Source organism: Coenobita brevimanus, chromosome 65 (genome assembly GCF_032717465.1).
Source record: "Coenobita brevimanus isolate Jiangsu-jjx chromosome 65, ASM3271746v2, whole genome shotgun sequence".
Lineage (NCBI taxonomy): Eukaryota > Metazoa > Arthropoda > Malacostraca > Decapoda > Coenobitidae > Coenobita > Coenobita brevimanus.
The window spans coordinates 40,119,354-40,191,442 of NC_137018.1; the positions used below are offsets into that span (position 1 = coordinate 40,119,354).

General features: G+C 42.0%; 1 long non-coding RNA gene across 1 annotated transcript; it reads right to left on the minus strand.

Moving 5' to 3' along the window:
* Nucleotides 1-32,246: 32,246 nt before the first annotated feature.
* On the minus strand, nt 32,247-54,246 carry LOC145404840 (uncharacterized). The gene is made up of 3 exons (XR_013898249.1): nt 54,158-54,246; nt 44,109-44,386; nt 32,247-33,975 (listed from the first exon to the last, which is right to left on the minus strand). It is a non-coding gene; the product is annotated as an uncharacterized LOC145404840 (long non-coding RNA).
* Between the last annotated feature and the right edge of the window lie 17,843 nt (nt 54,247-72,089).

The window sequence follows — 72,089 nt, forward strand, 5'->3', positions numbered from 1 at the left end:
CACACCTAAACTCCTAACCCCTCACTCTCACCCACACCCACACTCACGTCTACACCCTTCATATCCTTTCCTACACTTCAGCGATTCAGTCTTATAACTTTTATTTCGTCCTATTGTTGCTCTAGGCAGTCTAGTTAATTTAGCTTAGAGGGGACATCTTTTAGAAAATTGGTTAAAGGCTTAGTTTAATACCTACGGTCTCGTAGAGAGAATAACATTTTCTGGTGGTACTAAGAATAAGATAAAACCGACGTCACCACAGTGAAGGGATTGAACCCTACCACACACCTAAGCCCTTCCCAGCATCTATCCTCTCACCTTCATCCGTACCCACTCGCATCCTCTCACCCTTTCGCACAGTTAACCCCTTTACCCTTAACTCCTTTCCAGTATCTCGCCTCTCATCGTCACCCATAATATTCACACATATCTCTCATATCCACGCGTATAGCTTCTCACCCACACGTACACATTTCCCCTCACCTATATCGGTACGTACACTCACACCATCGACACCTTCTCCCATATCCACAGCATGTCCCCACACTGAGAGCAGCGACATAGCCAGCCACTGCCCCCTCTGGACCTTGGTCCCAACCACAGTGGAATCCCGAGTCGCACCCAGGCGTGGTGGAGGGGTGTCCGGTGCAAGGTGGCGGGGCAGGAGTACAGTTGTTTAGCGTGTACACTGTGTAAATACCAGGGCCACGACCCCACACCTGCAACCACACCTGTCACACATACCCACACACACATTTTGACGCATCTCTTCCAGTTGGCTTCAGGCACAAAATACGCCTTTATTTTTACACTTGCTTACGACTGTTGTACGCATCTTCACCGTGTGTACTGTACACATGTACAATGGGATACCCGAATATTCATTAAGCTATGTCTGCTATCACACACACACACACACACACACACACACACACACACACACACACACACACACACACACACACACACACACACACACACACATTTTGATACACGTCTTGAATTTACAGTATATAGCAATATGCTGTCTCTTGCTTTAATTGCTAAAATTTTACTTTTTTCGCCTCATTTATTTCTTTTAAATCATAGGAGCCAGGGAAGTGTTAAAATATGGCCCGAAACTGCTATTACACCAAGCTTGAATATGTAAATAGTGAGGGTGTGCGGTCGGCCCTGTTGGTGTGTGGTGTGGCTGCCGTAGCATAGTAACTCGGGACAGGGGGGGAAGGAATGCTGCCCGTTACATGTTAATTGCATGTTGTAAAAGACGAATCCAACACACTAAGTACAGTTAGCCCTTTTTATAGCATGGCTTTATTGTTATTATTATTATTGTTATTATTATTATTATTATTATTATTATTTTACTTTTATTATTATTATTACTACTACTAGGGAAACGAGCAAGCAAGGTTTACCGTTTGTTTAGTTTGAAAATGAGCGGCCCGGCCCTACCCGACCGTCACGCAATGAAACAAATAACTTTACTCTTAAGTGAAGTAGAGCTGAAATTCTTTCTGCATGTAATAGTCATTCAATAAATTTTGTAATCAACTAAAAACTCACCCATAAAAGCGTAGGAACCCCTTTGAATCTCGCGTTTTCCAAGAGAGTCCTCAGCAGTAATTGGTGAATGCCTCATTTACGAAAAAAAAAAAAAAAAAAATCCGTCTTATCACTGTGTTTTTGGCATCAACTCTAGCAGTTAAATATCGGAGATTCCGCCAATAATTTTAAACCACCACCACCACCACCACCACCACCATCATCATCATCTAATTCTAATAATTTTATATCAGAGGGAAATTGTGATGACGGCACACGCTCACTCGTCACGCGCTCACAAAGAGCACTTTCCTGGTTATTATTATTATTATTATTATTATTATTATTATGATGTAGTAACAGTAGTAGTGGTAGTGGTATTATTTTACTATTTACTCATTTGGCACTATGACGTATTAATATCATAGTTGCTAATACCAAACAGTTTTATTCGTTTTTTTAAATAAATGGGTCAGGGCAGCCATCATGAACCCCTTCACTGCTAAGGTGTTCTCGTAATCTGAATAAAATTTTCTAGTAGCAGCAAAAATAAATAATACATCATCCATCATCGAACTGAAGGATTAAGTTCATTGTTCGTTACATAAAAATTTTGCATTCAAGTTCTGTTCCTGCTGACCAAGGCGAGTTGCTAGTTTCCCTCAACGAACAATGCCAGTTGTGTGGAAAAAGTTGTAATATTACGATAAACAGATAGACAGGTGTATCACGAGGACTGTTGGTACTGGATCCCCGCCCTCGTATGGGCTGAATGAGAAGGAAAATGGGAGTTAAAAGTTCTTTCTCTGATGCCCGTCCAAAAAGAGTTGACAGCGCCACCCCCCTCCCCAGCCGTTATATATGAGAAGTAGACTTGAAATTTTCTTATCTGATTCAAGTGGCGAAAGAGTTATCAACCCATGCACATGTGTCCCCACCCCGTGAAAAGTGGACATCAGGACTAGGCTGGTGATGAATGGTGATGGAGTAGCTTGCTGGATGTGTATGTGTTCTGGATGTATTTTTTCGAATACCCATCCTCAGTCCTACATTTCTAGCCACGCCAACCCTCACACATTCACCTACATCTGCATTTTTTTTTCATGTTGGTCCCTTCAGCCAGATGACTTATTTTGCGGTACTGTTTAGCTCAGGTGTGACTTTTGGAAATGGACGGGTTAAATATAGCCTTCCGTTAAACCCTGCCAGTGCTAGATATCTCTCTGAAAATAAACTCGAGTGGAGGAAGCAAGAATGAAGTAATACGTCATGGCAGTGAAGGAGTTAACCGCACACCCTCACGTACACCGCACCTTGTTACACACTCCATCATTAAAGGCCCTTCATCTTCATTTGCACAATTACCCAGGCACAGTCAGTCTTATATAAACCCCTACACACACACACACACACACACACACACACACACACACACCTTGTCCAGTCCTCTTTCAATCTTACTTGTTATCCTGCGGAGCTGTCTCGCACCTCACACACAGTTATCTGACTTATCTGCTACACTCACCTCTTCAGACACACCCACTTCGGTTACCAGCATCCACTTGCATTCATATATCCGCAAATCACTCCTGGTTTTCCTCTCCGTCACTCTCCCTTTCCAGTTGTCCTCATCTTCTTTCAGTCTTCATCACCTTAATTCCGTCTTGTAATGAGATCTGTATTTTACTCTTGCTCGTAGATTGTTTTATTTAGCTTAAGAGAGACCCTTTGTACTAAATGGGTTAATGACGGCTGTGACTCATCCTTCCATATCGATGAGTCTCTCCTAATTTGTAATAAATTTGGGGGAGATAGTAGAAGTAAGAATTACTGAGATATCATAGTAGTGAAAAGGTCAGGTCTTACTTCCAACCACTACCACTATTGTGGTTATCCTCCTTACCCCCACTCTCACTTTCTGTCCTCATTGCTGATGCTCTGCTATCACTCTCACTCTTCACTACCACTCTCACTCTCCACCACCACCACCAGTTGTCCTCCCTCTTCGTCCTCTCCACCTTCCCTCTCACTGTCCACCACCACTTTTTCCCTCCACGCCCAGTCTTACTCTTTACTACCATTCTCACTCCTCACAACCATTATCCCTTCATCACCATTCTCACTTCTGCACCATTCTCATCATTCGCACTCCTCACTACCACCATTTGCCCGACTTAGTCTCACTCTCTATCACAACTCACTTTGTAACCCCCTCCAACAGTTGTCACCCTACGCTCACTTTTATCCCAGCACTTACTCTACCACCCCTTGGTCTCTTCCCACTATCACGTTATCGCCACCAGCCCTCCACGCGCCACCTTTCATTTTCCACCAGCCCTCACCACAACTCCTTTGTCCCCCTTACCATTAGTTCTCCACCATTACAACCACTCTCACCACCTTCATCCTCATACCTCATTCTCACACTCCACCACCCCTGCCTACATTGATACACCTTCCCCTACTACGTGTACCCTTCCCACTATGCGGCAACAACTTCGCCGCTTCTCGACATGCTCCGGCCTTTAGGTTGTAAAGTCTACGGATGATGATTGCCACTTATCAGTTTACTCTTGGTTGTACTGTACACTATATCTAATTTTTATCATGTTTCTTCTGTCAAACGCAGCATGATGGTCACTAGTACCACCATGAAACTTACCATGCTGCTACTACTTCTTGTAAAAAAAGTACTTATCTACTATTCTTTGTCCACTTTATCTTGGCGTACAACTGCCATCTCTCCATCTTGAATGCTTAACAGTAGCAAGAGACTACCATTGATATACGATGGTAGTCACAGGAATATGTTATGGAAAGGATATACAGCCGTAGCTTTATCGTATTGTGCCATTGAGCTGCGGGAAATGGTCTGCAAAATGACGAAAATCTTAAGGTGGATGAACTATAAGGCAATACATAGTTGTTACTACTTAACCCCATCCCCGCCTGGCTGGGCAGTAATAAAAAGTATAGCTGATAAAATCTCGACTGGTTTTAGTGATATAAGCGTCTCAGTACTAATTAGATCGTCACTCCTGCACCTGGTCTTAAGGCTTCTATCGCCGCTGGTGTTAAATAATTCATGCATGGTATGCAATGTACATAACCTTTTTCTTTTATAATCGGCGCAACATATGGTGTTCGCGTTGTCATTCTGTTGTTATTACGATCCTTTATCAGTTTTAGAATATCGCAGTACTTTAGGCTTTTTATCTAAAAGTATGTGGTTTTATATATAAAAAAATATATAAACATACATACATGTATACCGTATATATATATATATATATATATATATATATATATATATATATATATAAACATACATGCATATGTATACCGTATGTACTGTATATATGTAAACATGCAGTCATATATATATATATATATATATATATATATATATATATATATATATATATATATATATATATATATATATATATATATTATAAAATTCTTAAACTAAGCATCCAATCTGCAGCCTGTACGAGGATACTACTACTACTACTAATAATAATAATAATAATAATAATCGTCATTTTATCATCATGCACTAGTGAAACTACCAGTGTTAATATCACCACCAAAACTTAGCACTGCCAGTACCATTACCACCGTCACCAGCACCATCATTATCTGGGGTAGTTGTTCCAGCATCGCCACAGCTATACATGTACCATCCAGCACACTGCTCGCCATTAGCCCTCCATTTAACACCAAGCCCATCGGATTTTGTTCTGTTCCTGCTAGCGCCACACGGTTTTATGCGGCTTAGGTGAAGTTTTAAAATTGGATGGTTTAGTAAGGGCCATCATTACTCCCCTCAGTACCAGGTGGCTGTCTTTCGCTGGATAAAATCGTCCGGCAGTAGCAAGAATAAACGTCCTTCACCAAATGGGGTTAATGGGTGGGACGTGGCAACAAAGACTTCGCCAATTAGAATACGGCATGTGTCACCTGACACACACACACACACACACACACACACACACACACACACACACACACACACACACACACGACTGAACCCCGCCCCTCATTCTCCTTTGTCAAACTGCCGCACTTTTAACCCTTGAGTCAGAGTAAACCTTTTATGTTTTATTTTCGTTATCTCCAGACGAAGTTATGCATTGTATATCGCAAAGTCTCGAGCTAAATAAGTCGTCATTCTAAAGATAGCAAGAGAAGAAAAGGATCGTTGTAGTGAAGAGATTAAGACAACATACTCAGCATTCTGTCCGTCTTTCTTATTTATTTTTACTATATATAAAATAAATCATGATACCGTTTAAGCTTTGAGGTTGACATTTAGACGTAGGTATGTGTAAAATGTTATGGCCACACTCCTAAAATTAACCTCAGTAAGTCTTGGGAGATTTCACGCCAGAGTTGGTGTAAATGTCTGCAGTGATGTGGCATAAATTTCGGGTAACTACTCGATTACTGTGTGTCAGAGGTCAGGGTTGGCATCATTTTTTATATCCAAGTCATTTCATTTTTTTGGTGGTGATGGAGAGATACACACTGCACACTCCAGCACCTGTTTCTCTTCGCTTTTTTGTTTATCATCTGTATCTACCCTTTCTCTAATATACAGTATACCTCTGTCTTGCATCCTTTACGTTTTCCTTCTGTTATACTCTGTATACTATCTGCCAATTCTCCAGTGTTCATATTCTCTTTACTTCAACTTTATTTTCGTTACTGTATCTACCTTTCCTTTGCCACAGCCATTTCTTTTGTTTGCCACGAATTTCATTAAACTTCACTCGACAAGAATAACTCTCTCTCTCTCTCTCTCTCTCTCTCTCTCTCTCTCTCTCTCTCCGTATACTCATGCCATTAGTGTCTTTCTTTCTCTCCATATACTCATGCCATTAGTGTCAGATTGGGGTTGGGGCGGATGGGGGTCGCTTTGGCACATGCCTCATTCCTCTCGCCCTCAAAAAAAAAAAAAAAATAAAAAAAAATAAAATAATGTGGTAGTAGTAGTCGTAGTAGTAGTAGTAGTAATAGTAGTAGTAAGTAGTAGTAGCAGCTGCAGCAGTTATAGTAATCTATCCCATGCTTTGGAAAACAATACGGGGATAGCGTATAGCGAAATCTGATATATATCTGCTCATTCCCCCCCCCCAGAACGGAAAAAAAAATGAAAATGACATTAGATGATTATATCCACCACTGTGTACACAAGACGATGTGTGCTGATGCCTACCCAGTGTCATCCCTCGCCTCCCTGCTCACTACGCGCTCTATAAATCATTAAAATTAATAACTACAGTATAATATTATGTTGCTTCTTCACCTGCAGAAGCTGATGTGTGCAGATGTCTATCCAGTGTCATCTCTCTCCCCTGCTCACCTACATACTTCATAAATCACTAACAGCAGCCTCCTCACAGTGGGGTAGGGTTTGAGTAATTGATGGCTTCTCTCCGTTTATCTATACCAGAAGCAGTACGGTTTTTCTCCTCAATATATAATACTAAGAATATATTATCTAAGCATCTGGGGAAGCATTCTTGAAAGATCTTAATCCGCTTAATAAGCAGCGTTTGTCCATTGGTCTACATCAGAATTGGTGCAGTTTTTCTAAGCAGTAATACCAAGAATATGTTTTCCAAGGGCCTGGGGAAGTATTCACATAAGATCTTGACCATCCTCAATCCCATGGTGTGTTCTTTATTTCGTTTCTGGTACATCAAGACGAATTTGGAGAGACATTTCGAACTAGGAGGCGAGAAAGGGCTGTCACAAACCCCTTCGCTACAGATATTCTCCCCTAAAGTGAATAAAGTCATCTGTAGACATCAAAGATGAACAAGCGTTATGCGTCACCTGATTTAAGGAGTATAAGTTATTACGATAATTAGATCTCATTTCTAGTTAATTATTATCAGGTATCATCTTGGTGACATTTTTCATTTCTTCACACTGGCATGGTAATGAAGTGTTGTAGATGGGTGAGTGTAAATAGTAGAATAGATAACTTAAGAAGTTTAAACTCAAGAAATTTTATGAATGTGGTACCTAATGATAAAATGTTTGGGAGTTTATCATAGCGCTTCTTCATTTCGTAGCCTGTCACCCTTATACTTCGATGACGTCGCTCTGACAACGGCCTTACTGCCTTCACACGGTTTTGTTGAACTTAGAGACTTTTCGAGTTGTTCCAGAGGTCTTTCTTTAGTGGGATGAAATGGTCTGGAGATAGTAAGTATAAGATGAAAAAGACGTCATTATATTGAAGCGTTTTGAGAGTTAGGATACGGTGAATGGGTCTTAATGCTTAAAAATGTTGTCACTTATAACGACTTGATCTTCGTCCTTTTTCAGTATATTTTATATAGCTCGGTAACAGAATAAGGTAACATTACGGTTCTGCATCCTTTTCATAGCACTTTTCCGCATATGGCATCATATTCTACAGTATTGTTAGCCCTATGTTACAGCTCAGTCCTCGAGAAACTGATCGTCTGACGTTAGACAGAAGTTTAATATCCACGTGGAAAAGGGTTCATACAAGCACGTTATAGTTATTATGTTAACCAGTTCAGTACCATGCTGCTCTGTACTGTTTATTCTTCCCAGCGCCAGGGGATTTTATTCTGATGAAGAGACTTATTGAATAGGGGGAGTTAGATGTAGCCTTCTTCATGTCTTCACAGTGAATGGTCTCCCCCAATTGAATAAAACTATCTGATGAGAGGAAGAATGAACACGCATGACATTACAGCATTGAAGGAGTTATATTGTGTCCCATAGAACATTGAACCGTGAAGAAAAGTTAATGATTTTATTTACCACAGGTACAAATCCATAATAGGCAAATGAATGCCTGTTACACTGCGGATACGAAGTAATGATACACCGTGCATCACGCACCTTGTTTCTTGCTGCCTGTCTTGTCAGTAGGAAGGGTTAGTTTAAGGTATTACTGGTTCCCTTCCATACAAGGGTAATATATAAACCAAAGGCCATCAGAGCGTCCCCTTAAATTAGAACACAAGTGATATACGATGGACAGTACACTTCGGCGTGAGGTGCAGTGCAAAACTGGGCTATGCGTCACTCATACCAAGCAGCCTTTACTGCACATAGTGTGCAAATGACACCGCTGATAACCACGTGGTTGAATTCCGGCTCTTATATGGGTTCACTCCTGTAAATCCCAGCTTCCCTGCCTGTGCGTCCTGACCTAGTGTGCTGAACTAAGAATTAAACCCCCTGTACGTGTAGTGCATCGGTCATGGACTTATGGGATGATTACCATGGTAACTTTTTCGAAAATATCCAGCTTCCCCAGACCACACTCAGTATAAGCTAGCGGTTCCAGCAACAGCTCAATAGGGTTACCAACAAACCGCCAAGACCATCCACTGTAATTATAGCTGCTGCATTGATATACTTATGAGAGCAGCGGGAGTGTGAATGTGGTGTGAGAAGGTTCCCATGCGTCTCAAGGGAAGCCGGCCAGCATGCAGTAGGAAGGTTGAGTGTGATGACATTTGCGCCGCACCCTAGACACCAATGCCTTAATTAATCCCGGATGCTAATTGATCCACGCCGTAATTACCTAATGTTTTCTGGTCGTACGTTTCTTTTTTCCATCAGTAAGCTATTAAGGATTTTGGACTATGACTTGTGAATTAACACTTTAGCTGCGAATTGTCTGCTTTACATTACTATATACTGTACAATACTTCGACTAATGTCAGACTATGTTACAGTGCTTACGGGAAACGTCGGACACTACAAGACAGGAGAAACCTTTGATAAACGCACCCACGCCAACTGTATCCACCACCCCAACACATCCCAAAAGGTGTACTTGGACACCCCCTTACACACACCCCAGATACACTCCACACGCACATCAGATATCCCCAGACACACACCAGATACACACAAGACATGACCCAGACGCACCCCAGACACACCACTGGTACCCAGACGCACACCACCAGTACCCAGACACACACCAGACACACCACCAGTACCCAGACGCACACCAGACACACCACCAGTACCTAGACGCACACCAGACACCACCAGTACCCTCCACCCCTCAGCACGCCGCCATAAGTATAACGCCCATAAAATGACGATTGAAGTTTGCCAGATTCATTCTTCAAAAAGATAAAACACACATTGGATTTGGCTGCCTATGTGGGTGTGGCAAGAAATAAAAACTAAGTCAGATAATGGTTTGGACGTGAATACAGACCTAATTTTATTCCACCTTAACGCGGACTGTTTCTTTAGGTTCAAAGCAATTCACCGCAACCTGAAGACGTCACTTTTATCACATTCTCACTACCTCCAGACGCTTTTCTTCGTCTTAATACAGCTGTCTTCAAGGGGATGGGTTACGTATAGCCTTCATTAACCCCATGCCAGAGAGCATCTGGTAACAGCAACATTAAGCTAGAATAAGTCGTCATCGCACTGAAAACATGGCTGAGCAATTTCCATTCAAAGTTGCAAATCTGCTACGTGTAGTCGATTCCCCTCTTAATTACCTAACTTTTTATGGCTGTGTTTCGATTTTTCCATCAGTAACCTATTCGAAATATTGGAGCTGAGACTCTTGAATTAAGCTGTACCTTGTGTTGATGATTCTGATTAGGACTGGAAGACAATAGCCAATCAGTTGTTGCGTGGGTTTATTGATTGGCCGTGGCCGTTAGGAGATAATTGGTTCGTAATTCGCCGTTTGAATTATGGAGTGTTGTAGCCTGTTAGTAGTTATATATGATATTTTTTTCAGTTTTATATTAAGTGAAGTCATTATTGATTGAATATAGTATTATCTGTAGTCAGTGTTTATGTCTAGAAGAGCCTGGGATCACAGCAACAATAGCAGCATTCTTCGTTAATTTCCTGTTATCGTACTCAGTGTAAATTGATGCTTTAAGAGATTTTGATAGTTTGTTCTGTGCATTCTACATTAGATTTTGTTACTCATTATTATTGTTATTATTATTATTATTATTATTATTATTTCATTATTATTATTTTTATTTATCATTATTAATATTATTATTTTATTATTATTATTATTATTATTATTATTAGTAGTAGTAGTAGCAGTCGTAGTAGCACCGGGTAGTAGTAGTAATAGTAGCAGTTGTAGTAGTACCGGGTAGTAGTAGTAGTAGTAGGCTAGTACTGGTGGTGGTGATGGGGGTGGTATTTCATATTTTACACAGTTTCAGACGTGCAATAAACCAATTCATATTTTATTGGTGTTTTTTCCCACTTCATATAGTGTAGATTATTTACATTAGTTAGAGTTATATGTATGAGAGAGAGAGAGAGAGAGAGAGGGGGGGGGACTAGTAAAGTATATTTTGGTTCATGTTATGTTAGTAATATGCACAGTGGTGGACTACCCGGTAATTAAAAGACGTTCTACCTTTCCTCTTCTCATGAGGTGTTTTTGCCATGTAGAGTTTCTTGATGATGTTCATAAATGACCTTTGTGTCCTTCCACATCTCATGAGGTACTTTTGTCAGGAAGAGCGTCTTGGCAGTATTCATGTATGGCATTTGCTTATCTCAGAGTTTTGCCAGGAATCTCTTCACAGTATTAATAAATGACTCTTGTCCCCTTCAGCGTTTCTTGAGATACTGTATTTTTGCCATAGAGGGTGCTTGACAACGTGTGACTCAGAGGCACCCAACTCTGCCTATGCTAATTTAGTTACACCATCATTCCAGTAACATCTTCTCTCCTGATTATTGTACTCACCTTACAATGGACTTTCAGAACTGAAGTGTTTAGCCATACTGTGCCATCATTAACTTCACTGGATTGACAATATCCCTAAGCTGAATAAAATCGTCCAGTGGAGCAACAGTAGTGAAAATTTGTCCTCTTAATGAGGCAATTAAAGTACCCAAAGACAAAATTTGAGATTTGTCATAGGTGATGATGCCACAGATACAATGTCACTTTTTTGGCATTCATTTTGCTGCCAAGTCTACAGTAAATACAGTTGCATTATCAAAGTTCCTCTGTTACATATAAAGCTTATTTGCCACGCCAGTTCTCTTAGTTAACAGTACCAGTGGGAGTACTGCTGGTGGAGTAACTTGGAGACCAAACCTGGTAGCTGGCCTTGCACAACACTCTCAGGTGGGGAACTCAACCACACTTAACAAGTACAGTAGTTAGAGTTTAGGCTGAGAATATTTCTCATGTCTCCTGTACACAGCATATCCTCTTGGGGGCTATGCTTCTTCCATTTTCCCTGCACCTCACCATGTGGAAGGACCCCTGTTCCTACTCTGGTGAGGCGCTGTCTGGTACAGGAAGGTGGCTGCTTGCATGTGGTCAGTTGCTTTGCTTAGTCAGATGGACCAGGGTAGAACAACAACAATAACAGAACAGAGATGTTGTGGTTAGTATGCCTGAGAGGTTGGTAAATCAAAGGCATCAAACTATCTTACTTCTACGATAGAACACACACTTTTCCATTTCTCCTTTCTCTGAAATTTCCATTCAAGGAGACTTCAGTGTTCACCACCACCTTTGGCTCTCCTCTTCATTCACTGATCAACCTGGTGAACAAGCTTACATCTTTTCTATCCTTAATGGCCTTAGAGCAGCTTGTACAGCACCCTACCTGTATCCCTGACCGCCTTGGAGAGAGCTCCAACGTACTTGACCTCTTCCTTACAACTAATCCTTCTGCTTACACTGTTAATATTTCCTCTTCATTGGGCTCCTCCGATCACAATCTTATTACCTCCACCTATCTTATTGCTTCGGTGTGGCCTGTGGACCCCCCAAAGAAACGTCAACTGTGGCACTTTGGAGCTGTGGATTGGGAGGCCCTCAGGTGATACTTCTTTGACTTTCCCTGGAATAATTATTGCTTCCATGGATGGGAGCCACCTGAGTGTGCTTTGCGCATTACGGAGGTTATTCTCTCGGGCATCAAAGCATACATTCCCTTCTCATATCTTTTGACTAATGCAAGAAAACCTTGGTTTAATCACGCTTGTTCTAATGCTGTCCGCAACAAGGAGAGGGCCTATAAAAGGTACCAGACCCAACCCACCCCTGAATCACATCTTGTTTATGTTTCTGCTCAGGATCATGCTAAGTCTGTTCTTCGCTCTGCTAAAAATAATTTCATCCGTACTACATGTTCTCAACTTTCCAACTAGAATTCTTCCCGCTCCTTCTGGCACCTTGCCAAAAACGTTTCTAACAACTTTACCTCATCATCCTTCCCTCCTCTTTTCTATTGTGATGGCTCTGTAGCTATTTCTTCTACTGATAAAGCAGATCTCTTTGCTTAGACTTTCTCCTCCAATTCCACCTTAGACTATTACAGTGCTGTTCCTCCATCACTTCCCCCCTCTGACTTCCTTATGGCTGACATTAAAATTTCTTCAGTTGATATATTTTCTGCCATCACTGGCCTCAATACTAACAAGGCATATGGGCCTGATGGAGTCCCTCCTGTTGTCCTCAAGAACTGTGCTTCTGTGCTTACACCCTGCCTAGGTAAACTCTTTTGCCTTTTGTCTTTCAACTTGTACCTTTCCTTCTTGCTGGAAGTTTGTTCTCATTCAGCCAGTCCCAAAGAAGGGTGACCATTCCTAACCCTCTAACTATCGTCCAACTGCTTTAACATCCTGTGTCCCAAAAGTTTTTGAGTTAATTCTTAACAGAAAAATTTTAAAGCAACTTCCCTATCACAACCCTCTTTCTGATTGTCAGAATGGGTTCCATCAGGGATGCTCCACCGGCGATCTTCTCACCTACCTTTCAGATTCCTGGTCATCCTCTTTTTGGGACTTTGGAGAAAGCTTTGCCATTGTACTTGACATCTCAAAGGCTTTCGATTGAGTCTGGCATAAATCTTTAATTTCCAAACTGTCCTCTTACAGTTTCTATCCTTCTATCTGTGTCCTTATCTAAAACTTCCTTTCTGGTCGTTCTTTAGCCGCTGTTGTAGACAGCCATCGTTCTTCTCCTAGATCTATCAACAGTGGTGTTCCTCAGGGATCTGTCCTATCACCAGCTCTCTTCCTTTTATTCATCAATGACTTTCTAAGCTGTACATCTAACCCTATCCACTCATACACTAATGATTCCACTCTTTACCTTTCCATTTGGCTCTCGCAATGTCCATCTCAGTAGTCACTTCAGCAAACAAAGGATGAGGCTATGGCACATCTAATGTCTGACTTGGCGCGTATCTCTGGCTGGGTAAAAATGATCTTGTTGTTTTTAATGCATCAAAAACTCAGTTTTTACACCTATCAACCCAACACAATCTTCCACAGGAGTACCCACTAATGTTTAATAATATCCAGCTCAAACCTGTATCATCCTTGAACATGCTTGGGGTTTCATTCACTCGGGACTTATCTTGGGAAGATCATATTGCATCTCTTGTAAAATCTACTTCCATGAGATTGGGTGTTCTAAACCGACTCTGTACCTTCTTTACCCCTGCACAGTTGTTGACTTTATACACGGGTTTTATTCGCCCCTATGTAGAGTACAACTCTAATGTGTGGGGAGGCTCCCCACATACAGCTCTTCTCAATAGGGTGGAGTCAAAGGCTTTTCGCCTGATTAACTCCCCTCCTCTTACTGGCTCCATTCAACCTCTGTCTCTTCGCTGCACTGTTGCATTTTTGTCTCTTTTCTGTCACTACTTCAGTGGTCACTGCTTCTCTGAACTGTTTGCTTGCATCCCTCCACCTCTGCGACGGGTGCATAGCACCCATCTAGCAACAAACTCTCATCCCTTTTGTGTCCAATTCTCTAATGCAAGAGTTAAACGTTACTCCCAGTCTTTCATTTATGCAACAGGTCAGCTGTGGAACTGTCACCCTCTGTCTGTATTACCTACTTCCTATGATCTCCAGTCATTCAGACGCAGTGTGTCCAGGCATCTTGAAATGAACGGATCTTGAATTTGGATCTCTTTTGTATTTTTTTGTTTTTTCTTGAAGGGAACAATTTGCAGGCTCCTGGCCTTTGGTTCCTTCTTTCTTGCATTTTAAAAAAAAAAGAAAAAAAAAAAAAAAAAAAAAGGAGGTAAGGGCCTTACCTCAAGATGGTGTTATGACTGACCAACAACACTAGTACAGAAAAAGTTCTGATATTTTCTGACACTTCCCTGACTTGTAATGAAGACTAACTACACTTGACTATATTTCTCTTCCCATGTTGCTGACTTCAATGTTGACATGGAGCTTATTGGTAACCCATAATATTTGGTCATGGTGTCATTTACACTCTTGATCAGTGTATTGGCACTGCCAAGTTCACTCATTTTCATAGTCTTGCCACTTTTTGTTACAACCGTTATTACCTACTTTTCTTTAGTTTTCTTGGTTTTGTTCCCTTTCATTTACTGACATGATTGATACACTTCTCTTTTGTGATGGGGGTATCTTTCAGGTCAGCAAAGTAATTTGTTGCAGTGACAATATTGAATGCCTGTGAATCACCATCATCAACAGAAGTATAAAAGAAGACTGAACTTGTGAGAATAGGTCCACAAGCTCCCTGCTGCTTCCTCAATACTTTCTTTTTCAGCTAAAGTCCCTTCATAATTCTTCCAGCAGAAGGGGTGTGGTTCTGCATGTGTGTTAAAAACAGCAGTGATAGCTGTTTTTTGTTTGTATTACAAGAACAGGAGAAATTGCTTAAGACCTTAGAACCAGTGGGTATTCTTGTCTTAATTTCAGTGACAGTTTATTGTTGTGAAACTTCAGATCACTTGTCAAATATTCAAGTCCCTGTCCGAGTTCACATTTCCCTATACTTGTCCATTAGCATCTGATAGTCATCTGTAGGTTGCTTGGTAGTCCATAAAGATACCTGCAACTGCATTCTTCATGGCAGAGGTGTAGTGAGTATTCATCCATTTTTTAGAAACCTGGCATACCTTTACAGTGCATAGCAACTGAGGGGCCATGCCCAGAGAGCCCGCAGTGCTTGACAGACCAGCAAGACTAATGATGTCTCATAATAAACTGTGTCTGACTAACAAGATAATGTACATTGCGCTTTTTAACATGTATTAGAGTACATCATCCCTAAATGAAACTGCAAGAGGCAGAACTGCAAGTGAGCAGCTGAGAGATCAGCTTGGAATCGAAGGCACTGGGGATATGATGTGCAGGGGGAGAGTGAGATGATTTAGACATGTGGGATGAATAAAGGATGAAAGAATGGAAAAGATCATTGAAGTAAACTAAGATGACATACCACAGATTGTCTGTCTAAATGTCTATTGCCAGACACCATAATCCTGTAAGGGATGGTCAAAAACAAATCACCTCCATGTCTCCAGTCCCCTGCTATTTCACTGCCCTCCCCCCCAGGTCACACCCCTCTCTCATATACCTCTCCACTCCATCCCTCCATCTCATCCTTGGCCTCCCCCTCCCTCTCCCCCCCCTCCTCCTCACTCACACACACTCTCTTCATTAGGCTCTCATTCTCCATCCTCTCCTCATGGCCAAACCACCTCAGTGTATTTCTCCTAACACATTCTATCACATCCACATCCACACCACAATGCTCCTTCACTTCCTTATTTGTCAGTCTGTCTCTCCATGTAACTTCACATTCTCCTCTCAAATAATTCATTTCCACTGCTCTTACTCCTGACTTGTGTCCCACCAACAAGGTCCAAGTTTCATTTCCATATGTTAAAGTTGGTATCACAGTACTCTTATGCGGTAACTTTTTCACTTCCATGCTCACTTCCCTAAGTCTTATCACTGCTTTCAAAGAACCAGCAACCTTTACCCTTTGTTGTACCCTTTCAAGCACATCCTCCTCCAAACTTCCATCCTTACTCATTACACTACCCAAGTACTTAGATGCATTCACATTTTCCAATTCCTCATCATCCAACCTCACTGTACATTCAGTGACAACATTTCTCTCAAAGACCATAACTTCACTCTTCCTGACGTTCACCTTTAGATTCTGTTTAATATACACTCTCCCAAACTCATTCGCCAAGCAATGCAGCCCCCTCTTCGTCTTCACTTAACAGCACAGTATCATCTGCAAACAGCAGAACAGGAAGTTTCCAAATGCTGTCCACTCTCATTAGGGCTGCTCCAACATCCACTGCCCTACCTTATATCTCTCTTACAACCCCAGCCATATAAAGATTTAACCATGGAGACATGACACAGCTTTTTAATCCAAGATTCAGAGTGAAAAAATCACACAGTTCACTATCCATATGCCCTGTAGCCTTAGCACCCTCATATACACTCTTCATGGCATTCAGCAACTTTCCATTTACTCCATATATTCTAAATATTTCCCACATTTCTTGTTTATCCACTCTGTCATATGCTTTCTCCAAATCCATGAAGGCCACATACAACTTCTTTCCCTTCTCTAGAAACTTGGTCCGCCAAAGACCTAAGGATGAATATCTGATCTACACAACCTCTTCTCTCCTCAAAACCTCCCTGTTGTTTTCCTACTTCCTCTGTTATTTCCCTGATTCTGTCAATAAGTATCCTACCATATACTTTTCCTATTACACTAAGATTACCACACACTTCTTGTTCCCCGTTTCCTCTGTACAGTGGAACAATTATACATGACTTCCAATCCTCCGGCACTCTACCTTCCACCCAGGCCAATCTCCATATCATCCATATTCATTCTACTACTCTCTCTCCCCCATGCTTCATCATTTCACCATACTCCATCAATTCCTGGGGCTTTCCTCATTTTGGCATTCTTCATTGCTTCTACTACTTCCATCATCCCACTGATTTCTTCCTCCCTTCTCCCAGCCATACCCCAGCCACTATACTCGCATTACTTTCATTCTCTATGTTTAACAGTTCCTCAAAGTGTTCTCTCCATCTGCTTACTTTCTCCTTCTCCACTATCAATCTACCATATTTATCTTTCACTCCCCAACTAACTTCATTTTTACTCTGTCTGTCTATCTTTACCTCCTTCTAGAATATTTTCGTACATTCCCTCCACTTTACACTCGAATTCCTTCCAGTTTCCTCTTACTTTCTCTTACTAATCTTTTCATCTCTCTCTTCCTCTTTGCATGTAACTCTCTCTTCTATAGATTGTATTCCATCAAAATGACCACAGTTGAAGGGTTTGCCTGAGTTGCTGTGATTATGTGGCATAGGGAGCTGGCATCAGGCAAACAAGCATCTACAAACCCGTTTATAAGTGTTTAGTGAGTAATTGTGGCACTCCAATTGGATTGAGCTGGTGAAGGTTTATATCCAAGGGATGGTTGGGGTTATTGCTTATGTAATGCCACTCAGGGATGAGTGAGGCTGGTCACTCTCATCTCAAATGTCAGGATCAACTTGCCTAGCCCTGGGCTTCTATGCTCCTCATGGGGCAAATAGGACTGGATGATGGATGGTTGGATGTAAGTTGTCAAACACTCATTCTCATCATAGATGGCATCACACAGCATGTCAAATAATTCTGCTTGCAAGTGGATGATAAGTGGAAATGTGACTGCTTATATCTCTCTTGGTGGAGGTGTATGCAATTTGTCTCAACAGTTCTGGCTGCTGTAAGTTTTTATTTATAGTCTTAACAATGGTGTGCAGCATGGAGGTATTAAGGGTGAAGTTGGTAGGAGTCACATCCAGTACTGTCAGATGAAGCCAACTCTCCCAGGCATCAGCTATACAGTACATGATTACTCTAGGGTAGGTTGTACAACAAACCACAATGAAACTCTCACTGATACTACATTTTATTGTTTATGCCGACTGATAGCATCACTTTGTATTAAATAAATGATTTCATCATTTTACTGCCAGCCATATATTGTATACTAACAGGATTCTAAGCTGCATTTCATGTATTATATACTAGATTATGATCCTCTAAACAACACTTATTTATTCATGGTAGTCCTGTTTTTATCTCACCTATAGACAGTTCTTAGCCACTGCTTTGATTAGCAACACAAGATGGTTGTGCAGATCATTTTTTAACATATGGCCTGCTAAACCCTGTTCTGGAACTCTGATTATACATGAATGACAACTTTCAGGCAAGCAGATAAAGTGTATTTCATTGCAAAATGTTTTTTTTATTTTTTTTTTTAATGCAACACATGGCAGTGGCATCTGTGGGTGGAAAATCACTATGATTAATACATGAATATCATCAGAATTTTGGCAGAGTAGAACACTGTAACATGCTGCACACTTCCGATATTTTTGTCTCACACAAAGCTAGCCAGCTATATGTAATCCCTTTCCCCAGCACTTGGAGCTCACACTGGCTGAAACAGTTTTCATTTCCATCCTGTGATGGTACATCATGCTCTAGCACCTTGCTTTTTATCAAGGGAAGAGTTATGACACTAATCAATGGAGCATTTGTTTTAGACACTTGTATGAATAATGAAGAAGCAGTTAGGACTGGCATAGATTCTGAGGGTAAGCAATTTTCATGAGCTACTTCTTTATTTTCAGTGTAACTTAACACCTTTGCAGGGAGCTGAGAACTCTCTGGTTAAGAATTGGTACTGAGCTCCCCCATGCTTAAAATTTTACTAAAAACAGTTCTATTTGGTCATACATCATCTTGAAGTTAAAAAGGTACTCTGGCTATTAATCTTTCTACCTGTCTACGAGGTCTGTTCAGAAAGTATCTGATTCTTATTTTTTTTTTCTCCAGAGGATAGGGACGGGGTTTTGTGCAGCGCACTGCAGGACCTTCATGCTTATGCGTGATTACTGCCAGCTGCCACAAGTAACTCAGTGGCTGTCAGTCAGCCTGTTTTCATGGTCGTGCACCTTACACTCATCACATTCCCGCACTTGTCACGAGGACTGAAAAAATTGAACAATGTTACTGCATCAAATTTTGCCAAAACTAGGTGATAACCAGGTTGAAACTATCAGGAAGATCAAGCAAGTTTTGATGAACGAAGCCATGGAGGTAATGCAAATAAAGGAGTGATACCATAGCTTAAAAAATGGTTGAATGTCAGTTGAGAGCAATCCACATCCTGGGAGGCCATCAACAAGCAGAAGTGCTGAAAATGTGAATAAAGTTTGCGATTTGGTCATGGGAAATTGTCAGTTGACTGTCAGAAATTGCTAATGAAACTGGATTCAGCAGTGGATCAGCACATGAAATTTTAACAGATGATTTGGCCATGTGAAGAACTGCTCCCAAGTTCATTCCAAAGCTGCTTTCAATGAACAGCAAGCTTTGTGGATGACTGTTGCTCAAGACGTGCCAGAGTGTGCAAATCATGATCCAGACTTTCTGAAGACTGTTATCACTGGACATGAGACTTGGGTGTATGGGTACAACCCAGAAACCAAAGCACAGTCATCCCAGTGGAAGCATACAGGGTTGTCTCAGCCAAAAAAGGTCCGCAGCAAGGTGAAATGTGTGTTGATTTTTTTTTCAACTACCGTTGCATTGTGATCATGAATACACACCAGAAGATCACACTGTCAATAAGCATTACAGTAATCCCCCATTTATCTGGCATAAAGATCCACCGGCATGTTCGGAAAGTGGAATTGTCCGGATAATGGACTTCTCCACTGGCCCCCTTTCGTACGTAACCTAACTTTGAAAGCCAGTGTAAAAGACCACAACAGTACATCATTCAACACCTGTTCCTGTTGTTTTACACTACTCTATCTGGTCAAGCAGACCTATACACCATAGCCAAGCAATTACCATGTCATGTAGAGTTGAATGGTCAGGTCGTACTCCTTTAAGATGTGGTAAGTCGACCATCCTGCATTAGTCTTTCCCAGGATCTTTCACTTTTCTCCAGGGTCATCAGTACCCTCTTCCTCTTCTGTGATGAAAGGGCCATTATCATACACCCTAGAAAGAGGCATGCAAGGAATAGCATGGCCTGAAGCAGGTAGGGAACAACCACAAAAGCCACCATGTGCACTGCCATAACAACTACATGAGAGGATGTGCCCACTACACGGTCGACATGCAGGAACTGGGAACGGCCAAGTGGGTCTCTAGCAGACACTGGGTGACCTACCAAGCCAGACAGCACGGTGCCACCGAGCTATTCCTGCCTGGGCGGGCGAAAATGTTCACATGGCCATAATTTCCACCTGGATGCGAGCATTATATCTGGATAAAATGGAAAAAAATACAAATAATGGTTTAATACAGCCAGATCACAGCATCTGGGTTATGGATTGTATGGATAATGGATGTCGGAATAAATGGGGGATTACTGTACTGTGCTACCTTGACGTTATCCATTTTCTTCGTGATGCAGTTCAGTGGAAGAGACTAGGCCTTTGGAAAGCGGCATGTTGGAAGCTGCACAATGACAACTCCCCTGCCCATTCTTTTCAACTGATTCAGGAATTTTTGGCCAAGCACATCCCGCAAGCCCAGCAGGCTCCCTGCTTACCAGACATGGCTGTGTGTGACCTTTGGTCATTCCCTAAGCTCAAAACTCTGCTGAAGGGTTCCCAGTTTGAGACGAGAGAAGAGATCATGGTAAATGAGATGAAGCACCTGCAGGAGATACCAACACCCAACTTTGAAAAATATTTCAGGCAGTGGAAAGAATGCTGGGCTATTGTGTCAAGTCAGGGGGGCCCACTTTGAGGGAAATTAGTATCCTAGCTCAACAGGTTAGGAATTTATTTTTTTAGGGCCGAAGGTTGGATACTTTCCGAACAGACCTTGTATAGTCGGATGCCTTAATCCTGTAAGGGTGGCCACAAACAACTGCCTCCATGTCGCCCTGTCCCCTGCCATTTCACTGCTCTGTTGACTTGTTTAAATTGCTTTGCAGTGTCAACCACATGCTTTAAACTGCTTTTGAATGAATAGTTATCAGTTCAGTAATTGCAGACATTTGCAAACAATAATAAATCATGTAGCTAAATCCTGTTTTTCCTTCGTCATTAGACCCTCAGTTTGTGCAGTGGATGTTTCCAGGCATTTTACTGTGCAAATCGCACCATTGAACTGTGTTATATGGGAAATTGGTACAGTGCCTTCCCAGATTTTTCCCAAAGTCCCTACTTTGAAAAAAATTTTGTTACCCTCTGATCATACCTGTCATTCATTATAGAACACATGAAGCCTCTAGGAACACTGCTGGGTATTTAAAAAAAAGGTTAATTAACGTACAGAGTGGTAAGTAAGAGGTGATCGCTTACTATGACAGGACGGAGCAACATTTGGGTGTCATGGAAAGGAGTATGCGTGGTTAACGGGCTGGAGGAGGGGGAATGAGGAGTGTCTCTAACCCCACTGTGGTGGAGGCTAGGCCTGAAAACCCTCAAAGTCACGTCCCCAGTCATCATTACTAGCAGGCTGTGGGGAGTCGGGCACTGTGGAGATGTTAGGCTGGGGAGACAGAGATGGCAGGGCAGGCACTGGGGCTGGGGCTAGGACAAGGTAGGCAGTGAAGATGGTTTGGGATGACATTAATTTTCTTCACAAGCTGCTACCATAAGATTCAGTCAGTTTCACTGTGGAGAGCCTGCAGCTTATCTGTGTTGTGAACCCCCATCATTAGGGCATCCTTGAACCAATCAGCTGTATCTAAAACCTGGCTCAGCTGCTGCCAAGTGGACCCCCCACTGAGCTGTAGCTCAGCTGCCTCTGGCACCTGCTGTGTGGCCCCAGGTGCCAGGCGTTCCTCCTCCTTAACCTCTTTGATGAGGCCATGGATCATCATTTCAGGAGCAGTGTTGATAATCTGAAGGATATCATCACAAGTGATGGCAGCAGAACCCTCCACCCTTGGCACTTGCTGGGCTACCTCTGCTGCCTGGTGCAGTGCAAGTACAATCAGTGTTGTGAACACAGCAGGGTAGACATGAGGTAGCAGCTTCCACCACCTGTGCTGAGCAGCCTCCATGCTAAAATCACCTCAGGCAGCTGGCAGCAGTAATTTTGTTTATTACTCCTGAATATTAAACATATTCCAAAACAGTTGTACTGTCATTGCTTGAGGGTTTCCTGCTGGAGGGGATAGTAGGTCACTCTCAAAGCCTGGCCAGTCCTCAGATGCCATTGCTGCCATCTCAGCCCTCCAGTCAGTCATATCTCTCTTAGCTTCATAGGTGTGTGAGTAGTACAACCTCTTGAAGGTCACAATGATCTCCTGGTCAAGAAGTTGTCCAACACTAGTTGCACTGGGCAGCAGGAAAACAACCTCAATGGGTGGGTGATGGCTGATGGGTTATTGTGGGTGGCTCTGACAGCTGTCCATAACCATGACCATTTTGAAAGAGAAACCTTTCTCTCTGAGGTGCCTCTTGGCTATGGAGACAAAAATCTTACGAACCACTCCAGCACACACGATGACATCACCTACCCATTGTGCATCCAGTGAACACCCAGTCGCTCCACATTTTCATGCTGCATCTTCCATAGCTGTGTGAACTACGAATCACCAAAGGCTTTACCTGACAATTGCCTGTGGCATTACAGGCAAACAGTAAGGTAAGGCTTACTTTGGAGGCCTTGCACCCATGCACTGAGCTTTCCTGCTTTGTCAGGAAGGTGGAAGAGGGAAGCAGTTTCCACAACAGACCAGTTTCATCCATACTGAACACTTTATCTAATCTGTAACCACTGTCCTCTACCACTTTCCTAGGGGAGGCAGGGAAAGCATTGGCTGCAGCCCCACCATGCCACACACACCCACACAGTGCAATTCTTTACAATCACAGAATCTTGCAAACCAGCTCTTGTTAGTAGAGAAGGGCGGAGCATCACATGACAACTTTCCGTAAATTTCAGCATCCTTCTGCAAATTATATTTACTGCCCACTGCCATATTCACTTCCATCTTATCTCAGACAGACTTATAAAGGACATCCTCTGTTTTCATTAACATATCATTTCTCACAAAAGAACGTTTTCCTGCATCATCGTCATCTCCTAGTTGGACTGTGCACTTGATCTTTTCACATCACTTTCACACTACAGTATGTGCACTGTCGATTTGTTTATGTTAAAGTGCTTTGCAACCACACATTCCATAGCACTGAGCCAGCAAAGAATCTTTTATTTCCCTTGAAAGACAAAGGCACATGACGAGGCCTCACATTAACACCACTGGAAAGTATTGCAGAAAACTGGCAAGCCATAACACATCAAAGAGCACTGAGAGTGTTACACAACACTAGTATTGCGTGAGATTATAACGTGAGCAGGAAGGTCAGAATGATGAGGTGAAATGAGCTGTGGAACAAAAGAAGAAGGCATATAGTGAATGGCTAGTGAGTAGAGGTAGGGGAGAAGATGAGAGAGAGAGAGAAGAGAGAGCAGAAGAAGGGAGGTGAAGAGATTGGTGAAGGAGAGTAAGAAGAAAGTGGATGAAGAGTTTGGGAAGAATCTGTGTGTAAAATGGAGGGAGAGTAAGAAACTGTTTTGGAAGGGGGTAAAGAAAGTAAGACAGTGTGAAAGGGGAAATAGTAGGGGAGTGAAAGATGGAAATAATAGATTGTTGGTGGGAAGAGAGAGAAATTGAGGAGATGGAAGGAGCACTTTGAGGATTTGTTGAATGTAGAGAGTGAAAGCAGTGCAAGTATAAGTGGTTGGGGAATGGCTGGGAGAAGAAGAGATGAGAGGAGGGAGGAAGAGATCGGTAGGGTGGAAGTAGTGGAAGCAATGAAGATCAAGGTGGGAAAGGACCCAGGAATTGATGAGGTGTGTGGTGAAATGCTGAAGTATGGGGGCGAGATTGTTGTGGAGTGGATATGGAAGTTGTGTAGATTGGCTTGGGAAGAGGAAAGGGTTCCAGAGGACTGGAAATCAGGTATAATTGTTCCTTTATACAAAGGAAAAGGGGAGAGAGAAGTATGTGGTAACCATACAGGTATTTGCCTTCTTAGTGTGACTGGAAAAATATATGGCAGAATACTCATTGATAGGGTTAGGCATATAACAGAGGAGCTAGTTGGAGAAGAACAAGGGAGATTTTGGAATGGAAAAGGGTGTGTATATCAGATATTTGTTCTAAGATGCTTAGTGGAGAAGTATCTAGAGAAGGGAAAGAAAGTGTATGCTGCCTTCATGGACTTGGAGAAAGCTTATGACAGAATAGATAGGCAAGGTATGTGGAAGGTATTAAGAATATATTGAGTGGAGGGGAAATTGCTGAATGCTGCAAAAAGTATGTACGAAGGAGCTAGGGCTACGGTGCGAGTGAATGGTGAGCTGAGTGAGTTCTTTGATCTAAATGTGGGACTGAAACAGGGATGTGTGATGTCTCCATGGCTGTTTAATATATACATGGACGGGGTTGTAAAGGAGGTGCAAAGTAGGGCAGTGGATGTGGGGGTGGCTCTAATGAATGAGGGTGAGATGTGGAAGATTCTGGTGTTGCTGTTTGCTGATGATACAGTATTGTCGAGTGAAGATGAATGAGAGTTGCAAGGTTTGGTGAATGAATCTGGGACAGTGTGTAGGAAAAGGACCTGAAAGTTAATGTAAGCAAGAGTATAGTTATGGTGTCTGACAGGAATGGACCTGAAAGTTAATGTAAGCAAGAGTAAAGTTATGGTGTCTGACAGGAATGAAGTCACAGAATGCACAGTGAGGCTGGATGATGAGGATATGGAGAATGTGAGTGCATTCAAGTACTTGGGTAGTGTGATGAGTAAGGACAGAACTTTGGGGATGAAGTGCTTGAAAGGGTGCAGCAGGGAAGGAAGGTTGTTGGTTCACTGAAAGCAGTGATGAGATAGAGGGAGGTGAGTATGGGAGTTAAGAAGTCACTGCATGACGTATGGAAGCAAGGCATGGGCCTTGCTAGGGAGGAACAAGTCAAGAATGAGAGTAGTGGAAATGAGTTACTTGAAAGGAGTATGTGGAGTGACATGGAGAGAGAGGTTGATGAATGAAGAAGTGAAGGAACGTTGTGTGGTGGATGTGAATGTGGTTGAGAAAATTAGGAGAAATACACTGAGGTGGTTTGGACATGTGGAGAGAATGGAGAATGAAAGACTAACTAAGAGGGTGTATTTAGGTGAAGTGGAGGGAGGGAGAGGGAGGGGAAGACTGAGGATGAGGTGGAGGGATGGAGCTGAGAGGTATATGAGGGAGGGGGGAGTGAGTTGGGGGGAGGGCAGTCAAATGGTGGATGACAGAACGACTTGGAGGCGTTTTGTCTGCAGCCACCCTTTGCGGGATTCGGGCGTTGGGCTATGGATAGATAAATAGGAAGGTCAGAAGTCCAGGTCAGCTGGTGGAAACAATGAGACTGAGAGAAAGAGGAAGGAGGAGGAGAATGCAGAGTGCACATGCACAGCAGTCATATTTGGCAGCCATACTGGCTAACATCACCATGTGGGACCTTCACATGTCATTGCAGACAAGGACATACTTCTAGGAGTTTCCCGTGCATTTTTTTTTTTTTTTTTAAATAATTTACTGGGCCATCAGGGTTTACCTTCCCCAGCAAAAGATGTTTAGTGCTAAATGGTCCTGTGTAAATTGAGGGTCTACAGCAGATTTAACATTAGGCAAATCATCAGACAGTAAGGTTATGGAAAGTAACTGTTGTATACATGTAATGAATATCATTACCTCTGTATTATTATCAACTGCAAAAGGGAGCTTCCAGCCATAGCTATGCAAATTCCAAGATATTATGATGTCAGATAATGCACTAAGGATTCCAATAATCTTTGGTAACCTTGAAATTTGGGTATATTCTGATCCAAACTGGAGAGACTCAACAGTATAGTAACTAAGTAACTTCATAGTCAGATTTACATTCATTTTTTTTCTGTCTTTTTCTTTAATGCAGTCAGAGTTCGCAGTCCTTTAAATGTATGTCTGTGCAGAACACGACACAAAGTGACAGAATCTCTAAACACGAGCTAGAAATAAGTGTGTGGGTGGAAATGTAGAGGAGAGTATATCTGACTACTATATGACATAGGTGTTCAAACAGCTGTGTTGTTAGGTTAATGGCTTCATCCTATCAGTCTGCTACTGACTCTACCATTAATACCTCAAGGAAACTGGTCCTAAGGATAATGAAGGGCTAGATGCTGAGGGGTCCTGACTGTACAACATGAGAGACTTTAGGTTGTGCAAAAAGAAGGGAAGGGGATGCTGGTGGGGAAAAGCATCCAGGGCAGTGGAGGTGGGCTGTGAGCCAATATTTCTTAAACAGAGTACTGTATCAACTTCTGACATTTCCTAGGTTTCTGATACAGTATTCATATCTTCTTACATGACCATGTAATGTTCATACAGAGAACTGGAGGCAGGAAAACTGATCAAGTTTCAAGAAAGTGGGGGAAATATTACTCAAAACCATCAGAGGCAGAGACAGAGGGCATACTGTACATCTGCTATCTACGAAGCCATTCCTACTTCTGGAATAAGCTCCCATCAAATATCCACTACTCTCCTTTAACCATGGGAATGGCAAGCAACAATAATATGAATTAATAATAGCTTTTTGTGAACATCTTCAGGCATCGAGGACAATGCAATATGGGCATGACACGACACAATGCACCAAGGAAGGGATAGTCTCAGACCACTATGCTTCTAATGGGGTAACAATGAATTACATGATAGATGCATGGAATATTATCTGACTGAATACTCAACTGGCATTTATGTCAGTGAAGGATAACATTTATTTATTTTTATTTTTTTACATCATCTTAAGTTTCATCAGTTTTCAACCTGTGCTTATAGAACAATACCAGACATGGGTTACATCCAATGTAGTATGTGTACATCTTGTTTACAGAGTCACATCCTACCGAGATGCAAGGCTGACTTTCATCAATTCTACAGGAAAGTTTAGGCCATAATAGCAGAAACATAGTACAGTATGTACAATATGAGAGAAATTTGCTGCAGCAAACAAATGTTTATATTTCATCCATCCATCCATCATCCAATCCTACGTCGCCCCATAAGAACCGTAGGAACCCGGGGCTAGGCAAGTTGGCCCTGATGTTTAAGATGAGTGACCAGCCTCACTCATCCGTGAGTGGCATTACATGAGCAGTAAACCCCAACCACCCTTTGGATATAAACTTACACAGGCTCAATCTGATTGGAGCACCTTAGTTACCCACTGAACCACTACGTGCCATAACTTGGTTATATGGTTACCACCAAGCATAATAAATGGCTTCCTGGTGTACAGAAAACCATTTGGCATGTCACTCAGTGTAGAGTCACCCACAGGCAGAAGGAAGAGGAAACAATAAATGAAAGAAAGACAGAAGAGGGGTTACACAGTCACCCATAGGCAGAAGAAAGAGGAAAGAATGAAGGAAAGAAAGACAGAAGAGAGGAAAGGGCAGACACCCAAAGCAGCACTACATCAAGCGAGTGGATGGTGAGCACCCCCACCTACCACAAATTTAATATTTAAATTTAAATTCATCAAATAAAGACTTGTCAGTATGAGTTGTGGTACAGACCAAACACTGAAATGTGTTAAATTGGTTAATTTCATATAATGTCTGTCTTTGTATTTGTCTGTCTGTCTGTATATAATCCAATCCTTTCTTGCCCCATCAGGAACACTGGGGTCAAGGACTATGGTACTCATTCATGACATTTAAGGCAGGTGTGACCAGCCTCACTTGTCTCTGAGTGGCATAATGTGAGCATTAAACCCCAGACACCCCATAGATGAAATCATTACAAGTCACACACAGCTAGAGCACCATAACTCACTAGACAACCAGACATCTACCAAATTGGTTACATGATTACCACCCAGCATACAAGATGGTTTTCTTGGGTACAGAAAACAATTTAGCTTGTCATTCTGTACAGAATGAAGTGGGAGTATGGTGGGTAACCCTACTGACTAAGATCTGTGCTAGTATTCAGATACAAGTAGCAGCACCTTCTGAATGTTCTGTTACCCTCTTATTGTTCTTTCATAATCTGTATCTCTTTTAATATGAAAGGCATGACAGTGACATTACGATGTGTGTCTCTGACATCACTGTACAATTTACTTGTGATGCAGAAGATTAGTGAGCAGGGATGGTGGAAGGTTAGGATCATTTAAAGGAGCTGGGAAAGATTTGATTTTTCCTAGAAGATATTATTAAATCCTACTGTACAGACTTCAGCTATGCAACATTTTCCATTTCCATATCATACACACGTACAGTATAGCAAGGGAGGACTGAATGTTAAAAGCATAACACAGCGTATCTTCATACTACATGAAAATCAATTTCAAATATGATAATGCAACTGGAAGTAAACCAATAACTGCCTAATTTGTATGACTACCATTTTAATATACATGTACACTGCTGTAATGCTGCACTGGCAAGACAACACAATACTGAAATTTTTATAAATCAGCCCCTTTTCCATAAGGGAACTCTCCAAGTTTTATTTATTATCATCTGGTATATGCCTTTATATATATCAAACAAGCCTCTGACAGAAGAAATGTAATGAAAGTGTTACTACCGTCTTGTACGCTAAATACCAGTACACCAGTCCTGTATGAGACAGCCCTAGCATGTATTCAATATGGAAGGTGGGTGTTAGCGCCAAAGTGGTGACATGTGGAAGTGTAGGAGAACTACTGGACCTTGGGATAGGCTACTGCCCCCGAGATATAGGCCCTGAAGCTTTTGCCCAGAGTCGGACACATTAAAAAAAAAACAACAACAACAATTGTATGATATTGGCTATAGACTATTTACTTTGAGAAGAGACAAGCCTTGAGCTTTTGAAAACTGGCAGCTGATTGGTTGTCCGAGTGTATTCATTATTAACGATGCATTTTAAATTACTATTATTTTAAGGGTTGCAATAATTATTTGATGATTAAGATTGCCCTGATAAAATATTATATACATCTATTTGTATAGATTAATTTAAAAACGGGGCCATACAAAGTTTATCAGATGGTATAGACACGTTTGAAATTCTGAATTCTCAAAGACAAATCAAACACATTTAGGTAAAAGTTTATGGGTACCTTGATTTTCTCCCCATGTTCAGGTGAATTAAGGTAAATTGTCATTAGTGCGGCTATTTATAAAATTGTAATAAAACATCGGAATTCCAATAAAAATGACAGGGAGACACGGGTGAAGGAACTATATTTCACCATCACTTTTAAATACAGTAAAACCTCTTTATAACAGACTTCAGTATACCAGAATTCACTTTTATCTGACTCGAGAAGCTGACCAGACTAAATTCTTATATGTCGGGAAAAGTCCGATAAAGCCAGAAGTGGTCTGGACTGCCTGACTTCAGTTCATAGCGTCATTTCTTTTTCGGGAAAAATCTGCTAAATACGGCTCCAGTTCGGACCGGTGACGCCCGGACTTCCCCCTTTTCTTAACCCACCCCGTCCCGACGACGTATGGGTACGTCACCACGATTTGCATTTGCCAGTCCCGGCGACGTACCAGTACGTCGTGCAATTGCAAAGTACCTAATTTGCACAATTTTCAGTTTTCGCACGTGATTTTTCGTATGTATACACGGGACACCTTCCTCTATTCCTGTACAAGATACCAAGCAGGGACAATGCCTTACACTGCATAACCTCCCCCCTCCCCCCCTCATGCCATTGTCTTGGCAAAGGACCTGTTACCAGTGACCTGGCTAGTAAAGTTATTCAGGGCCAGAGTGATTCCCCAATCGATGACAATGTGGAGGACAATGTTTACATAGCATTAGAAGAAGAAACAGCCAGAAATAATGATCAGGTAGTGTGGCAAAAATAGGTCAGGTATGGTGATTAGTTAGTGAGTGAAACAATGCTTATAATGCCTTTATTACTGCTTGAAAACCAATATACTGTCATACTACATATACATTCGTACCAAGTAAATAAATAAATACCGTTTATGAGTGGATAAAATAGTTACCCTCCCATAGAACTCGTTTTCTTTGGTGCCAGCATGTTAGAAAACCCACTCAGGTAAGGAGGAACTCCTACCTGGAATGGGCACTTTAAACCTCAGGTGAGCGATTTCTCTATGAATTTTCGATGTTTCTCACCAAAAGCGAAGGTTTTAGCCAAAAAAAAAAAAAAATCGAAAATACCTCGGGACTGGGGGATGTCGGAGGTGCGGAAAACCTCGGGACGTGACGGGTTAATGGAGAAAGTATGCTGTATCAGAGTATTGTCAATGTGGTCAGTGTACAGTACAGTACAGTATTATTATATATATTATGCCATTTAATTATTGTAGTGAATGTACAACACAGTACAGTACTGCAATGGTACTGAAAACGGTTGGTGATGCCATGATGAAAAACTGTTGGTGGGATCCGGACTAACGTCCGACATATCAGAAAACGTCCTGGTTTGCAGGGGCAAGTCCAGATGTCGTTTTTATCGGACCTTTGCTTTTTTATGGACTGGCTTGGGCTCCAATTAGTCCATTAGAGTGAGGTTGTACTGTATCTCGCGGCCCATACTTTGTCATATTTCTGTAAGTTGTAACTAGATATTCAAAACTAAAAAGACAGAAAACTTACTGACGATGCAAAAGCAGATAGGATGCAACAGCAAAACGCTCTCAAATAAATTAGAATATTCGTTTGCTAAGTCAAGTGGAACATCCTACGAGTGGCCTCCCCCCGCCATCATATTTGCTAGCTTAGATTTAATAAATTATTGTAGTAATGACATAACTTGCCTGAACATGAGTAAAAGATCATAGTACTTGTAAAACTTTACATGGACATTGTTTTGATTAGTCCCGAGATTTCAAAATTTTAAACATATTTAGACCATCTATGTGGTAGGTGGGGGCGCTCACCAACCACTCACTCGATGTAGTGCCACTCTCAGGTGTCTGCCATTTCCTCTCCTCCATCCTTCTCTCCTTTCATCCTCTTATTTTTCTTTCCTTCGTTCTTTCCTCGTCCTTCTGCCTACGGGTGACTTTATGCTCCCATTTCTGTCTTTCTTTCCTTCATTCTTTCCTCTTCCTTCTGTCTGTGGGTGACTCTACACTGAGTGATGAGCCAAATGGACAGGAAACCATTTACTATGCTGGTAACCGTATAACCAAATTTTGGCGCCTGGTGGTTTAGTGGGTAATTACGACGCTCTAATCAGATTTTAGCCAATGAGGGTTTATATCCAAGAGGTGGTTGGGGTTTATTCTATCTATCTATAGCCCGACGCCCTAATCCTGCAGAGGGTGGCCACAGACAAAACGCCTCCAAGTCGCTCTGTCACCCACCATTTGACTACCCTCCCCCCAACTCACCCCCCCCTCCCTCATATACCTCTCAACTCCTATCATCCACCTCATCCTCAGTCTACCCCTCCCTCCACCTCACCTACATACACCCTCTTAGTCAGTCTTTCATTATCCATTCTCTCCACATGTCCAAACCACCTCAATGTATTTCTCCTAATCTTCTCAACCACATCCACGTAATGCCACTCAGGGATAAGTGAGGCTGGTCACTCTTATCTTAAATGTCAGGACCAACTTGCCTAGCCCCTGGCTCCTATGCTCCTCATGGGGCAACATAGGATTGGATGATGGATGGATGGATGGTCTAGACCATCTGATAAACTTTTAAGGCCCCAATTTTATATTAATCTATACAAATAACTATATACAGTATATTATTTGGGCAATGTTATGGTCAAACGATTATTGTTACCCTTATGATAAAAATAATTTTAAATGCGGCAATGTTATGGTCAAACGATTATTGTTACCCTTATGATAAAAATAATTTTAAATGCATCATACTAATGAATGCACTTGGGCAACAAATCAGCTGCCAGCTTTCAGAAGCTTAAGGTTCATCTCTTCTCAGGGTAGATTAAATGGGCTCTAGTTTGAGGGGCCAGTCCATTCCATCCATATAATAAAAGTATTTTACATCACCAGAACACACCATCAGTCAGCATTAAAAACTACCTATCTATCTATAGCCAGATGCCATGATTTTTTGACTTGTCAGTGAATGGCAACATGCCTAGCTCTGTCCTGTTTAGTTCTAAATAGTTTGCCACATTCTTCACACTTAAAGTTTTTCACTCCTGTATGAATTAGTAGGTGCTTGGTGAGGTTGCTTTTATAATTAAATTGTTTACCACATTCATCACACTTAAACTTTTTTACTCCTGAATGAATCAGCAAGTGACTGGTGAGATGACTTCTCTGACCGAACAGTTTACCACATTCGTCACACTTGAACTTCTTCACTCCTGCATGAATCAGTAAGTGCTGGTTGAGAGTGCTTTTCTGTGTAAACAGCTTACCACATTCATCACACTTGAACCTCTTCACTCCTGAATGAATTAGTAGGTGCTGAGTGAGGTTGCTCTTATCACAAAACTGTTTACCACATTCATTACACTCAAATTCCTTAATTCCTGAGTGAATTGCTGCATGTCGGTTAAGAGACCACTTATTAGTAAACTGTTTACCACATTCTAAACAAGCAAACTTATCAGCTTCACCTGAGTGGGGGACTCTGTGTTGGGAAGTCTCATTCTCACTCACCTCGCACTCTAATTTCATATCTGGTTCCACTATTATCTCTTCGCTCACCTCACACTCTAACTCAACATCTGGTTCTTCTTTGATCATCTCCATTATTTCCTTTCTCACCTCACACTCATAACTTCACATCTGATTCTTCCTTAATCACCTCCATTACGCCATCCCTATCAACCTTCTTGAAGTCTGCCTCCAATATGATCAATGGCCAACATCACATATGAAGTGCATTCTTACTAACAATTACCAACATTTATCAATACACAATTTGTTACTACTGAACTGTAACACTCAATTGCTACTACAGAACCAGTTTGTCAAAACACAAATTGAGGTTACCACTGCACACCTCAAAATCCCACCTGTCTACTTGTTTCCACACACATTTACAGAACAACTTTAATCACTCAGGGTAACAGCATAAATAAATGATCCAGGTTTAACTCTTACAACACATCAGATGATTCAAATTTCTTATATTAACTGGCTGAGATCAAACACTTTTTTAGGCAAAAAGAAAAGGTGTGATCTAACTCCTCTATACTCTTAGCATTAATTAGTTAGAAAAAGCAGCTCCATTACAACCAATGTTAACATTTCTTCACTAATCTATCAGTTTGGGAACATTTTTTGTAACAGTTTACACATTACAATGTAGTGTTTCAAAAAGCATAGCTAATGGAATTACGTGTTGTTATTGTAGGTAGGCCTATATACATTTCTATATAAAAGGTATTGTATCCTTATTCAACAGTACTGTACAACATTTTGCTCAATATATTACTTTAATTTTCAGATGCTGGAGCTGAGGAGGATGTAGGTAAGTGCTTGTCATGGTCTTTCCCATATCTGAATTCATACACGGTGTTTGCCAAAGCTTCTTGATTCTGCCGTTTATAAGCTCCAAGTGTTGGGGCTATGACCATCTTGTACCTGGAAAATATTGAAAGGTAACTGACTGACACAGGCATGTGTTTGGCAGGGTAAGTGTGTCACCCAGTAACAAGAAGCACTGAAGAAAAGCAGCACCTTATTTTAATGTGGATGTGGAGTAGACAAAAAATTTATTATGGTATAGGTATAGCAGTTTTTCAGGAATGGTACAGACCATTTATGTACTGTATACTGTACTGTACTCTGCAAGTTAGTATAATATAGATCATCCAAAACATTTGGAAGTTTGGACTTCCTAGACTCATTATGTTTACCATGAATGGACAGGTGGCCTCTGGCCCTGGAGGTCCCGTGTTCATATCCTGACTTTAATTTTTCATGACTACAGGAAGGATGGCAAGGGTTATTCCCTTCAGTCAACATGAGGGGTCTGGTCATAGAGCTCCTGGCATAATGCACTTTGCTTATGAGCCACTGTTCGAGTCCCAGAGCTAATGAGCGATTTTCATATAGTGTGAAATGCCACCACTGGTGTAGGTTGTTCTCCTACCCTTACCCAAGTGTTCTGGACTATGTAACCTTGCCTCAGGCCCCTATGCTCTGAAGCAGGCAAATTGGGTTTGAGAGTTACTGTAAGTCTGTATAACATGGAACAAGAACTTTGCCAGCTTAGCTTGGTTACTCTGTAATGACATATCCTGTGGCTCCCATGAAACAATGTAAGCTCAAATACTTACAGTAGTACTGTCAACCCAGTGCAGAGAAGGGTGCTTTCATGTGGTGCCACTAAATTAACCAGGTGGCTCAGCTACCTGATTACAGTATATAACCCTACTTCCCCTCAGCTCCCTATCTGTCCCAAGAAAGGAGGATGGTGAACTGCATGAAAAGGACAACTCAGCCTGCAGTCCACCTGGTTCATGTCCAAATGAGCCTGGGCCAACAACAGCAAGGTGGTATGCGATGGTGATCACCATCCACCCACTTGATATAGTGCTCCCTACTTCCTCCTTCTCAATTCATCCATCCATTATCCAATCCTAAGTTGCCCCACAAGGAGCGTTGGAGACCGCGGCTTGGCAAATTGGTCCTGACATTTAAGATGAGAGTGACCAGCCTCACTCATCCCTGAGTGGCATTACATGAGCAATAAACTCCAACCACTCCTTGGATATAAACCTTCATTGGCTCAATCCGATTGGAGCACCATAATTACCCACTAAACCACCAGGAGCCAAAATTTAGTTATATGGTTACCACCGAGCATAGTACAGTACAATCCCAGTTAACCGGGCGGCTTGGGGAATTCACCTTCCCGGTTATAGATTTTTCCCGTAGTTCTGATATTCAAATCTATACAAAGGCGATCATTATCACAGCAGTAAATACAATTCAGGTACTCACCACTCACATCAGGGGGCACACTAAGAGATTCCACCTGAAAAATTGCCACGTAAACACACACCATGGTCATAATGCACGTGCATGCAATGCCTTGCAGTACCGGTACTGCAAAATGCACAAGTCCATTCTGTTAACTACCGAATAATTTCTTGTATGTACTGTACTCATGTGGAAAACTAAAGAAATAAAATCCTGAATATTTATTGGTAAATTATCACGACACCTGTGCCCCCACATCAGCTTTGTTTACGATCCCGGCCCCAACTGACCGCCACCATTCCGCCACTGTTTTGCACCGTTCTGTTAACTACCGAAGTATTCGTTGTATGTACTGTACTCATAAAAGTGGAAAAATAAAGAAATAAAATCTTGAACATTTATTGGTGAACTGATGTTAAGACTGCATTGTAGAATTATCACACCTGTGCCCCCACACAAGCATTGTTTACGGTCCCGGCCCCGACTGACCTCCATCATTCCACCCATCACCTGCCGCCAATCAGCTGTTTTGCACAAAATAAAATACATGATGTACTTATGAAGTGCAAGCATATATATATTTTTTTCTTCCAACAAAGTAAACCTTCATTCCTGTTAACATTTTTTTTTTTTTTCATCTCTGCCAGCACACATGCGTTCTAAGATGAATTTATGTGGTGCAAGTTAGAGTCGGTCCGTTAGGAAGAAAAACACCGGCGTTTGCTGATTTGCTCTCTCTCTCGAGATGTCTGGCTTACAAATTCCATGCCTGTCTTTGAAACGATTTAACCATCCAACACTGAAATCACATTCGACTTCTGTATTCATTTTATTGTGAAACTCTCTTGCTTTTTCTTCGATAAGAGGACCAGAAATAGGTGCTCCCCTAGATCTTTCTAAGCAAAACCACTTGAACGATGAAGAGTATGCCTTTTTTCAATGGACTTACTTGTCTCGCTTTTCATGAAAAATTCATTGAGCTTGGATGCTTGGGTCTTTATATAAATTGTTGGATTTCCTACATTATATTCGGTCATCAGTGTTTTATAATGTTTGCCTTTTTCAAGTCTATTGCATATGTCCAGCTTCTGTTTCAAAGTAGGCACGACACGTTTACGTTTAGTTTGCTCTTTAGGCATTTTGCAATGTTGAAATTACCGTCCATCAGAGCAACACAACAGCAAGAGAGCTTGTTTACTGTCTGGTGGTAAAAAGCAGACTGGTGATTTGTGGAAATTGTGGAGGGTGTGGAGGATGACTGAATTCAAGTAGGGGAAAGAGGGAGGAGGAGGGATGGTTAAGAGGATTTACTAGGGATTTACATTAGCCAGAAATGCCTTCACCTCGCTTAGTCCGACTTCACCCAGCCTCGCGTGACACGATAAAACGGCGGTTTGGCGGTCCATTCAAAATGGCACACAGTTATAACTTACTGACGTTTTTACCAGCCCTTGAATTTTCCCATTTTTCTGAGTATTCCATTTGTCTGGATACCGGATAGCAGGGATTGTACTGTAAATGGTTTCCTGGTGTACAGGAAACCATTTGGCTTGTCACTCAGTGCAGAGTCACCCACAGGCAGAACGAAGAGGAAAGAATGAAGGAAAGAAAGACAGAAGTGGGAGTGTAGTCACCTGTAGGCGGAAGGATGAGGAAACCATTGTAATTCAATCCCAGTTACTGTACTTTTCTCCCCTCTTCGTACTTTTCCCCTTCCTTCCTGTCGCTTTTATTACTCTTCTTTCTACTTCAGGTAGCTCTGCATTGAGTGACAAGCCTTCTGGTTTCCTGTAACCCAGAAAACCATTTACAGTGCTGGGTGGCAACCATATACAGTCAGTGTTCACATAACGTGTGACTAAAGTGTGTGAGCCTCTCATAACACAGGAGGTGCCATTTTGTGTCCCCAAAATGCCAGAACATGGAAAAAATTTTTATAACGCAGTCAGAGGAAGCTGCTTATTTTTTACAGGAGCTGACTACGCGGAGACGATGGACATAATGCGGAGGGAGGCCCCAATTTATGTATCAAAGTCATACTATGTGGCCAATGATAGAACGCGGCTCGGGGCATAAAATTACGGTTGGAATTCACAGAACGTGGCAAATGATAGACAAAGCGCAAATTGCATCAGCTAAAAAATGAAACATCAAACATCACATGCAGGAAGGTGAAGTGGTGGGAGGTGTGGTTCAGTGCAACTGACAGCATGCAGGCAGTGCGCTAAGTTGGGGGTGGGGGTGGGCAGGGGAACAGACAAGGAGACAAGCAGGAGTGGGGGAGGGGGAGGGGAAGGGGAGGGAGACAAGTGGGGGTGGCACAGGGCAGGAAGGGAGACAAGTAGGGGTGGGGGAGGGTAGGGGGACAGGGAGGGAGACAAGCTGGGTAGGGAGGGGAGGGGGACAGGGAGGGCAGCAAGAACTACTACCCTCCCCACCTCATCTCACTCATTCTTTCATTTCACTCACTCATTCTCTCACTTCACTCTCTCTCTCTCTCTTGTACTCACACACATATCTCCTCCATCCCCCACTCTTCTCCCCCCATCCCCAGTTCCCCCCCGACTCCCCCCCAGCAAGCCCACAACCTCTTCCATTCAAGATGAGGAATCCTCCAGTGTTTGCATGTAATGAAGTCTTTATTAGGTAGGTAAATGTCCTGGGGGAAAAAAAAAAAAACATGAAAATTGCCCCAAAGTCGGAACTTGGGGCTGGCTTAGGTACAGTCAGGGAAAGTTCCGCATTACCCACCTCCCGAAGCACTGGTGTGAGACAGGTGAACGTGAAGCGGCAGCCAGACCTCAAGCATCTGGTAACTGTGAGTGTGAAGGAGGGGGAGGCGGGGGATTGGGGGCAGAGGAGGGTTTAGTGATAGACTGGGAATCATGTGTAGGTCTGCAATGTATGACTTGGATGGTGTGTTTGAGTTGCTTTAGTAAAGACAGATGACAATATGATGCTAACATTTTATGAGAAAAATTTCGTAAATGTCTGTAGAATTAGTGTTGTTACGAAAGTTATGGAAGTTTGCTGGATTCGGACAGATTTTTTAATGCTTTCATTCTCTCTTGACTTTAATATGAGAAGTTTGCCCAAGAGATATTTGTAACGATATAACATATTTAAATTTTGTGTTGACTCGAAAACAAAACCACTATATAATCTATCTGTCTATCTATCTAAATTAGTATTTGTTTATTTATTTATCCTCTGTCACCCCACTGTAAACATCGGCCTGCAAACATTTCCAGTGTTTTTCTGGTAATTATTCATCTCGAACTTCGAGTATTGGGTAGTGTGTAATAATAATTAAAATATCTATATGAATGATTAACAGGTTTTTTGTTTTCCTCTAGACAGAATGACATGGGGATTCCTAATTATAAGATCATTCTCTGTAACTATCATTCCTATCGATCATTACAAAACGAAGGCATAGAAGCATATCTTTACCAGTAAACATATACTGACAGTGCGACATGAGCAACTCTGTAAACCCTCCCACCCCTGGCCACCCTCCCTCCCACTCACAGTTACCAGACAGATGAGGTCTGGCTGCTGCTTTGTGACTATTTGTTGACCACCAATGCTCTGAACAGTGGGTAATGCTGAACTTTCCCTGACTGTACATGAAACCCTTAACATGTAAACATATGGCCCAATAATGTGGAGTTCTAATAATGGGAGCTCCGAGGACAATATTCCTGCGTCATGTGAGCGCTGACTGTAGTCAAATTGTGGGGTGAAGTGGAGACTGTTATGGTGCCCTTGTTAACTGGGTGGAGAGGTTCAAGTGCAGCATCTATCCAGGAACCAAACCACACTATTCCCAGCACCTTGCTGTGGTGAGGTGCTGTCAGCAGTAAGGGATCATTGGTTCACTGCATGGGATGACTCTGCAGGGGCAGTTGCTTGCATGCAGTTGATGGGTCTGCTCAGCCAGACAGACGGGTTGATCAACAACTGCAACTGTCAGTCCTCTCTAACGCAAGGATTATACCACTGAAAGTACCCACAGCTGCAACTGTCAGTCCTCTCTAACGCAAGGATCAAGCCACTGAAGGTACCCACAAAGAGAATTTATATGCTTAGGAAACTTAGGAGAAAATCAGAATTATAAATACAGGTAACTCGCACGGAACACGTGGGTTTCGTTCCTACCGTGCCGTGTTAGGTGCGAAATCGCGTATATATAAACTACTCCATATTTTGCTCCCTAGACCCCCCAAATGTGTTGTTTTGCTGTTATCTGTCACTGGTAATCACTAGAAAGCACTTTAAGTGGTTAGAAGGTTTATTTAATGTTATAACTCACAAATACAGTACTCCACAGCAAAACTTCAACACACAAATACTGTACGTAAACACAAGGAAACATTCCGACGCCGATCATAGGTAATCATATAAAACAGGTTAACTGGTACCAGTGCTTTAACTTACAAGCACATACCAGAACAGTACATATTTAACTTAGAAATGCAGTGCTGTGATATCGAATGATTTCAGTACATAATCTGTTAGGAATGGCTGAAAAAAAAAAAAAATGTTATGAATACATTTTCACCTTTTTGATATATGTGTATGGTAGTTTCGAGTTATTTTTTACGTTATCGTTGTGCCCATGCTTGGAAAAGGGAGCGAAAGAGTTGAATTTTCAGTCCTAAATGAGAAAACTGTACGTCCTCCAAGGCTAGACTCTGCCACGGGAGAATAAAGTGGAGGGTCAGTCCGATTAGCAATAAGGAAGTTGTGTCACAACTTCCAGCTCCCACACCACGAGTATGGCTAAAAATAGAATCGTAATGCAGTTTCAGAACTAACAATAAGTCTAATTATTACGAATACAGATACAAAGCAGAAATAAATACGTTTACAGACGGGGAAAACGTACTTCTTCCGTCATAACATGTTCATCTTTCTCCATCATATTACCTTGTTATTTTCGCAATATATATTGCTGTCTTGTAAACAGGGTGGTTGTTTGTGTTTTGCAAGGGAGGAAAAAGATTGTATTTTCTGTCTGGGTCGAGATAATGGGTGTAACTATGTGTGGTTAGGCATGGCCACGAGCGAAAAAATCGTACATCCACTCATTACGATATCAGGTGGTGAACTGACAGATGACACATGAGAGGGTGAAGTCAAGGTCAGTCTCATGTCCCAGATTTTCGTTCACTTTCCGAAAGTTTTCACAGTTTTCTACAATTTGCATTGCATCAAATGATCCAAACCATTACAGCAAACCTGAGCAAATAGGTAAAGATACCAAGACAAAAATGTATTCTTCTCTTATTATAAGTCTTTAACAAACAAACTAAAAAGGCAATATTCCGACGCCGATCATGGGTAATCATATAAATCAGGTTAACTGGTTACAAGGCTTTATTTAATGCTTTAATTGCTTACAAGTACATACCAGAACAGTAAATATTTAACTTACAAATACAGTACTGTAGAAAAGCAGTACAGTAAGAGTTTAACGAACAAACAAAAAAGGCAATATTCCGACGCCGATCATGGTTAATCATATAATTCGGGTTAACTGGTTACAAGGCTTTATTTAATGATTTAACTTTAAGTGCTTACAAGTACAGTACATACGAGAACAGTAAATATTTAACTTACAAATACTGTACAGTACTGTGGAAAAAACGAACAAATAAAAAAGGCAATATTCTGACGCCTATCAGGTAAACTGGTTATAAGACTTTATTTCTTGCTTTAACGTTATTTAATAGTACTTTAAGTTGCACATAAACTTACCAGAACAGTACAGTACTCTAAATATTTAACTTACAAATACTGTGCTACTGTACTCGGGAATGTCTCACTCACTGAATAATTTCCCGCCTAGATCGTCACATAATCAAAACAAACCGCGCGCTGCGGTGACGTTCGAGGATTTGATCTTTCAAAGGCCTCTCCTGTGTTAATTTCTAGTTTTCATGATGGTTTTTTAATCTTACGTTGTCTTATATGTATCCCAGCCCTTACCGTGTATAATTGCGAGCGCGTTCCGTGAGATCGTGTTCCGTGTGAGTTACCTGTACCTTTATAGTTTATACAGGATGCCCCATAAATAGTGCTTCAATAGAAACTCACCTGATGGTGTCCTTAGTTGTTTGGGAGATTTTTTTTTTTTTTTTTTGGGGGGGGGGGTGGGGGGGGTGGCAGCAGTGGGGAGTGGGAAGTAGAAAATTAAAAACTGATTCAAGCTGACGCTGATAATGCAGACCAAGCTATCCGCACAACACGTGAATAATTGCGCACTGTAGTGGAAGAGGAGTGTTAAATGTGCGCTATATTGTATACAGTGCAGTAGAACTTCACAGTTCTGTCATAATTAGGGCTCAGGTTATGCCAAAATAACTTGCCTGCAAATTATCCAAGATATTGTGCCTACATACAGTGACCCCTTGTTTTGCATGGAAATCCTTTCCACAAATTCAGTTTGCACAACTTTAAAAAACTGATACCCAGACAATAAAAAACTGATACCTAGACAATAATTTGTGTCAAAATTTTATAAGCACCACTTAAAAAAAAAAAAAAAAAAAAAAAAAAAAAAAGGTATGTCCTCAATTTAATGCACTAATTCAGACTACCCAGTGTGCTAAACTGAATATTCTATTAAATCAGAAGGAATCATATTTAAGGCACTGGTCATTATTTTACACACTTCTATTTCTAAATCACATAAGGATAACATGATATAATGGGATAGTTGCCTCTAAGCAACATAATCTCATTACATCATGTATATTTACTAGGAGAAGATTTAACAAAAATTAAAGAAATGAAAAACTTAATGCACATGTACCACGGTTTAACTGAAGTTATCCATGTTTGTTAAACTGCAGTGCACAGAATTGAGTACAGTATTTTTTGAACGTAGAAGTCAGCAAAAATCATGAGAATTGAGCACCCTGACTCTTGTAGTGCTAGTAAGGGCTGGTTTGCAAAATTTTGTGCACATTATCATCTTTGTCACAGCTGATGAAAAATCTGTATATAAGAGAATGTTTGTCCCTGTCTGTCTGTCTTTGGATATTGAGGGAGATACATAAAGAACTCTAAACAGCTCTAACTGGGGTAATCTTTCACAGTGAATTTTGATGTGTACATACCACCAGTTGCTAAAGTAGCATCTGTGATAGCCAAGATTAGCACTAATTAGAAGTAACCATCACCATGGTGGAAACATTGTAGTTAATTATTGTAGTTTTTTACTTCTACACCCATATCATTGTTAGCTACATCAGGTCAGATGGTTGGATGGATTGGTGGGGTGGGCAGGGCAGATGGGGTGGATGGGCAGGGTTTGAATGGATAGATGGGTGAGGAGGGGCATGGTGGATGGAGTGGGTGGGAGAGGTGGATGGGCAGCGTTGGGTGGGTGTGGTGGGGCAGTGTGGGTGGGAGGTGGATGGGTGAATGGATAGGGTAGGTGGGAGGTGGATGGGTGAATGGATAGGGTAGGTGGGTGGGTGAGCAGAGTGGTTGGGAAGAGTTTGTGGGTGGATAAATAGTGGGGAAATAGGTTCATGGTAGGAATAGGTCTGTGGAGAATATATCCCTTGGAAAAATGGGCTCAAGGAGGAATATAAGTTCATTGGATAAAATGGAACCCCAGGGGTCTTTTCTCACAGAGGGAGTGACCATCCAGTGTCCTAGGCAATGCCAGTGTGCATGATCACAGAGTTTTACTTGGGCAACCCCAGGTACCTCTGCTAGTACCACCTTGTATCACTTTCTCTCTAAGTCTTTAATTGTTGTGTATCATTCATGTATGGTCGTACCTCAATGTTTGCAGGTCTTATGTACCAGAAAAACCTGCAAATATTAAAAATCCAGGTATAGTTAAAATTCATTTAAAAGGACCCCCACAGCCATTTTATAAAACCCCTTTGTTATGCCCCAACATATCAGACTTCAGGGTATGCTTGCTGGAAGTATATTTTCAAATTATTTAGCTTTGCTATATCATCCTAAAATATACCTTAAATGGTGTATTTTGTGATGGTTTACCCATCCTGTATATCCAAAACCAGAAAAAAAAGGGGGGGGGAGGAGATGGCTGCTAGGGAAAATAAAAATTTAGAGGATCAAAATAGCTTGGGAGAATTTTGGATTTTTTCTTTCGGATGGATTCTGTTTGCATGGCATATACTGGGATACATTTCTATCCATCAGTCTATAGCCAGATGCCATAATCACATTAGAGGTGGCCATTTGTCTCTGAGTTGTTTTATGAGGAGGGGGACTAACCCTCCACCAACTCACTTGTTGACAAGTAGGGAACACACATGGGTTGGTTATATGGTTGCCACCTGGTGCTGTAAATGGTTTCCTTGCTTACAAGAAACCATTAAGCTTGTCACTCAATGTAAAGCCACCTGAAAAGAAATGTAATAAAAAGTGAAAGGAAAGATGGGAGAAATACAAAAACGAGGACCAACACAGAAAAAGAACGATAAAGTTGATGAAAGGAGTGGGCAGCACTACAGCAAATGAGTGGATGATAGTCGCCACCACCTACCATGAAAAATGAGGGCACACTGTTTATAACCATATACAGTATTTGACTTAAATATCTTTGAGGATAATCATTCATGTTGGAATATAACTCTGACTGTAACCTGATGCATTTTTCATAATTGGTAGTCACTAGGAATACAGCTGTAGTGCTAGATAAGGATATGCTGTGTAGTTCCAAATTACACAATTTCTGCTATGCAAGCTTTTTTTGTCATAATATTTACCCTTCATCCAAAAAACAAAACACTCACCCAATTACTAAGCTAACAGTGGCACCCAAACCACTGATGAGAATGGGAAACTTGATTCCACTCATTCTAGTATTGTCTGCAGGTAGGCTGTCGCTTGACAATCACTGGTTCCACTTGAGGTCAGAATAACAGTCTTGCATGCTGTGAGTTACTTGGAACCTTGTGCTGGTGTTTCAGATTTTTGCTCTGGGTTATATTTGATGAACAGTGGCTTCCAGATATATATACCACCAACTACACCCAGAAAAGAAGCCAGTGCAATCTGTGCCCCAGTTAGTCTGAAAAGAGGAATTTATTAAAATACAGTCCACTGCCATTATAAGTTTGATGAGAGTAGGAAAGTTTATCAGTAGTGTAGTTCTATATTAACTGTATACAGAACGGATAGTCCTTAACTTACTGTCTATCTATCTATTGCCAGATGCATATATATACTGTATATATGTGGAGCCACATGGAGAGACAGGCTGACGAATGAGGATATAAAGGAGCGTTGTGGTGTTGATGTGGATGTGATAGGAAGCGTTATGAGGAACACACTGAGGTGGTTTGGCCATGTGGAGAGGATGGAGGGTGAGAGACTGACGAAGAGAGTGTATGTGAGTGAGGTGGAGGGGGAAAGAGGGAGGGGGAGGCCGAGGATGAGATGGAGAGATGGGGTGGAGAGGTATATGAGAGAGGGGTGTGAGTTGGGAGCAAGGGAGTGAAATGGCGGGGGACAGGGCGACTTGGAGGCGATTTGTTTGTGGCCATCCCAAACGGGATTGAGGCGTCTGGCAATTGATAGATATATATATATATATATATATATATATATATATATATATATACTGTATATATATATATATATATATATATATATATATATATATATATATATATATATATATATATATATATATATATATATATATATATATTGTATATATATATATATATATATATATATATATATGTAATCACTCTAATATCCGGACGCCCAATAACCGAACATCCCCACTACCCGGACATAATCGTCCTGGGATCCAACATTCCCAAAATGGTCCGAAAACCCAAAAAAATAAAAAATAAAAACGATTTTTTCCCGTCCGTAATTTGAACTTACTGTGGCGCGGCAGGAGAGCATTGTTTTGGCATGTCATTCCTCCGACGACCGATAGAGCGCCGCTGCATCCTACCCACTTCCCGCCTGTCTCTCACTGCGAGTGCACGCTCGTCGTAATGACTGCCCACGTGATCACTTTTGTGGTGGTGCCCTACCTGCTGCTCTCGGGCCTCCTCTTAGCGTGTGTGATGATAGCCCCGCCACCTGAGAAAAGGAAGAGAGTGGTGTTGACTCTGGAGAAGAAGAGGGAGATATTGGAGAAAGTGGATGCGGGTTGGTCTTCTTCCCGGATTCTTCGCGAGTTCAACCTGGCCCTGTCTACTTTGTTCAATATCAAGAGGTCCCGAGACAAACTCATGCAGTACACGGCTGACTTCTCGTCGAGAAGCAAACGCAACGTGGAAAGGAAGGTTATGTTTACCCCCAAGTTTGCAGAAATCGACCGATCCACGTTGATTTGGTATTGACAACAACGTGCTGCTGGTGTGATGGTACGTGGAACGGAGCTGAAGGCTGCTGCTGAGAAGTTCGCCAGGCTTCACGACGCCCTAGACTTCAAGGCATCCGAGGGTTGGCTCTTCACGTTCAAGTTGCGACATGGCCTTACCAACCGTAAAGCACATGGCGAAGCATTGGACGCTAACGAGGATGGAGTTGACGAGTTTCGGCATAAGGTGAAAGGCTTGATCGACAGGGAGGGCCTAACTCTCGGTCAAGTCTACAACGCTGATGAAACTGGCCTATTCTATCGCTCGCTGCCAACGAACACTCTAGCCGAGGAGATGGAGAAGCGTGTACCTGGCCGCAAGCTTTCCAAGGAACGGATATCTGCTTTGTGTTGTGCCAGTGCTAACGGCATGCACCGGCTTAAGTCCGTTGTTGTTGGCCGCGCAAAGCAGCCTCGGTGCCTTTGTGGGGTGATGGATGTCCTTCCTGTCGTCTGGTGCCATTCTTTGAAGGCATGGTTCACAGCTGTGATCTTCAAAGACTGGTTTCACCGTCACTTCGTCAAGGAGGTCATCCATTACCAGACGAAGACACTGGGAATCCCGCGCGACCAGGTAAAGGCTCTTCTTCTACTCGACAATGCACCTGCCCACCCATGCGACAAGGACTTGGTTGCTGAAAATGGCCGTATTAGGTGCATGTTTCTGCCACCTAATACGACTGCTCTCATCCAACCAATGGACCAAGGAGTGATCGTGGCAACAAAGCGCCTATACCGTCGGAAGTTCCTGGACGAGGTGATGGTTGTTCTCAAGGACGAGGACGAGCACAGGGAGGGACGGGACACACGAGGCAAGCGGACTTTGGAAAACCTTCACCGCTACAACATCAAGTCTGCACTGTACAACTGGGCTAGTGTATGGAAGGAAGTCCCTGTGAAAACTCTGGAAAATGGTTGATCTCGTCTGCTTCTCGGAACGGATGTGGAGTACGATTTTCCAGGGTTTGACGTGGATGACTTCCATGCACGGCTACATACGCACGGCGACGATGTAGATGTGGACGATGTTCGTGAGTGGTTGGATGACGACGATGGCGATCCTGGGTATCAGACGTTGTCTGATATCGAGATCGCGTCTTCGGTTGCAGGTGTCAGTACTGAACTTGAAGATTCCGACGCTGAAGCCAACGATGATGCGGACTCCTCTCAGCAGGACACTACTCCAGCCATCCCCAAGCTGAGCGCACTCCGGGAACATCTAGAGTTCGTCCTAGACTACCTGGAACACCCGGACTGCGATAGGGAGATGGGGCCCTTGGGACTCGTGGAGGAAGTGCGTGCTTTCAGGCAGCGCATCATCAATTGTCAGAATCGTCGGTCATTGCGTCAATCAACCATTGACAGTTTTTTCAGGCCCATGACCCCCGCTGTGCCCAGCCCTGGCTCCACTCCATTGCCTCCCCAAGACAGGCCCTCATGCTACGAGCCACAGCCCAGCACATCAGCCACGGTGGAGTCACCGCTCGACATGAGTTTGCGGCTGTCTTCAGAGTCCTCTGCAGTGGGTACGCCATCACCACGACCCAGCGATGCACCCCTAGGTCGCCTGCCAGTGATACTCTCGGACTCTGACAGTGAATAAACAGCAAGAACTTCTCCACTAGACCACACGGGAATTTTGAGTGTTGTGCAGTGAAAAAAAACAGTGTGTTGTGTTAAGGATTTAAAGTTGTGAGAGAAAAGACTCTAGAAAAAAAATGTAACGTAAATAGACTTGTTTGTTTTGGCTTTGGAAAATAAAATAAAAAATGGGAAAAGTTTAAGTGCAACACTAAGTTACAATGGAGCATTATTTAGACAAAAGTGCACACTGTGAAGAGAACGGACTTCTGTGTGTTATTGACTAAGTTCAGTGCAAGACTTCAGGAACAGTGTACTGCAAGTGCTTCAGGAAATCGTTCTTACTGTCAGAGTCCGAGAGGAGGCGGTTATTCATCGAGGTGGCCAGGGACTTGCTGTAAGTAGCCAGAATGTTTCATACTGTACTTTTTTCCATACTATACTTACCTCATTTCACTCTTTAATGTCCTTTATTGGTGTGAATAAGGTGTTAGTAGCTATGCATGTGCAGTAGGAATGTGTTTTTCTGAGTTAGGCTAGGTTAGGGTTCATAAGTACCAGAATGTTTATTAATGTATGAACATACTTCTAAACCCTCATTTTATGTTTCTTTTGCATTTATTTCAGTCATTTATGTGCCTTATTGGTGTGATTTGGGTCTTAAATAGGTGCTATGCATGTCCAGAGGGAGTTGTATAGGTGTTTCTCTGAGTTAGGGTCCATAAGTACAAGTCCATAAGCTGGGGCCCAATAACCGGACCTACCTATGGCTCTATTACGTCGGATATTGGAGTGATTACTGTATATACAGTATATATATATATATATATATATATATATATATATATATATATATATATATATTTTTTTTTTTTTTTTTTTTTTTTCATAAATAAAGTAGTCTTTGAGTTAATATTTGCTTATGTTTACCACACAAAAATAATGATTATTGAGTAGGTATTGAGTGTTGTTAAAGATACAGTATTACGCAACTCCAAGAGTAAATACAGTCAACTCTCAGTTGTCTGGCATAATTCAGCCAAGTCCTGCACCAAATAACAAGAAATGCCAGATATTGCGTAGTACCCCCCCATCAGCTCAATATTTGATGTCGTGCCGGATATTGCGTTACTGTCCATCTCGACCCTTTATCTTAAAAACTGTCCCTTGAGTAAAAGATGAAAATTAAGCATAAAATCCAACAAACTAATGATACAAAACAGTAATACAGCACTGGTTGAGATGCCTCTACACCTCTGGTTGCGTCCCATTTTGGTGTTGGATATTGCATAATTTTGTTGGATATTGCTTTAATAGGGCTGAGCCAGCCATGCTGGATATTGCGACAATGGATAAATGAGAGTTTACAGACTTAGATACAAATTTGACTTACATAAGAGCTGCAGACACCGATTAATTATATAAGTTGAGGAGTACTTATATAGCTGTAAAGTATTATAAGTTTGATATTCAGTATCATTATTCATACTGCTGGCAGCACAATCAGTTTATTATGTAAGTGAGCCTCAGGAGCAGTGCCTGGTTTGCTGCTTATTACTACAACTGCTGTCAGTTGCAACTCAAAAGTACTTGTGAAGGCTTTGTGGGGCCTTCATTGTAAGTGCAAATTGGTCTAAGTTGAGGACTATCTGTATGGTATATATATATATATAAAAGATAATGTATGTCAGTCTGTCCTCTATAGAAATTGAGGGGAATGCATATAGAACATAATAAACAGTTTTTACAGAGATAACTTTTTATGGCAAATGTAGAAGTGTACAATACCGTTGCTAAAGTGGTGCCTCTGATGGCCATGATCATTACTATTAGAAATAATTGTCAACATGATGGAAACATGGTCAGGGTTGCCAGATCTGAACTCGGCCACATTGCCAAACTCATCAGTTTTCATTACAAAATTTAAGTTTTCATCACCACATTCTTAAAGCAAGCATTTATCCTTCACAAATTATATATACAAATGGAAATAATCACTCTCCTTATAAGTAGCAGCATGTTGATTATTTTCACGCAATGTAGGCTAGCAGATTAATCAAAGAGAGCTGACAATCCACCATCTCCATCCTCTGTATCTTCATATATGTGAAAAATCCGTTTGGTAATGAATCATGCAGATTCATTACCAAATGAATTGTTCATTACTAAATTGGCCCACATTTAGTAATGAAAAATACCATATGACATGAACATGGTAGCCACTCACTGTAGTTTGTACTTCAACATCCAAATTATTATGGACGGACTGGTGGGGTGGGCAGAGTTGAGTGGATGGGTGGGTGTTGAAGGGGCAGGGTGGGTGGGCAGAGTTGGGTGGGTTTGGTGAGGCAGCATGGGTGGGTGGGAAAGTGTGTGGGTGGATGGGTAGGGTAGGTGAGTGGGAAGTGGAGAAATAGGTTCATGATCCCTTGGAAAATGGGCCCAAGAAAGAACATGGATTCAGTGGATGAAATGGGACCCTGGGGGGTCTTCTCCCACAGTGGGAGTGGCCAGCCAGGGTCCCAGACATTGCTGGTATGTATGGTTATAGGGTTTTACCTGGGCAACACTGGATACCCCAGCTAGTCACTGTTAATTGAGTAGACATGGAGTTACTTAGTTTATTTATTTGTTTTTTATTCTACATCCCATCATATATTTTAAAACTGGATAGACTGCTCAGGCTAAAGGAGTTTAGAGACATTCTACATGAGCCTCTTCAGCATGGAGATGTCTTGCCAGTGGAATAAAATTGCCTGGCATCCATGAGTATAAAATATATATATACCGTACATAAAATTTGGTGTTATGCCAGGTATCCCCAAAGGGCTAAGACGTTGCTCCTGGGTAGGGGACTTTGGATTGGAGCGTGTAGCATTTTATGACCAGATGCCCTTCCTGATGTCTACCAATGACCCTTGGGTGGATTCAATCCTTCAACCCTTCGGTCAGAGCGGAGCGCTCTAACCCACTGTGCCACAGCTGATATATACAGTATATATATATATATATATATATATACTGTATTCCTATCTCTAAAAGTATTGATATTCTCACGTTTTGCTTAACAATACGCACAGTTGAAGCTCTCAGATTAAATCACTTGCTAAAACCACCACAAAGAAAATTGACTTATTATACAGAATCCATAAATTCTTCACTGACGAGCAGGTAACTATAATTTACAAGAGTCATATGCAATCTCAGCATGTATATTGCTTCCCTTGTGGAGTGCATGTGGAAAGGTTGCACTAAGACAAATGGACATAATTCAGAACAAAGCTGTAAGAATAACTAATAACCCAGTGCCTACAAATGCTGCCCTTCTTGGATTATTTTACAGATACTTTTATAGCAGATGCTCAGACGAAGTTGCATATGTTGGGCCACTAGTGCGAGGAAATACCGAATCAGAACTTTTGATAGGAATATATTACAATTTTTTCACCATGCACGTTCATACACACCTAATTATCAGATATCCGGTTAGAAAATTGTGCTTAGGCCTAATTTAATTATTAATATAAAATCAGGATTCAGAGGAAAAACTTGCTAAGTTAGCAGGTATTTCCCTTTTAGATTGCCAGCATGCCTTGACAGACTTCTGTTTTGCATAAATATTTATTTACATTGCAAATAAACATATTTGCATGTTAAATCAGTGTTTATAGAATAAAGAAGTTGGCAAGTTGTCAAGCAGAAGGCAAAACACTTCTGCCAACTTTAGCAAATTTTTGCTCTGAATCCAGATTTTTTATGAAGTTAAAAAAAAAATTATGAGTTGATTTCACATAATCAGCTGTGTATGAACCTAAATGATGATATTTTTTAATTAACACTTTGGCTGGACAATGGCTTTATTTACGTCATCCGAAAAACTCCTGTAATCCGGCCAATGATGTTACTTATGTCATCAAAGTAAAATATTCGCCAAAAATCCATTTATTGTTCAATGTTCATGGGACAAGATTTAAAATGCACGCCAATGTCTTCCCATTCTTCCTATGCCCCATGTAACTAGACTGCTATGTGGCTGGCCAAGCGCACCATAGGAGCATTTGTCTTATTAGTGTAATAGGAAAAGTATATGGTAGGATACTTATTAACAGAGTTAGGGAAATAACAGAGGAATTAGTTGGAGAAGAACAGGGAGGTTTTAGGAAGGGAAGAGGTTCTGTAGATCCAATATTCATTCTTAGGTCTTTAGTTTGTGGTAGGTGGTGGCGACCATCATCCACTCACTTGATGTAGTGCTGCCTACTTCCTTAGCTTTTATCATTCTTTTTCTGTGCCTGCCCTCCTCTCTTCCTATTTCTCCTGTCTTTCCTGTCACTTCTTATTCCTTTTCTTTCCTTTACAGGTGGCTTTACATTAAGTGACAAGCCAAATAGTTTCCTGTAAGCCGAGAAACCATTTACAACGCTGGGTGGTAACCATATAACCAAACCATACGTGCTCCCTACATGTCAACAAGTGGGTTGGTGGAGAGTTGTTGCCCCTCCTTGTAAAACAACTAACTCAGTGTCAAATGGTCACCCTTTGTGGGATTATGGTGTCTGGCAATAGACAGATAGATAGATAGATAGATAGGTCTTAAGTGAAAAAGTTTCTACAGAAGGGAAAGAAGTTATATGTGGCCTTCATGGATTTGGAGAAAGCATGTGACAGGGTGCATAGACAAGGATTGTGGAAAGTATTAAGAATATATGGAGTAAATGGGAAGTTTTTGAATGACATGAGAAGTATGTATGAGGGTGAAAGGCTGCAGTGCATGTGGACAATGAAATGAGTGAATTTTTCTATTTGAAGATTGGATTGAAACAGGGATGTGTCATGTCTCCATGGTTGTTCAATCTTTGTATGGATGGGGGTATAAAAGAGGTACCGTACAAGGCAGGGCAGTGGATGTTGGAGCAGCCCTAATGAGAGAGGGCAGTATGTGGAAACTCCCAGTATTGTTTGCAGACGATACTATATTAAGTGAAGACGAAGGGGAGCTGCAAGGCTTGGTGAATAAGTTTGGGAGAGTTTGTAAGAAACGGAATCAAAGGGTGAATGTAGGGAAGAGTAAAGCTATGGTCTTCGAGAGAAAGTAAGTCACTGAATGTACAGTGAGGCTGGGTGAGGAGGAAATGGATATTGTGAGTGCGTTTAAGTACTTCGGTAGTGTGATGAGTAAGGATGGAAGTTTAGAGGGTGAAATGCTTGAAAAGGTACAACAAGGAAGAAAGGTTGCTGGTTCTTAGAAAGCAGTGATAAGAAACAGGGAAGTGAGCATGAAAGTGAAAAAGTTACTGCATGACAGTATTGTGATACCATCTCTAATAATGGAAGTGACGCTTGGACCTTGTTGGAGGGACACAAGTCAAGAGTGAGAGCAGTGGAAATAAGTAATTTGAGAGGAGCATGTGGAGTCACATGGATAGACAGAGTGACAAATGAGGAAGTGAAGGAGCACTGTGGCGTGGATGTGGATGTGATAGGAAGCATTAGGAGAAACACAATGAGGTGGTTTGACCATGTGGAAAGGATGAAGAGCAAGAGACTAATGAGGAGAGTGTATGTAAGTGAGGTGGAGGGGGGGGAAAGGGAGGGGGAAGCAGGGGATGATATGGAGGGATGGAGTGGAGAGGTATCTGAGATGTGGGGGGTGTGAGCTGGGAGCAGGGCAGTGAAATGGTGGGGGACAGGGCGATATGGAGGCGATTTGTTTGTGGCCACCCCTTACGGGATTAAGGCATCTGACAGTAGATAGATAGATAAACTAAGTGCTGCCTGGCAACCCCCGGCTGACCTTGGGGTATAGCAGTGCGAGTGCTCGAAGCCAGCCAGTGTTAAAAGTGCCAATTTCGTTGCACTCTTGTGCTGCCCCTCCATGCCTTACTCCATGCTACACGTGCATCTGTTAGTGCTCATGGCTTCACTGTTACATTGCTATATTGCAGAACTTCTGCCTATTAGAATTCATTTATTCCTAGAACTCCTCTCAAGACTTCATTTTCTCAGATTAGTTCCCTCCCCCACACACACTTCAACCTACAGCAGTTAATGTCCAACTTATACAGATTTTTTATGAATAGAGTACATTTTTTTTTTTTTTTTCATCTGTAAATAAAAAAGGGAGGGGTTAATGTTTACAAAGTCATAACACCATATTAATGTCCCACAATATCTTGTTTATCTTTAATTTCAGGCAGAAACGCCATAGCAGAAACTTGACTTAAAACTGTGCACCGAACTGATTAAATTATTCCATAGGAATCCGGTATTGTGGTTTTGTAAACATTTACTGAAAAAACATCTGAAATAAAATCAGGAAAGTACAAAGTACATGGTCAGTTATGAAGCATGGCATGATCACTGGACTGGTGCAGTTGACCTACTGATTCTCCACTCAGTACTGCACTGGTGAAAGTAGTAGTCAACTTCTGGCAGAGTTTTAAGTTCATATATCAGGAAGTTTCTCAAATGCAGTATAAGACTGGGTTTGACTGAAGTTTGTAAGAACAGGGATAAATTTAAATCCATGCTTAACTAACTTTTAAACTGTATTGGTATTCTTCAGGGGCCTCTGGGCAGTGAATCAGAATCACTCCATATACAGTATTGTATAGAATACTGTATACATTTAATAAAAGTGTCGTATATATGCAGTAACATGGCTCATTCAGCTGAATTACTTACTGCAAAAGCCTGGCCAGAGCGTTGAAAATCGTCAACCCTAACCTTGGCATCCTTGGTCCTAACCATGGCATCACACTGAAGGGTATTAATGCAAAGACAAACCAGTCATACCCCATTTGAAAATGGAAGTTCTGAGTGGCGAACCTTTATATATATACATATAATAGCCATTACTGCCTCCCAATACCATACCCTCGAGGACGCCTGATCCTCATAATAGTTGAGATGAAAGTCAAGCTTGTAACTAGAACCTGCGACTGACGACCCCGGCTCCAGAGCTGCTGTTTTTGGCCTTTGTTTAATCTTACCATTGGGACGGAATCATAAACTTCATTAATTAATACAGTCTTAAGCAGACATGTAACAGGGCTTGAAGAAATATTTGATTTGTTGGCTAAACTTAACAGCCACAGCCTATAAATGCTTGAAAACAAGTCTTTCTTGTATTAAATGCACAGAAGATGGTCATTCATGTTGTTTATGTTGTAGAACATGGCCATTCTGTACGATGACGGGTAATGCTTGAATATTTTTATACATTCAAACGATGTTATTCAAATAATGAATGACCCACAGCATCCTTTTCTTGTATATGTACTCTTTATACCTTTACAACAATAAATGTAAATCAGTCGATGTTAACAGTAGCACTGATGGTATCAAGTTTCGATAAGGCTCGAGCTTGTGATCTTTCAATCTATTGGTTGTAGAAAGTGGTGGGCCTGGCCTGGCGAGTGGCGACCATCATCCACTCGATTGTAGTGCTGCCCACTTCTTCCATATAATATTAACATCAACAACAACAATCATCATCATCATTCGGCTCTTATCCCACCGTAGGGCAGGGTGAGGAGTGGCAACGTCCAGACAGCCCAAGTTTGTCCACTTCAATGGACCACGCTTTCATTCCCTCATCATTCAAGCCCTCGGAATCCTGGCTCTATCTGATACGCCAGAAACTTTCACCACATTCTGTAGCTTCACATAAATGTATCCGACAGAGTCAATCCGAGCGCTGTCACGGTGTAAAGGGGTGCCAAATCCCTGATCATGCACTTCTCACAATATTCATCCAGCCAGTTCGATCTCTTGTCAGTTCCCTGGCCTCGCCGACTTCCATACCTATCTTCCACACACACTCATCCACCATACCTCCACCTTCTTGTCCTGCCTCGCCTCCCTCCTTCAGATTCGTTCATATATACCTTGTTCACCACTCTATTGTTATCCATTCTCTCCACATGACCATATCATCTCAGTACACTCTCTTCGATTCTGGTGTCCACAGACTTGCTCACTCCTCATCTTTCACTAATCACATTATTTCGTATCTTATCCACTTTCTGTACTCCACATACATTCCTCAGCAGTCCCATCTCCACTGCTCTCACTCTTGAATTTTCATTTTAATGCCACACCATAGTCTCACATCCATAATTATGTTAAAGTTGGCATTAACACTCCGTCATAAGCCTCGCGCATCTGTAACACTCAGTCCTCTGTATCTCTTCAAGGCCTTCGTAGCACCAGTTACATTCCTTCCTTGTGCCACTCTACTTTCCACTTCTTTTGCACATTTTCCTCTCTTTTCTATCACTGTACCCAGGTATTTGAACTCTCTCATCAGTTCCAGTCTCTATCCATTCGCTGTAGCATCACACTGGGAATCACCTTCTCTCTCGATTGCCATCATGTTACTCTTTTCTGCAGTTACTCTCAAGGCACGACGCTCACCAACATCAGCATGACTCGGCACTAATTTACCAAGCTCTTGTCCGGTATTTGCAAGTAGCACTGCATCATCAGCATACAACAAATTTTAGATATTCCATCCATCACCATTCATTACTAACGCCATCCCTGCCTCCATTACTCGTGTTTTTACTTCTCTCCTCACCCCATCCATATGTATATAGAACAACCATGTGTATATCGCATAACCTTGTCGCACGCCCACATTGATCGTGAACCATTCACTTAGATACCCATTTACATGCCTCACTGCCATCATAAAAACTCTTGAGGGCACCAAGCAGCTTACCATATTATCTATATACACCGTACATGCGCAAAAGCTTCCATCCTTCTCTGTCTACTTTGTCGTATGCTTCTTCTAGATCCATAAATGCCATAAACATCTTATAGTCCTTCTCACAAGCCTTTTCCACTATGTCTCACTGCAAATATTTGATCCACACATCCTTTGCCACTCCTAAAGCCACCCTGTTTTTCACTCTCAAGGAATTCTGATATCTGTCTTACTCTATAATAATTCATCCATATACCTTCCGTACAACACTCAATAAACTTATGTCACGATAGTTCTTGCACTCACTTCGCGTACCATTATTTTTGTACAGGGGTACAATCACAGCCTTGTTCCACTCTGCTGGCACAGTTTCACTCATCCATGCCTTCTTATTTCCAAAAAACACTTCATTTCTTTCTCTCCTCTACACTTAATCATCTCTGCCTACACCTCAACAGCTTTCCCATTTTTCAGCCGCTTCACGGCGTTCTTCACTCGTGCGAGTGTCACGTTTCCTGGCACTACGTACATTCCTTCTCTGCCCCCCCCCCCAAACCTCTCATGTTTGCAGCCGCTCTTCTCTATTCCCATTCATCAGGCTTTCAAAATATCCTCTCCATCTGGTCGTTACTTCATCCCCATGGGTTAATAATCTACCACATACATCCTTCTCAATTTCATATTTTCTCTCTCACTCCTACGTTTCCGCACCTCTTTCCAGAATAACTTCCTATTTTCAGAGTAATTTGCATTCATTTTTCCTCCTGGATCATCATTTACCCCCTTTTTCCTCTTCACTAGTCTGTTTACGAGCTTTTTGCTCTCAGTATATTGAGTTCTTATTTCATGTGAACACCTGCCTTGTAACCCCTCTAGCCACGTCTTCCTCTTTTCCTCCACTGCGCGCTTAAACCTCGCCATCCCCCCATGCCGTACCTTACTTCTTTGTTGTTACTCTTGCCACACCACACGCCGCTGTAGCATTCCTAAGCAATCCCTATAAACATACCACAGGCTGTCCGGATCCATTTCATTCCAATTCACTGTTTCCAAGTCCTCCCCTCTATTTGTCTTGTATTCATCCGCCATTTCTTTGATTTTCAGTAGAATATAATGTAAATGACGCTATCGTAGTGAAAACAGTGAGCCATATGCCTATATAACCAATTCTTGAAACTCTTCATGGAAGGACCACAAAGTGTATCACTGGATAACTTAGTTCATACATTGCCCCACTTCCAAGCCAGTGCAGAGAAACACACACACACACACACACACACACACACACACACACACACACACACAGATAGACAGTGGCGTCACCAGGGGGGGATAGGGGGCTTAGCCCCCCTAAATCAAGGACTCAGCCCCCCAAAAATTGCAGCCCCCCAAAATAATAATAATAAAAAATCACCAGCTTACATGGTATGCTTGCAGCTCGGCATTGACCCACCTAGCTTTCCCCCAACCCCCTACCGCCAATCCACTTTTATTCGTGCATCCATATTAGTTTAATACAATATTATTTATAGCTATATAATGTGATTAGTTATTCACAATTTACGTAAACCTATGACTCAAATCATAATAGTTAGTTTCCCATATACTTTTTCCAAGCTTGGTTTTCTTTGAAATATATTTATTGCACAAAGAATACAAGATTGTATTACATTTATCAGACTTATTATATATTTACAATATATAATATGGTATATATTAATCACGGAGCTTTAAAATTGGATTATGCAGTCTAAAATATCTGATTTATGCAATTTTTCACAAATTCGAATGTTCAGAGTATCGGAACTCGGAATGTTTGTTTACCCTGAGAAGTGTCTGTGAACTGTGGCTAAATCCTGTGTTGTTTTCGGTTTTATTTGAATGTATTGGTTTCAGTGGCTGTTTAGACGTTACTACGTTCCGGTATATTGCTAGCCACCTCACTTTACCTGTTCATTTTTGTTTTTACAGGTATGAGATCTAGCCTATACTCTATACAAAGAGTCAGCAGTACTTGGTTCAGTCGACACTCGACTGTCAGAACTGAATGTCATTTCCCTTTTATAGGCTATTCTACAATAATACATTTACGGATATCAGGCAGCAGCCACTCAAGTGATGAAAAGGTCATTTAAAAATCCTCAGGGACAGGGTGACATAAGGAAATTCTTTCTCACCCGCACCTCCAAAGATGACTCGGATGAATGCCAAGAAAAAGTGGCTGTTATTGGGAATGAGGTGCCAGAAGCAACCCCAGATAACCCCAAAGCTGAACCCATTCAGACATGTGTAAGTAGCTCTATATCAAACTATTTCAGTAGTCATTTTATGAAGCCTAGGCCATGATTTTTTTTATTGATTTATTTTTAAATTGACTAGGCCTAGGTTATTTCTCATTGTTGCAACTATATTGTCCTAAACGTACAGAGTGGGAAAGTAGGCTAAAACTCTCTCACTCTCTCTCTCTCTCTCTCTCTCTCTCTCTCTCTCTCTCTCTCTCTAATATATATTATATTTTCTCATTTTTTTAGCCACCGCCCAGCACAAGTGATAACCTTGATATACCTGCTGAAGAACCGGCACGAGATCTATTTTATAATTTTTGTTTTTTTGTGAATGGCTTTGTTTTCCTATCACAGTACCGGTAATGGAAGATAAATCTTGGCAATTATATATATATATATACATTGAATAAAGAGCATCATTGAATTATCAAATTTAATATGGTAAGACTAAGAAACCGTTATGATACCACATAATACTAGCAACTGAAGAAAAACTATTATCTGCAAAAAAGCTTTACCGTATACAATTACCTTGTACACATTATATCATAAGGCTTACTGATACCTGGTATTAGGCCCATCAATATTCATGTGTCCTATAAGTTTCTTATTAATAGCCTGTGAGACCTTATTTTACTTTTTCTTCATCTATAGGCCTCGAAAATGCCCCTAAAACTGCTCAATTTCCGAAAAATTTTCCGGGGGGGCTTACAGCGCCCCCCCGTACCCCCTAGCTGCATAGGCTCGCTTCGCTGGCCCCCCCCCCTTCTACCTGCACCAGGGTTACAGCCCCCCCAAAATCTGACACCTGGTGACGCCGCTGTAGATAGATAGATAGATAGAAATAGATATAGGCAGAGACTGACAGACAGACAGACAGATAGACGGACAAATAGACAGAATGGTAGATAGAAATTAAAAAAAAAAAAACATTTCTTCGAGTTTCGTCCTTGTTGCCTACCATACTTTTAACCTTTGCTAATACACTCATTTAATCATTTCAATCTCTTAAATACTGAACAAGCATTTATAAGTACCAGCCATGCTTGAAGCCAACCAAGGATACCCCAATAAGCTTCTGCTGCGTCCTATTAGCTGGGGGCAAAGGAGAGTAGTTATTCTACTTCTAAGGGTCTATCTATCTATCTATCTATTGCCAGACGCCACAACCCCGTAAGGGGTGGCCATTTGACTTTGAGTTATTTATTTTATGGGGAGGGGCACTAATCCTCCACCAACCCATTTGTTGACACGTAGAGAGCACGTATGGTTTGGTTATATGGTTACCACTCAGCGTAGTAAATGGTTTCTTGGCTTACAGGAAACCATTTGGCTTGTCACTCAGTGTAAAGCCACCTGTAAAGAAAAGCAATAACAAGTGACAGGAAAGATAGGAAAAATATGAAGAGAGGAGAGCAGACACAGAAAAAGAATGATAAACGCTAAGGAAGAAGTAGGCAGCTCTACATCAAGTGAGTGGATGATGGTCGCCACCACCTAGGGTAATAAGTTATTTTAATTTGCAAGCACAGGAATGTAATAAATGAAGAATATTCGTTTGTTGGTAACATTCTTGAAATTAACATTGACTTTGAAGTGTCTTGTAGTACAAAAATACGTCAGCATCTCTGATAGAGGCTGCCTGTTAAAGGTATCTTTTCAGATTTTTCATGAATAAATGAAGGTTTCTGCTTCCTTTCATACTGTGAGACAAACTGTTCCACTCTTTGGTTGCTGCATAGAAGAATCTACATACGTCCTGACCTTTAATACTAGGTACATTAAGATTTAACATTAGGCCTCTCGTATCATGGCGAGCACAGGCCCTAGATTTTACAGAATTATTCTTTAGATATTCAGGTGCAACATTGTAATGGATTCTGGGGGTATTTTTTTAGTCTCAGTTGTTTGGCCGTATCTGCTACCCATAACATTCCAGGTTCATTTAGTTCGTGACAGCCTACATGTGACCTAGGTTTTAGATTCATTATATTCATTATTACTTTGTTTTGATGGACTTGGAGCTTCTGTTTTCATATTTTAGCAGAGGGCAGAGTACCATGCTGATATCGCATACTGTGTGTGACATTGTACAGTACAAGCGCCTGACACAGGGTCTTCTTTGTTGCTGTTGGCAAGCTTCCTGCCTGTGTAAAGGAATTTTAATCTATTGGTAGATTTGTTTATTATTTCTTCCATTATTTCATCCACAGACATAGTAACATCCAGTCTGAGTCCTAGGTATTTCACAACAGGTACTGCCGAAATATTTATTGAATTACGGTACATTTTACTGTACAGTATTTGGAAATTCTCTGCTGCTTGTACTTTCCTTTTTGAACCAAATAGTATGGATTCTGTTTTCCCCAGTTGTAATAATACTTTGTTGTCTATAAGCCATTTTTGACAGGATTCAAGGTTTCCAGATACAAGAAGTACACAGTTATCCACATATAAGTTTACAGTTGTCACTTAGAATCATGTCACTGACAGCAAAAAAGTAGTAGCAGACTAAGAATGCTTCCTGTGGCACCCTTCAAGTTATGTTCATCGATTCTTTTTCTGCTTCATCAACTTTTACTCCTTGTTTCCGGTTGCTGAGGTATGCTCTGAACCAGTCAACAGATCCTATGCCCATGGCTTGTAGTTTGTCACAGAGTATGTCATGATCGACTGTGTCGAATGCTTTCTGGAGATCTAACAGAATCATAGCTGTGTATTCACCTCCTGACATGCATGATCTTTATAAAGTCTGTAATGTGAATGAGGCATGTTTCTGTAGAGTATACCCTGCAGAAGCCTTACAGAAATTTGTACAAAATGTCATTTTCATTTAGGTAGGTTATGATTTGCGTCTATACAGCCCTTTCCAGAATCTTCGATACTATGCAGAGTATACTAACCGGCCTGTAGTTATTTCCGTCTTGTTTGTCACCCATTTTATAAAGAGGCATTATTAGTGCTTCTTTGAGCTCATGTGGTACTGAGTTAGTGCCTATCGACAGGTTGATCAGATATGTTAAGGGTCCAGCAATTTCCATAGCTCCATCTTCCAGAAACCTAGCTGGTAATTTATATGGTCCGGTGCTAAGTCTACTAATATCAAGTCGGTTCACTTTCCCTCAGGGCACAGGGAGGCGTGGCTTGTGTGTGACGTCAGTTGGCTTAAGTAACAGAAAATGTATAAAAAGGCAGACTCAAATTAAACATTTATAATAAGGAAAACGAAGAAGGGGAAGAAGTGCGGACTCGTTGAACCGTATAACATAGCAGTAGGTTCCCTCACACCCCTACGCCTTCCTTCACACCCCCATACCTTCCCTCACACATTTCAGTTCCTTCCCTCACTTCGGACTGAAAATGTGTCTTGATCTGGAGAGTGCAGCTGCAGCATACATCCACTTACCACCACAGTCAGGCGTCAACTGAACTTGGGTTTCGTGCCAGCTGACGTCACTCCGATGCTCCGTCCCCTGCGCCAGCTTGGACCCGTTGTAGATGGAAGTGATCCGACCTGGTCTTAGTAGACTTAGGTCCGGTGTTTTTACTTGTGTCAAGATTACGTAGTTCCTGTACGTATATTAAGCTGTAACATTAGTGCGCGTCCACACGTGTGCTCAAACAAGTGTTGGCAACATGTAAGCAACACAGTAACGAACACAGTAGCGTCCACACGTGTGCTCAAACAAGTGTTGGCAACATGTAAGCAACACAGTAACGAACACAGTAGCGTCCACACGTGTGCTCAAACAAGTGTTGGCAACATCATGATGAAGCCTCAGCTGCCTCGTATGGACACACTTATCCCATCGCCTCTGCTGCCATTGTTCGAAACTGTACTGAAACATGTTTGCATCTGTCCAGATACTGCTGCAAACATGTTCCCGAACACGTTGCCAGCTGTGTTGCCAACATACGTTTGAGCACACGTGTGGAGGCGCCCTTACGAAAGAAGAAGCAGTTTAAGGCAACTGCTTCTGTAGAAATTCTGGAAGGTATACTGGTGTGTGTACTGTAGTTTCTTAAAGGTTGTGGGAGGTTCCTTGCCAGTGTAGCTGCAACTGTAGTTCAAAAAATGTTAAAATGGTTAGCTATTCTGACTTTGTCGTGAGGTTAGAAGATGAGGAGATGGAAAATGTGAGTGTGCTTAAGTACTTGGGTAGTTTGATGAGTAAAGATGTATGTTTGGAGGGTGAAATGCTTGAAAGGTACAGCAAGGAAGAAAGTTTGCTGATTCTTTCAAAGCAGTGTTAAGAAATGGGGGACTGAGCATGGAAATAAAAAGTCACTGCATGATAGTTGTAATGCTAGGTGAAAAAGGCCCGACTCCCTGATCCTAAAGCACCTAACGTGTAGCGGGGTTCTCTTTCGAGACCGGGGCTTAGTGCAATAATGAGAGGCAGGACACAAAAACTTCAGGCAATAACCTTTACACGTATTTTACCACAGTCAGACACAGGACAAAAATAGCAGATAGTACAACAAAATATATGACAAAGAAATCAAACCTTAACTAGGATATCAGTATCTCGCAGGATACTGGCTTAACTGATACCGATACCAATACAGTAAATCTAGTCCACAGGTGTACAGGGAATACAGGCGCGTGTGGGAGCGCGGGGAGTCTCACACGGGGGAGGAGGGGGCGAGGGGAGTGACTCGCGGCGGGTCAGAACAGTTATAGTAATATTGGGAGAGAGTAGGCTAAGTATTATTAATTCAGACTTAGTATAGGGGTTTTGACAATTGATTCTATTCCTCGTTTACGTTCACGCTAGCTGCTGGGAGGAGATTCTTAGAAAGAGAGTGGAGGACACTGGGAATTCATTGTGTTTACGGTAAAACAAACGAGAAAATGTTATTAACACTTTCTCTACTGTTTTCTTGTAACAAAGGGCATGGGTGTATTTTACTACAGAGGATTTCTCGGGGGAATAGTCTTACTGGTTTTCTATAAGGGCGTCACTCGTAAGTCAGATTCACCAGAACTTAATTTCTGCACTCGTCCTTACTCATCCGCCCGTGATTTCACTCACCCCGATATTTAACATACATTAAGTCACTGTATCACTGTAACACCGATTCTGCGGCAACGTCACACTTAACATAAGTCAATTCACTAGTTCTGGGACACCACACTTAACAGGATTCAGTCATATAGTGGGGGCGGCGGGGAGACACGCCGACGACAACTCTGCCGGGATAGGGGCACCGCCAGGGGAGGGCGTGCCGAGAGGGCACGGGACGACTCGCAGGGGTGTCCTCTCGCGTCCAGAGTTGCAGGTGGCGAAGGAGCCCGCAGTCTCCGAGCTAGGTTCAGGGGTGTGGCCCTCAGGGCTGGGGCCGAACAGGTCCAGAAATCTCTGGCTCAGGTCTCGGCCGGAGGTGGTCTTACACCGCCTCGTGGGTGTGGAGAGTTCTCGCCCGGGCGTCCTGGGGAGGGTCTGGAATGACTGAGGACTGCGGTCCCCAGAGTCGAGGGGCGCCATCAGGGATGGGCTGTGGCACTGACCTGAACTAGGGTCCGTCAGGTGGGTCTTCTCCAGGGCCAGGCGTAGGGAGCGGAGGCCAGGGGAAGCCGTGAGGCCTCGCTGGGTTTCTCCGGTACTGGAGGTCCGGGCGTCTGCCTCATGCTGGGGCGATGACAGTAGTAACACCTCTCTTTGGCCGTGGGGCCCGGCAATTGGCCGTGGCTGCCCAGGGGCGCAACTATGAGGTGCCAAGGCCCGGCAATCGGCCATCTGACGAAGGCGGGAGCGGCAGTAGGCCGTCTCCTTCAGGCGGAGGGAGGAGCGGCAGTAGGCTGTCTCTGAGGCAACACCTTCGGAGCGGCAATTGGCCGTCTGACGAAGGCGGGAGCGGCAGTAGGTCGTCTCCTTCTGCTGGAGGGAGGAGCTGCAATAGGCCGACTCAAGGACAACACCTTCGGAGCGGCAATTGGCTGTCTGGCGAAGGCGGGAGCGGCAGTAGGCCATCTCGTGAGGGGCGCCGTCTGGAGCTGATTTGGCAGCTCCACCCCTAGCTGATTCGGCAATCCCACTCCCCGAAGGTAATGTCCTCCTCCTGCTAGGATGACGGTGCGACGGCTGGGTGTTATAAGGGCGCACGGCCCGGGCTGCCTTATGCCGTTGTCGCACGGCATCCCGTAGTTCGGCTGCGGCTACTCCATGGGGTCCGGGTGGGGGTGTCGGTGCGTTTCTGGGGGCACTATGCTGGTCGTCACTCATCTCGTTTTCGGGGGCACTATGCTGTTCCTCACTCACCTCGTTTTCGGGGGCACTATTCTGTATGCCACGCATTTCAATAGTATTGTGATACCAGCTCAAACATATGGAAGTGAAGCTTGGACCTTGTTGGAAGGACGCAATTCAAGAGTGGGAGCTGCGGAAATGAGTTATTTTAGAGGAGCATGTGGAGTTACATGGAGAGAGAGTCTGATAAATGAGGAAGTGAGGGAGCATTGGGGTGTGGATGTGGATATGATAGAAAGAGTTAGGAGAGATGGTTTGGTCGTGCGGAGAGGGTGGAGAGCGAGAGACGAACGAGGAGAGTGTATGTGAGCTGGAGGGAGAGAGAGGGAGGGGGGGGCCGAGGATGAGATGCAGAGCGAGGGGTGTGAGCTGGGAGTAGGGCAGTGAAATGGCTGGGGACAGTGTGACATGGAAGCGATTTGTCTGTGGCCATCCCTTACGTGATTGAGACGTCTGGCAATAGATAGATAGCATGCAGTGGATGTGAATCTCTCTCTCTCTCTCTCTCTCCAAGGCTGTTGGTTTTGGGAGGCGTTCAAGACCAATATCAAGATTTTTGTCTTCTCTCTCTCTCTCTCTCTCTCTCTCTCTCTCTCTCTCTCTCTCTCTCTCTCTCTCTCTCCCATTATTCTCTCCAGTGAATCATTTCTTTTGTTTCAGTTGCATTTGTTTTTCCATAATCTTTTTTCATTTCGTTGAAACCACTTTCTCTCTCTCCTACAACAATCTATTAATCATTAATCCGCCAATATATATATATATATATATATATATATATATATATATATATATATATACATATATATATATATATATATATATATATATATATATATATCACCTCATCTCATCACCCGTTTGTGTCCACTGCAGGACCGGCCTATCCCGACCGAAGTGGGGACGATACAGCCAAAGTGTCTCTACCAGGCGGCTTAGGCTGTGTATGTAGGGTGAGAAGTGCTTGTAAGTGCAATTGTAGTGTTGGAGTGGCTTTAGATGTGTGTGTTAGTCTGTGAACCAAGTGTAATCGGCCCGCGCAAGCCGACTGGGTGCAGGCATACGTTATAATATGCGACACTGGTTCAGCCACAGCACCCTTGTGTCTGCCAATGCAGTACGTGGCCTGAAGAACGCTCCCAAAGTTTATTACCCTGGCGGGGCGCGAACCCTCGTTCTTCAGTGTACGAAAACGCACACTTTACCACTGTACCACAGAGGCTCCATATATATATATATATATATATATATATATATATATATATATATATATATATATATATATATATATATATGGAGCCTCTGTGGTACAGTGGTACAGTGTGCGTTTCGTACACGGGTGGGCCAGGGTTTGCGCCCCGCCAGGGTAATAAACTTTGGGAGTGTTCACCCGGCCACGTACTGCATTGGCGGTCACAAGGGGTGCTGTGGTTGAACCAGTGTCGCTTACTGTAACGTATGCTTGCACCCTGTCGGCATGCGTGGGCCGATTACACTTGGTTCAAAGACTACACACATATCCAAAGCCACTCCAGCACCTACAGTTACATTTACAAGCACTTCTCACCCTACATACAATCTCTACCAGACAGCCAAAGCCACTTGGTAGAGATACATTGGCTGTATCGTCCCGATTTCGGTCGGGATAGGCCGGTCCTGCAGTGGATACTCAAACGGTTCTGCATATATATATATATATATATATATATATATATATATATATATATATATATATATATATATATATAATTTGTGTTCCTTCCTTACCTTTCATTTTTAACATCTTTTCATATTTTTCGTATTACTCCCAGATGGAAGGAGACATAGATTCAGGAGAAAGAAATGGATATCAGAGGAAACGTGGGATATGATAAAAAAGAGAGGTGAGGCTAAATTGAGGAGTGAGATGCAATGCGTTGATGAACGAGAGATTGAATTAGCAAGAGCTGCGTACTGGAGTTTGAATTCAGAAGTAAGAAGGTTAACTAGGAGAGATAAAAGAAGATGTGTGGATGAAAAGGTTGCAGAGACTGAAATCTTAATAAACAAAAATGATGGACAGAGTCAAAGAATAGCATATGAATCGATTAGAGAACTGAGTGGTAATGCAGGTAAACGCAAGGAAATACCAGTTAGAGACAGGGAAGGAAATTTATTGACCAAAGATGGAGATATTAAAAATAGATGGAAAGAGCATTTTGAGACAGTTCTTAATAGACCAATACCACCAGAAGAGGATATACCGTCTGCTCAGGAAGATTTAAATATAGAAACAGGAGAGTTGAGGCTTGCAGAAGTGGAGAAAGCAGTAAAACAGTTAAAGAATAATAAGGCACCAGGGGAGGATGGTTTATTTCCGGAAATGTTTAAAGTGGAGGGGGATAGATTAATAATGATCTTGACCAAGCTATTCAATAAGATATGGGTGACGGGGTTACTACCATCAGTTTGGAAGAATGGTGTAATTGTTAAAGTTCCGAAGAAGGGAGACCTGAGTGAATGTGGTAATTGGAGGGGAATCTCTTTGTCACCGATAGCTTTGAAAGTTTTCAGTAGAGCGTTGTTAAATAGGTTGGAGCCGGTGGTTGAGGGTATTCTGAGGGATGAACAGGCTGGTTTTAGAAAGGGACGTGGTTGCAATGATCAGATCTTTATAGTTAGGCATTTGATGCAGCAAGTTAATGAAATGAGAGTACCGTTAAGTCTTTGTTTTGTTGATTTTGAAAAGGCTTTTGATAGTGTTTCGAGAGAGACTATGGGGAAGATCATGAGACATTATGGAATACCAGAGGAGTTTGTGAGGGTCATTATGAACATGCATGAGGACACATTTTGTAAAGTGATGGTTGATGGTTGTCTGAGTGATTCGTTTGAAGTCAAGTCCGGAGTAATTCAAGGTGGTGTTCTATCGCCTTTACTATTTATATTGGTCATTGATTACATTATGAAACGCGTTGGAACAGAAACCGGTGCAGGTATACTTTGGGGAGAGAACAGGAAACTTTTGGATTTAGATTATGCAGATGATATAGTTTTGATTTGTGATGGGCCAGAAGAGATGCAGAGAGTGTTGGACTGTTTGGTGAGTGAAGGTCGCAAGGTGGGTTTGGTTATTAATTGTGGAAAAACTGAAATAATCAATATGAATATGGAAAATGCGCAGGAATGTGTAATTGGAGGTATGGTTGTAAAGCAAGTTGATAGGTTTAAATATTTAGGTATTTAGCCAAGGATGGTTCTTTGAACTTTGAATTCGAGGAAAGGTTAAAGATGGCTAATCAGGCAATGGGAATGCTTAAAAATATTTGGAATAATAACAATTTTTCTGTGCATACAAAAATCAAACTTTATAAGGTAATGGTTAGGAGTATCTTAATTTATGGACACGAGTCTTGGTACAGCACAGTGACTATGGAAAATAAATTCTTGGTGTTTGAAAACAAAGCACTTAGAAGAATATTAGGAGTTAAGTGGTGGGAAAGGATACCAAATAGTAGAATTAGAGAAATAACGGGAGTGCAGCCGGTCGATGAATATGTTAGGTTCTCACGATGGAAGTGGCTAGGACATGTGTATAGGAGACAGGGAATAGTACGAGGTACACCAGGGTGGGTGGCACTTGGTAGGAGAGGTAGAGGAAGGCCAAAAGAGACGTGGGTGAGGACAATGAGACGGGAAGCTGGAGATGAGTGTTGGGGAGATCTTGAGGAGTTAGCACAAGATAGGATATGGTGGTGTGAGTTCATCGAGGCCCTATGCATCCCCGAGGGTGCCACAGGAAATGATTGATTGATTGACTCCCAGATGACTATATTTAATGTAATAGTGATTATTCCTCCTCTTTCCTCCGCAGTAGTTAGTTTCTTCCTCCATCTCTTGTCTCCTTCCCCTTCCTATTGTTCTTCCGTGCTTCATTTCCTCTGTATCTTCATTATTCGTTCTTCATCTCCACCCTTCACTATTTATTCCCTCCCCTTTCCCTCTTCCTTCCTTTATCCATTCCTTTAGTTCTCCTTCTGTCCTGCTTTTTAAACCATTTTTTGTTTCTCTGTCATCTCTTCGTCATCTACAGTCATTTTTCATCAGCATTCTTCATCAGTAATTCTCACCCCATTCACTTGCTCCTTCCTTTCCCCCTTTCCTTTACTTCTCCCTCCCAACTCTTATCTCTTCCCTTGTCTTATTGTTTTCTCATTCTTCTCCCCCCCTCCTCTTTCTTCTCTCACCCTCCCACTTCCCTCCTCTCCTTTGCATACCTCTTCTACACTCGCTTGCAGGTGTGTATTGTTTGCACTCTCTCTCTCTCTCTCTCTCTCTCTCTCTCTCACCCCTTTGTTGTCTTATTTTGTCTTTATACCCTGCCCTATTATCCTCCATCTTCTTTACTTCATTCTTTTGTTTTCTGCCTATGTCGGTCCTTTGTTAATCCTTCGTTTTTATTTTTACTGTTTCCTCTTTATTCATTTTATTTCATATGATTTGCTTTTTGTTTTCCGTGTAATCATATTCTTGTATACGTAATTGCTTTTATTAGTTTTAAATATTTCAGTTCCTGAGAGAGAGAGAGAGAGAGAGAGAGAGATTGGTTGATTAAGTGCCAGGTATAGGGTGGCAGTGATGGATAGCTTGGTAGATATTAATGGTGGTTTGATTGATAGCGTGTGTGTGTGTGTGTGTGTGTGTGTGAGAGAGAGAGAGAGAGAGAGAATTTGGTAGATATGATGGTGGTCTGAATGATGGCATGAAGGAGTGATAGATATAGGAAATAACAAGCCCATCTCAGAGAGTCTATATTCCACTTCGTTACAACCTGTAAGACTATCTGTTACAGGAGATATAAAGGATTTAAAGTTTCAAAAATGGGAAATTGGTCATAAGTTGGCCATCTTGGATTTTTCTTCAAAATTTCGAAGAGGCGGGCATCAACCTCCTATATGGCCCTACAACCATGCAGAATATGAGAAAATTCCAACAAATGTTTTCTGAGATACAGCATGGAACGGACGAGCGGACTGACGGACTAATGGAGGCACGGACGGAGGGACATATACTGTGAATAATACGTCGTGAATGAAAGGGAGGTAGCTACAATACTGTGAATAATACATCACGAATGAAGGGGAGGTAGCTACAGTACTATGAACAAGAAGCGGTGCCAAGGCACAGCAAACCCGTCCCTGACAGTCATTTTAGTGCTGACATATAAACACAACAGGAAATTTAATCAGAGATGTCACATATCAAATTAGGAGTATATCGGGTGAAAATTGACAGTTTTATGGCCATTTGATATTTTAGGCCCGACACACCTGATACTGACACCCCCCTACCACTAACTGGGGAGGGGGGGCGGATGTAATGAGGCATATTATAGGATGCAGGTTTGAAAGATGCACCTTTAAGTTTTGTTTTCATGTCGATATGACGAATTTGAAAGGAGTTATGGCGAAAAACGATTTTTTTTTTTTTTTTTTTTTTTTTGGGGGGGGGGACCCGCAGCCTGGGCCTTGGCCCAATTTGGACCCAGACTTAATCAGGTGATCAGGTCATAGCCCATCATCTCTGTAATTTTAGTAAAAAATCACACCGATAGTTTTCGCGTAAAGTTGTTAACAGAGACAGATAAACAAACAAACAAACAGACAGACAGACAAACCGAGTGAAATCAATACCCGTCCCCGAGCCCCTCCGGGACGGGGACGGGTAATAATACGTCGTGAATGAAGGGGAGGTAGCTACAATACTCTGAACAATACGTCGTCAGAATGAAGGGGAGGTAGCTACAGTACTGTGAATAATGCGTCGTGAATGGAGGGGTAGCTACAATTTTGTGAATAATACATCGTGAGTGAAGGGGAGGTAGCTACAGTACTATGAATAATACATCGTGGGTATGGGTTTGAAGGGATTGAACTCATTAAAAACTCATGAATACGACCCAGATCATCAACACTCCAAGCCACCCTCCCTCACACCACAACCCGGAGTTTCTCGTAACCCCTTCCGTCCGGCTAACGTAATTTTTTGTTTTTCTTGCCGCTGCCAGACGATTTTATTCAACCTAGGAAAGACCTCTCGTATTGAAGGGGTAAATGAACGCTGTATCTGACGTTTCCAGTAAAAAAAAAAATGAAAACTGAATGAAAAGGTAAGGAGTTAATAAGACTAGCTAAACAAAATCGAAACAAAATGCGTCACAATACAAGGGGTTGCGACAGAACTCTCTCTCTCTCTCTCTCTCTCTCTCTCTCCACTCAAATAAGTCCCCCATCATTCAATTCACTGCATTCTTTTTTCCACCAGGCTGTTAATTTTCCTATCCTGTATTAGCTCGTCCTGCATCCCTTCCTACCTGCCAATCAGAACAGACCTCCCTCATGTAACTGTCAACACTCTACCCTGTTTCTCAATTTCCCTCTCCCTACCTTCCCTGTTAATATCCGTCTTAGTCCTGTTACTTTTCCTCCCTGATTCCCCTGATTTTCCCTCTAACTTCCCTATTAATATTATTGTTCTTATTTTCTCCGCTAGTTTCCTTCTCCTTTATTTCCGTGCTCATTTCTTCCCCAATTCACTGCTAGGTTTTTCTCTTCCCAGTTCCCGAGTCAGTTTCCCTCTCTAATATTCTTGCTAATATTCCTGCCCTTAAGTCATCAGTTCATGTTCCTGCTTCTCATACTGCTCCTGCTCTTTATCCTTTACCGTCTTTCTCAGTTTTCCTTGTCCAAATTTCCTTGCTATTTTTATCCTTGAATTCGCTGCTATTTTTTCTTTCCTACTTCCCCTGTAATTACTCTCTTTGATTTCCTTGCTAATTTTCCTATCCTTTTTCATCGGCTTGTGTGCTTACCTTTCCACTTACTGCTCCTGTTCCATTTATTATTTACCCTCATTCTCAATTTTCCTCTCCCTAATTTCCTTGCTAATTTCTTGCCCCTTGCCCACCCACCTGTGTTCCTGCTTCTCCTCTTACTGCTCCTGTTCCTGGTGATCCTCTAATTTGCATACATGTCTCTTAAAAGCACACTGGACAAATAACTCAGACGCACACACACACACACACACACACACACACACACACACACACACACACACACACACACACACACACACACACACACACACACACACACACACACACACACACACACACACACACACACACACACACACATGTACCCGGAGAGCTATAATGTTGCATTTACACACAGATGTATGTTTATTTTTACACACACGTACACACAAACCTGTAGCATTATATATGTATGTATGTATGTAGTTTATTTTTATGTATATATGTTTTTAGGAATTGACCATACATAGCAAAGACGTACACATGTGCACTTTCAACTGTCTGGATCCAAGTCTCAAGAAGTTTAGACACCTGCATGTGCACACGCCTACATGCTGATTCAGAGGGTAGACATGCTTGATCACACACACACACGCACACACACACACACGAGAGAGAGAGAGGGGGGGGGCAGAGATACATTGCCTATGCTGAAAAATGTATAGAGAAGGAGAGCCACTATTTACTCTAGGAAAGGTATCAGAGGCCA